The sequence below is a fragment of the Sinohyriopsis cumingii genome, chromosome 2, assembly GCF_028554795.1.
Source record: "Sinohyriopsis cumingii isolate HCF-2022 chromosome 2, ASM2855479v2, whole genome shotgun sequence".
Lineage (NCBI taxonomy): Eukaryota > Metazoa > Mollusca > Bivalvia > Unionida > Unionidae > Sinohyriopsis > Sinohyriopsis cumingii.
The window spans coordinates 80682081-80738277 of NC_142962.1; the positions used below are offsets into that span (position 1 = coordinate 80682081).

The window sequence follows — 56197 nt, forward strand, 5'->3', positions numbered from 1 at the left end:
TTAGGTCTGACATTATATTTTGCACAATAATGTTTACGATGACTGCTGGTGCATAGTGAAAATCAAGATGAATTATGTAATCATTTTTGTTATTAATTCTTTCCACCAAATACAACCTTTCTCTATCTTTGTAAAACTTTTGAACTAATCTCATTAGAGGTCTAACCATATCATTCCTCTTTAGAAAGTGAAAAAGAAAGGAATATGCATCATTTTATTTTATTTGCATATTTCAAAGACTGGAGATAATACAACAACTCTTCAGGAACATGATACGGAAGGGATGGTGTTAACAGGCTTTAAAATCAAAGATTTTCAAAAAAAACATATCTTCCATCATAAAACAGAACTACTTTATAACTAAATGCACACAGAAAATAACATTCCATACTTTGTTAACAAAAACTATTATCACAGAAACATCCAATATCATATATATATATATATATATATATATATATATATATATATATATATATATATATGTATGTGCAAGTTTATTTTCCATATATATAAGGTAATAAACTGAAGGCTTGTCAATAAAATTTGTACTGAGTGTAAATATATACACTGACAAAGTAAAAATAAATATTTATTCATACACATTACATCTTTGAAAGTACATGTATCTCTCTCCTTTCTTCAAAACTTATAAAGTGTCATAATGATTTACATGAATGTTTACTTCTTGAAACTAACATACACATGGATAGGAAACTCCTTATCTGCCCCACAAAATAACATCTCTTATCTTTTCATGTAGGAACGAGGGCTGTTAGCACATGATCCCAAAGGAATTGTGAAGATTTCCAGGCTTTCATGAATCATCAAGGCTTGTACACAGTACCCATTTTGTAAACCATAATACTTCAATATTTTATAATTGGCAGAGAAGATAAAACCACCATTTTATTTGCAAAAGACACAATAATTGGTGTCCTTGATTTGATGCCTCTGATCATCTTTTTTTCAAAAATGAAAGTAAAATTTGAGATCTTACAAATCATTACTATATTTGGAGACCACTATCAGTGATACAATAATAAAACTTGGTCTCAGACTTAACACACATTGAAAAATGCACTGCCACTAATATTGCTTAAAGAATAAAGTCTATTTTTAAGTTATTGACTTTGTGATCTGCAATAACACAGACATTTGAGCAAAATTATGACATTTTTTTTCACTAAAGATATATTGGTGTCTGTCAGCCATAAATTAGATAGATCTCAGTGTTAAACAGCTTAAAATTACAGCTAACTAAAACTTTTAACTTAGGACAGCATAGCTGAGATTTATTGACAGAGAGCCAAGTAATCATTGCTGTTTCATTGAGCAAGTGTTAAACTGACCACATTAATTACAGCTAACTGCAACCTCTAACCTAGGTCAAAACAGCTGGGATTTACAGGCAGAGGACATGGAAATCCTTTATGTTCCTTTGATATTAGTGTTAAACAGACCAATGATAATTTCATTTGCATATTAATAAGGAAAATTTAACATGGGAAGCTCTGTGATGCTTCCAATTTCCCTATATACAAGTCTCAGACACTTTTAAACATACACTGTTACCATCATTACAATATTTTCCACTGTTTAATGTTTAAGTACATCATGTGCACAGAACTGTGAATGTTTATCCAGAAAGAAAGAATCACCCAATTTGTTACAGATCTACAGATTGTGCACTTCCATCCATTAACTAAACAATTCTATTGAACAGTAATTACATTCAGGAATTTTGAGCTGATCTCATGTTTCACTCAGGTGAAAACTTTATCCTTCAAGACATTTTAAAGTTGAGGAACTTATTTTGAAGTGCAAATCATATTATGTTCTTAACTAATGCTCTGATTATATTAAAAAAGGGTTTCTTTTCAGTAATTTAACATAACTGTGTGGATTACTTCAGTATAGTGACTCAAAATTTACTTTGAAATTATGGAAAACCAAGTAGGAAAAGATAATTCACCACAGTAAATGAGGTGGTCCTTGCAACATAGATAACAAAACAAAATGTCTGATTAAGTTATGAAAAAATAATAGCTGAAATAAAGTTGATTTCCTGATATTTGATTTTAGAAAAATAAATACTTTTACATTTACATGGAAAAAGCAATCTTTTCAAAACCAGTCCAAAAACTGTCTGTTATGATTCATCTTTCAGCCGGATCCAAATAATGCATGATGGCAAAATTATAGTTTAACACTATTAAATTTCTTAAAATAAAAATACAGGATTCGATCAACATAAAAATTTTACACATCGATGACTAAATAAATGGATAAAATGTACATTAGTCTTTAATACCAAGAACTGATATAAATTAAGTTTTCTCACCAAAGTTTAAAAAAAAATTCTAGTGTGATAATTTTATGATTAACAATTCTTTTTCAGAAATGTATTGATTTCATGAAACTCCAGTAGATACTTGAATTTTTCAAACATTTTAATCAATCATCTGAAATATAAGAAAATTAAAATTTGTTGTTAAATTTCACTATCAGAAAAACTCTGCCAGTCTTGGATCCTGCCTGAGCATCTGTTCCAACATCATGTATTTATGAGGGGCATTCTCTTTATGTCTGAAAAAACAAACACAAAAATGATAACAGAAATTAAGTGTCCCTTCCATATTACTTTTTATATTAGAGTAGAATTTACTAGCAACCCTAAAGTGTGAATTTTAAAAGAACTGGAATTTATTTTTGTGCTTGTAAATTTTAGATGTTTTGTAAAAAGTACAGTTTGATAACAATTTCACATTTCTTTTATACTGAGAAAATAAATTACACTAGTGCTGAAATACTATTCTCCCCGTGTCCATTTGAAAAGTTCCTGTTAAATTTTTTATCCTAAACAATTTTGACTTTCCATAATTTGATCAACATAGTTCAAAATGTAAAATTTCACATAAAAATTTACAATAATTCCTCAAAATCCCAAATAGTAGGCATCTCTACATAACTGAAAGTGGCATAAAGTGAGTTACAACATGGAGAAAAGTACTGCATCTGAAGACTACGTTGCTCCCTATCTGTAATTCTGTTCATGGACACCAGGAAAGTAATCTACCGGTATGTTACCAACGAAGAAGCATTATACTGTATGATGTTTTGATTAGGCTTGGTCCCCATAGTGCATTAAAACATGGAAATATAGAATTTAATTATGTAAAATCACATTTTAGTTGACCTTCATAAGCTAAGAACTAAAAGTGAAATAAATTAAGAAATAATCTTAAAATTGAATTTGACCATGTTTAATGGGATCCATACCCACATGAGGAGCAGTTGTATATTAGGTGTTCTACAGTGAAGATCTACTGTACCACTATCCATAGGCTGATCTAGACCTATTCCAATTATGACACACCTTGTTACCTTATGCATAATTAACTGGCAGTTTAAGGCCAGGCTTTGCTGCCACTTGAAATGTTTACCTATGGCCTGCATTTTCCTAGTACAAGTGAAACTACACTCCTGTATTATATGTCAGAATGTGTTCTTATCACTAACCTGTTTAGTCTGAGCTCGAGGATGTGTATTCGGAACATAGCTTCACTACAATAGTTAAGGTACTCCTCTTCATCGTTCTTCTGCATAGACACCTGATTCTGCTGGTACCATGCCTGTTTCTTCTGTAACTCTTGTGTCTCCTGAAATGGTGAAGAGCTGTTATTGAACAGATAAAAGATATCCAACCTGCTTTTGTGGCTTATGTTCTTACTTTTAAGCAGTTTTGCATGAACTCTAGAAGAACAGGTCACAGTGACCAAATTTTGTGTATGACTCATATGCATTTCAATAATTACCATTACAACTTTGCAGGCAAAAAGTGAATAAAAAGACTTGGACAGGATCTTTGAGTAATTTTCATGAAAGGAAAACAAAAGTTAGTAGAATGTTCAATCAAGGAATATAATGCTTCTAAAGATTATGTAGAATGGTGTACATCAACACATTCAACTGACTTAAGATCTCATCAGTATAAAGATGGATAATAAATTTGGTTGAAATCCAATATTTGTTGGTAACATTGTAGGAGAAACCAAAGGAGAATGGGCAGTCAGGAATCTTAACTCTTATAATGTGGAATGCTTTAAACAAAATTTATTCAACATCTCAATAGCAAAGCTATATGCGAAATTTGGATGAAAGTCAACAAACTTTGGTATTGTTGTTGTTGTTGTTGTTGTAGGGTTTAACGCCATTTTTCAGCACATGATAGGCTATACATGGCGGCCAGTATTAATGGTAGAGGAAGAACCCGGGAAAACCCTGGAAAGAACCACCGCCCCATGAGAAGCTACTGGCAAGCTTTCTCACATACCCACATTGGCCGAATCCGAGACTCGAACCCATGCAGACAGACAAACCTTGGTATAGAAGTTTTGCAAAAACCAAAGTCAGGAAGACATATGAAGAGGAAATCAGACTACTGTAAATGATGTCATGGAATGTTAGAAATTAAATTTATTAAGGTTCTTATCCAGATAAAGCCCTATATAAAATTTGGATGAAATTCAACAAATGTAGGAACAGCCTGAACTTGGCCAACAAACAATTGGACATATACATGGATGCAAAGGTAAGGTGAATCTGTCCTTGTGATCGTTAAGGAAGTAGTAACACATACTGAAGCCTGAAGTATTTCAGACAAATATAAATTCTGTCAGGCTATGGAACGTTTACAGCACAAAATTTATATATCTTAATATGTCAAATGTAAAGCACAGCACACAAAAAAACCTTCAGTGGAATGTATCTGCATACAGAATCTTAACAAGATACATTTAATCATGTTTCAGTCTTAACTATTCTTCAAAATGATACAACAAATTCTTACAATTTATTGAGCAAAATCATTGTATTTAAAATGTTCAAACTATGGGTATATAACATCCTGTACAAAATTCTCAACTTTATCTACTCTCAGTGGTGCAGGTGAATGCAAGAGGTGGGAATTGGGTGGAATAACTTAAGAATCAATCATATAATCCAATTTTTGATGGGTCATGTTTGTCTGAAGCAGAAAATGAACCCAGGTCTATCAAGGTGTGAAACCAATGTGTAACAATTGTGTTATCCAGGTCCTAAAAATCCTAATGATATAGCACTGAACAGTTCAGCATCCTTCCTTGTTTGTTAAGATGCTCAACAGAATTTAGTGTAATTTAAAACAATGCTGCCTTACCTTTTCAAATCTTGCTTGAATGAGATTAGCCTTGTCAATAAGGCGCTGTTTGAGATCCCCAAGGCAGTCCTCTCTCAGTTGGTATGCCTGCTGGCGTGTGAGTTTCTCTGGCTCACCAATCTGTGCCAGGAATGGAGCCAGGTAGTCCACCTCCATCTCCTGCTTGCGCATCTTCTCCTCGAGCTGTCTGCGCTCCTGTGATTAAACATTTGTCTGATTGTAACACCTTCACAAAACCATGGTACACTACTCATACACTGGGGTATCAAATTTACTGATAGGATGCATGTTGCAAATGAAAGACCCCAAACCTATATTAAAAGCTCAACAACAACAAAAATGCCATACAAAAATAGACTATAAGGTTGGATACTATAGCATCAATGAACTTTTGCGAAATAAAGGTTACAAATACACTTAAAAAATAATTGATAAAAACTGAAGTAATGTCCTGAAAAACTAATGAGAATCATATGAACACAATTATACCTACAAAATTACATTTTAGAATTTTGCTTAAAGGTGCTAACAAGATTTATTTTTTAAAAACCAGGTACATGTCTAAAAGTTCAGAAATTTGTTTTTAAAAAAGTTGAAAAAGCTTACAAATCTACTATTATCATCTACTTATGACTACGAAAAGGTATGTACAATTTCATGGCTCTAGTTTTAAAGTGACACTGAAGTTTAGAAATAAATAAAACAAAATAAAGAGGACAGCAAAACATAAACAACTATGAAAATTCCCTCAGAATCAATTAAGAATTTCTCACGATATTTAAGCGTAAACAATTTTGAGGAGATAACTTTTGTCAGACTCATTATTATTCGTAAGTTATAAGTTGCGATGATGTTAATTAATATTAATTTTCTGTCATTTCTGAAAACATTACATTCCAGACATAAAAATGGGACATTACTAGTCCACATAAAAATCATTGCAAGTACATAAAACTATGAATGTTTGGTACAAACCTATGATTCTGATTTCTAGCCTGTAAAATATTCTGGCTGGTTGGAAAAATAATGTTAACAAATTTAATTTGTTATCGCCCCACTGTTACATGTGATACATCTGTCCAGCTGATTATGTGACTTGCCCTGTCATAATACCTTCAGTAAATAGTACGATGTGCATTGTGGAGTTACTTTATATTGTGTTTGAAAAACAAAAACTTAAATACTTTTTATATATTCAACACCTTTATATATATTCAACACCTGACAAATTTACAAATGTATAGACAACAGTCCATGTTCATCTGCTTTCACCATTACATGAGTAAAATATTGTGTCTTATTTTACTGAAAACCCAAACAGCTGCACATAACAATCAGTTTGCACATAGCACAATTGCTATTTTGTTGACAAAAACCATCATGGAACTGATCAAATAAGATGTCAGTATGGATGTTACATTACTGTTATGTGAACCAGTAAGTTAAATGATATGTGACAAAATAAGAGAATTCTTTAACGGGTAGCAAATAAACTTTAATAAATTGTTTATCTTTAATTATAAATACATGATGACCATTAAAGTGAAAGAATTCATCAAGGAAGCACCAGTACTTTCTCAGCACTCTCGAGGTGGTTGTTTATGAATGACAATGAAACCAGCCTCATGTACAAAATATGAACCATAAGTGTTCATCCATGTTACGTTGTTGTACATAAACAGCTGTAATGTTAATAAACATAACTGAAATTCTATACCAATTTATCCTATTGACATGCCTGAATGTAGTCTTTTTGCAGTACAGTCAAAAAATTTATTTCTGACCAACCTCTGTGCAAATCATGTGACATTGACGAAATAGCAGTCATAAAACTTATTCCTATATAATGATTGTATCTTGTTATTTTAAGAGGATAGCACTCACATGCACCTAATTAAACTGAAATAAATGCTGCATTTCCAATTAAGGATTATGTATTATTTGATTATTTTTAATTAACATATGTGCATCTCATGTAACATGATTCTTATCTTTTGTCTAGAAAGTTACACAATGAAACAATGCTTCGCTTAAAATAAGATTTTGAAAGAATTTACATTGACTAAGTACTGTCAAGAGACTTTATAGCAACAGAAGCATCAGACCAACAATAAGGACCAAAAGGTTTCCAGTGACATCAAGTGCTTTGTTCAGAAGTCACCGTAAACAAGTTGGCATGCCAATGAACATATATAAAAGCCAAGAGCAGTATAAAGAATCAATATTATTTATTGCCAACGAAAATAATGCAACAAAATATAAAGTTAGGACTATATCAATATTTGAAAGTACATACATGTACTAATACAATATAGGACCCAACATACTCAATAATTATTCAATGTATATAAATATTTCTGTTTGTAGATTAACTCAGAATTACCATTGGCAGCCATATTTTTCAAGAAAGTCGGCAAATTAAGGGACAATGAAGAAGCTGAATACAAAATATTAACAGATGCAGTGCAGCTACTTCCAGCACCAAACCTGTCAAGTGCTGGCTCCCAAATATTTTATGAATTATAATAGAGAAATAAAATTTTGTTTGTCCATCCTTATTACATTAGTTACATTTTCTACCCTAATAAAGTTGTAATACCAATTTAACGGAATATGAAACATTGATGTATCTTTTGTTGTTCTGAGCTAACTGCAAATGGTCACTAACATTTTAAAAATGTTATGAAAATGTTTCACATGAGAATATTTGTGAATACCTAATGTAATGTTTGAAGTTGTTAATTGACAGATTATGAGTACATGATAAATGGACACATTTTAATCATATCTTAACCATATTGATGATGATGCTGATCCTGCTTTTATTTATTATGTAGTTGTAATAGATTTGTTACTTATTATATGGATAATAAAAATAAATCATCAATTAAAGACCCGAATTGTCTGAAATGTTACATGAGTTATAAGTTAATGACAGCTATGCTCAGACAAGTAATATCTGGAAAGGAAAACTGACAGTTATCTTCCTGGTGTTATTGTATAGATATTGGGATACTAGACTATTGATCCATAATAAATTTGATGTGAAAATGAAATCATCTCAAATTTGGGGTATTTGTCCCACAGGATTGGCTGAAGATATATTGTTAGTTGCATCTTTGTTTATGTTTAGATGTTCTCTTTATTTTTAGATTGTTTATTTCTTTACTTCAGTGTTTAATAATGCTTCTCCCTTCTGCTTCCCCCTCTGTTATCACAATGGGAGCATAAAGATTCCAGCTAGATCTCATACTTAATTTGTAAAAAAGTATCCAAAATATGTTGCCTAATTCTTAACCAATTCCTCTTTTCAACATTTACAAAGAACTTTTCCTGATCTGGCATTATCTTATAAAGTCTTCTCAAAATAATAAAACACTACTTTAAAAAAATATAACTACAAACTGAGACACAAACTATTGATAAAAAGTAAAAAATATGTAGAATGCTACAGAAAAAGTCAACATTTCTTACCAGCTCTCTCCTATGCTTCTTGGCTTTATCATTCCTTTCTGTGTCATACACTGATATGTCTAACTCCGAGGCAGATTCTTCTCTGGTTCTGTCTTTCAAAATTTCTACCACCTGCAATACACAAAAATCCAGAGAAATGACAACATTTTTATTAAAGAATTTTTAATCTGACACTTATTTTCTCATGTAGAGGTGAAGTAGACCATTTGCACATCGTCTTAGCCTGCCCAAATTATGTCAACGCAGAAAATTGCTAAATATCAATTTGAAAAATAAGGTAAAAACTATGACCACTTTTAAATCACTTACATCTCTGAAATAAGTTACAACATCTACTTGCTTTTGTTAAGTATAACTGCAAAAGACATTTACCCTGATCTGCCATCACATAATGCACCAGCTGATAACGGTCTATGTTTGTCCTACTGATTACTCATAACAACCTGCATAAGACCCAGATCTGCCAGTGCATTATGGGTTTGCAGTTGGACTCGATGTATAAGCAAGAATATATGGTGTAATCTTATCCTTGACAAATGTGTGCTTGAAATCAAAGAGGATCTTGTTTGCTTTGCAGCTCAACTAACTTAACAACATTCTTTGTCAAGTACATGCATTGTTTCCTAATTGTCATTTACCTTAATGGGATGAATAAATACAATTGTTTTCATTACTAATTCATTGTTATTGTCTCTAAAACATGTAGCTGAATCTAGCACCTCAAAAATTTAGGGTGCACTGCCCCCCCCCCCCACAACACAGCAAAGTTTATATCACAAATTGAAGCTAACTGATGGATCTTCGTGCTCTACCTGCTCACCATTCATGAGGCATTTATTTCTCACCCAACCAAAGCAGTCAAGTAAATGCTGAATTAGTATAATTATTTCAGGTCAGTATTAACAGTGATGACCAAAGTAGATACAGTCATACATAGTCACTTAGATACAGAGATTGAAATAAATGAGGTGTAACCAGTGAAACCTTGCATGATTGAACCTCAATAAACCAAACAAAAAGATTATGTGGGTTACAAATTGTTCCTTTACTCCACCACCCCACCCAAAATTATTCAGGATATTAAAACACCTCTAATCTGACCACTGAAATAAATTTTCCAGCTCCACTACTTTTAGTGCTCAACTGAGCTCCATCAAATTTAAACTTACTCAAAACATGGCCAGATAACTGTCCGATCCCAGTAGTAATATCGGCGAATGGTCAAGAAATAGCCTAGGGCCAAGTAAAACACAGCCTAGCACACACTGTTACAGATTCTGATCAGTGTCAACAATAGTGTAATCAGTAATCTTAACACCTAGATACAGTGACAGCTTTTAAGGTTAGCTGTAAGTACTATAAGGCCAGCAGTTGTGCAAATTGAAAGAGAGTATGTTTTTATTTGGCAATCAACTATGTCAAATACCATACACCTAAATGATCCTCAAATAACTGACTTTTAAACTTAACACAAGGCTAGCGCCCAGATCTTTGACATTAGTGCCTACAAAGACCATAAGAAGAACTGTTCTGCAACAATGTTTTTTTATATTTATTGGCTGATACAGGGTTCATACGGAATTCTGAATGATAAATTCAAATACTTTTCCCAAACTTTCAAAGACCACAAACATAGATTTCCAAGACCTATTTTTGCTAACATTTTGTATACAAGTTATGTTATATGTGAAAACAATGAAGGCAAAATATTACATTGTTACTTAATGATGAAGTTCAAACATTAATTAATTTCCTAAAATTGCTTTATAATGATCTGGAAGATAGGTTAACATTCATTGTTATTTCAGAAATATTATACTTATGCATCAGATTTAATACAAAATAAATTGTTCTCTTAACAGAAATTAAAATGTTTAGGTTTATTTCAATTTTCAAAGACTTTTAAAGACCTCAGGGTAATCTGATCAATTTTCCCAAACTTTCAAGGCCTTGAAAATGCTACCTCATTTTCCCCAAACTGTCAAAGACCTTCAATGACCGTAAGAAACCTGTAATAACATTTAATCAAATCATGGAAATTTACATAAAGTACTTATACATTGTGCTGAAACAAACTTGGTGTAAAAACTTACACCATAAATGTCAATATAATAACAAAACATGAAGAAGGCACAATACATTATAACTAATGGGATATAAATGATTTTGTCTCATTTTAGATAAACTCTGACAACCTCAGTAAAACAAAAAAAAATCTTAAAAACTTAAACTTTTACTTCATCCCCTTGGTTGTCAGTCTTGAGAGGTATTTGTTTACACACTAGTTTCATTCGTTTGAATATTATGCCTTTTCCCAACTTTCCTGTTCTTATAGTTGAAAATGTAAACAATATATGACAATATGGTTGAACCAGGTATAAGATCAATCTATTTCCAATGCAGTATCAATCATAAGCAATACTGGTGGCAAACAAAATTTAGGTTAAAAAAAATGCAACTCAAAATTCCAACAAATTACCAACAAATCTCAAGCCAGTGCTATTAATTGTGTGTCTGACTTAGCCATGTGGTACACTGATGCTGAGGCAAAACTACTTTATTTTCACTGTATTGCACATAGTACCACAGAGATTTCAGATCAGGCCAGACTTGTATCACCTGGAAACTGATGTCCATCATCTTTAGGGTGAACTTTCCAGAGTATTATTATTGACTGGAAAACATTTCTGCAATCTTTTATAATGCTACAGAAATATTATTTATCTTGTATATTTTCATAACTGTGAAATTTTCAGACCGAGATCTGATAAAATATTATATGAGATTTTGAATAAATTCTTTTAGATTTATCTACATGATATTGTTCCAAAAATATATATATGGGCTGTTACAGTAAAACATATACCCCTCCCCCAGGAATGCACTTTCAAATTCAACCAACCCACAACAGAAGCAATTAAAAACAATTATGATCCACCGTCAGATATGTTTTAATAAAAAAACACTACCCCCTACAGAAGCATATTTTTTAAACATAATTTCTGGCTATGGGTTAGTGGGTGGTAGAAGCGATTTTAATATTGGGTTGGGGACAGAAGCAATTTAAATGACAGCTGGCTGGAGGTAATCTACTGAATTCTTATAGATCATATAATCTGCTTAATATTTTTATTTTTATTCATTCATTATAATCAATCTTTTGTCCTTTTGTTTGTTTGTCTGTCAGCCAAGTATGTCTCTGATACTGTGAAATCACAAATTTTCATGGTGGCTTATTATTTGTAGATGTCATTGATCAGTCCCTTAATACCTACTAATTTAACATCCATGAATATAGATTTTATAATAGGGATTTCTAATACAGAAATCATGAATTTGTATCCTTACTAAGCTGTGTGTTTACTAAAGTGATCACTATGTCTTGCTATTTTTCTTTGTTCTCAGGCATGCTGCTTTTGATTAGAATAATAGTTAAATCTTGTATTGTTTTAAATGTGTGGTCAGATGCTATGATTCCTTGTTATTACTTTTTTCAATGAATGTTTCGGTAAACTTATAATACATGATTTGTCAGAAGAAAAAACCCATTGATGCCTGTGGAAGTGATGTTGCATTATTTCTGTCTAGTTTTACACTACATCATTTCTTGTAGGAACATCTTTTTCAGTTACCGATGTCTTATTTTTATGCCTTGTTGCAAGACTAATATAAAGTTATAAAAAAATATAGCAAGTCAAACATTTTTATATCATAAGTTAGATTTTAAAAAACGGATGAAAGTCAAGGAATCATTTTTCCCATATTACTCATCCAATCAATGTCATTGCAGTTAACTGTATTGTCAACATCATCATCATCACTGATTGCCTAGCAGTAACATTCTGCGCTTTCAATCCAGTTGTCACAGGTTATATCTCCCACTTCTAGTCTTTTATATGAGACTTATACCTATGGCCTGAGGGGCTTTCATGGCAGAGTAATATAAGATGCTTGTCTTGTGATACAGATCTGAGAGGCTTCCTAAGTAGTGGTACAAGATGCTTGTCATGTGATTATTTGCCTCCAATGTGTAAATGAGAATGTTGCCAGTTACTTGTGGAAGGTCAGTGGTTCTACATAAGTGGTGTTTGGTGTCTCAAAAGGACTTGGATATTCTTCAGCAGTAAAACTGCTGCTTTATATAGATTCTCTTCATCTGAAAATGGTGTAAAGGCCATAATGATCTACCGAAACCCGAGATCTCATGTCTAAATGACTTTGGCTGTTGGAGATAAACGTCAAATCAACAGAGGCTCCATGTGCCCAAGTGTACTAAGGTGCTTGCTTTTACATCACTTGCACATCTCACAGAGTGAGTTTGTCACAGATCAACCAATTCAGGTTGGTGGTCTTTCGGGGTTCTTCCTCCACCTAATATTTTGTTTAAAAATATTTAAAAAAACAAATCAAACCAAACTAAATCAACCAACTAATCAACTGTGGCAACAGCAGCAAAGGTACTAGTCAATCATTTTTGCCACAGCTGTATGAGTTTATAACTTTTGACTCGAGTAATTTTTGTAGACCTTTGATTATCGTCAATTATGCCTTTTTGACAGGTACCTAAAAAGCATCATCAGTTGGTACAAGTGGATTTTTCATGGTGAGCATATGAGATGGAAAAGTCTTGAGCAATCCTTCATCACACACTGCCGAAAAGTTTACATTTTAGCTCACTTAAATTTTCTCACAATGTTCATTGTTCCAACTAGAACTGTTTTAACTTATTCAAGCTATATTCACCAATATCTGGAGATATGCATCTGTAATAAATATTTGTAACAAAGTATAAGAATGCATCAATGTTTTTCAATGATGCATTTGAAATGAGCAACAACCACAATCAACAAACCAAGAAATAAAATTCACATCTCTCAGGCAGAAGTTGTGTATAATCATAATCTGCCAAAAGGTTTTTAAATTTTTAAATTTGCCAAATATTTTTCCAACCATACTGATTCAGTGGACATATCACCAGAATGGACAGAAACAGACCAGAAGGTTAAAATCGATTTGATACGTCTTTTAAGTAGCTAAATTCATATTGGTTTAGTTAACTGTGCACCCTTTATCGTCTTCCTTTTGATGAAATGTCTTACTGAAGCTGAGAAAATAATGTTGCATACATCAAAAAAGAGTCACAGTTCTACTTATCAATGTTTTTATTATACTTCTTCATTCCAGCCTGTTCTTATGATCTTGTCCCCCCACATACTGTTTGTCTTGTTTATGATATGTATCTAAATTTCTCACTTACTTTTCCTACTACTATACAAATGTTCTGTGAATATGCATGTCAGTGTGAAATGCAATGGGGAGACTAAATCCAAGATTGAAAACCTCTACATTTCTGGATGTATTCTGCTTGGATTCCATATTTCTGCACAAAACTCAAGAGTTCAGGACTCTCTGTACTAATTCAGTTCCCACTGTAAACCTGTGCAAACACCATGATATTAAAATTCAGTAACTTAAAATTCTGAGTGCTCATGATCAAATTTGTATCAGTATAGACACATCTATGACGACAGCTTTTGTGAAAAGAAAACCATAACAGCCGCACCATTTTCTGGATCTATACAAATTCAAAATGTGTGCTTTCAATACTGCACCAAAGAGTCAGCTGCTGATTTCAGTAATGAGTCGTCCAAACTCAGGTCTGTAAAGGGACAGAAATTATGTTAATAAAACAATGTCCCTCACTTTTTTCAGTTACAAGTAGGACAAGCTCTCAAAAGACTGTTTTTTACTCAAATCTTACTTTCATTATCAACCAATCAGGGACAGTCAAACCCATATATATCTATTTTATCTTCACTGATTTATAGTATGGTTCTCGTAGTAATGTGAATCCTTAAACAACTCTCAATGGCTGTAAGCCTTTTCAACCATGCTGACTGGACACACTGTAAGATAATGTTCAAGTAACAGAAATACCATGGGATAACCAGACCAATAAAAGTGAATATTTAAGTTATCTCCCCTGCAGGGATGCTGCCAGGATTTCAGGATTTACTCTAAGTTTTGTGTGTGTGTGATCTCCAATGAGGAAGTGATGGCGGGAAGAATAGCTATTGTTAAATATCTCCCTAACACTTAAATATCTGTCGCTCTTTCTTACTGTTCCACTCTGTTAAGGCTCTACTGAAATCAAAATTCTCAAAGAGATGTCATCTCTATTTGTATAGCGATTATTACTGTGATGTCATTGGGCATGGTCACGTGGTTGTGGTGGGGTCTTGGTTGGGATGGCAGAAAGACCATGGGCTTACTCCATATCTGACAGCTAGTTACGATGTTGTCAAAAGAATTAAAAATTTCTAACAATTCAGTTGGTCTCGGATACTTGATTCATAGTCAATGAACAGGTTCTAAAACTGATGTGTTTATTTTGGAGCTATGTTCCTCCATCACATTCAAGATTTGGATATACCAAAGGTGAAATTAGTACAGTTGCATCCTAAACTACTATCATGGCTACTTCAAATGTTATTTAATGTGAGACTATAATGCAAGAACTCGTAGCTTCAATGATTTTTGTGCTAAAAAAATTAATGTCTTCTCAAACAACTCAATTTGGTGCAGATTACATTTTTTTTTAATGATACTGTGAGAATTCTTGATGTGTAAAAATTGCGCAAGAAACGAACATCAGATCAGAAAATTACTACCACTGGGAAAATACTGATAGGAATATACAGAAATAATTATATTATTATTTAAGTAGAATATGTGGTGACAATATATGCGCTAGTTCTACAACTTTGTGCAAAATACATCTTGTACAACTTTCCATTGTTTCTAACAGTACTGTAATATGGCAATAATTTCTGCCCACTTTTTACTTTAGTCCCTTGCTAATTAATAGTTTTAGATTTTACAACACTAAGCACATCTGACCTTTTGACAATCACACATCATTACAAATATTTAGATTGCAAGAAAATAGAAGTTACAATTTTATTAAAAGCACTGGTACAAGAAAATAGAAGTTACAATTTTATTAAAAACACTGGTACCAGTAAGACTAAAAGAGATGGTAACAAAAAGAATCAGGATATTAAACAGATTAGTAGTGTAGTAAAGAATCCATATATCAGAATGACATCAAGTATTTTTTCATCAATTTCATCATTAGTTAATGACACTGCTTAAAAATGCAGTGTACTAGATAATAAAAACTTTTTTTAGTTATCCAATTTGTAATACATATACCAAATGATGGCTTGGAACCAAGTGCCAAAAGGTCTGCAGAAAATACCACCATGATCAAAATATACATAGGAAGAACCGAACACAAATAGGACAAATTTTATCCATCTTGCTTTGAGTTTACACAGATCAGTCAGTCTCTTATGTTTAATGTCATTTAATTTTTGCACATAGAGAGCATGTACTTCATTTGGTCATACATATGCATGATATAAAAGTTTGTCTCTTTATTCTTTTGTTGCCATAGAGGTTCTGCCAACTGGAGATCTACACACACTTAATTATGTTGTATGGGGATTCTCTGATGTTCCCTATGAGCATTAATCTGTTAATTGTTTCTGAATTTAATATGATCCTCCTCCTCTGTGTACGAATATTATTATGTGCTGTGAACTCCTTTCATTGCCTGCTGTCTGAAACGCATATGCATAACTAGCTTGAACAAGTTACTGTTCTTTATGGTTGTGCAATTTTCAACATCTCACAGGTATGGCCCCATGGGTATTCTCTCTTGGATATCTCTGTTCCAAAAAGAAAAGTTTTGAACCAGAGGTCTCATTAGGATTTTAAAACTAAGAGTCCATGGCTCCCAGTTTGGTAAAAATATGAGTCCCACCAGCAAAAGTTGCAGTCCCCTCCCAGAAAATTATAAGAACTATTGGTTGCCATAGAGTTTAATTTCTACATTCTTTATAACACTGACATAGCTCTTGTTTGTCCATCAGAGTGAGTCTGAATTTTTTCGATCCAAGGAAAGTCTTATTCAAAGCACTAAGCTAGGCATCACACACTTTCTTACACTTGGATACTGTTACTTCCAAACTATCAGTTCTAGCAACTTTAGCACTCTCCTGAATCTCATTACAATCTTCGTCAGTTTGCCAGTGAACCCAAAAATACTCATTCAAGTCGAAGTCTCAACATGTCATGATTCCGAAGTCTCGTGCACTGCTTATTCCGTTACACTCGGAAATGAACTCAATAATGAAAGCTAAAGTTGTTTATTTGATGTACTGTTATAAATGACAACATGTACATTTCTGGGTCTTTTTGCCTCTGAATTCAAGCATTGTAAATATCAGTAGATTTTCCCACCCAGCTGCCAGTCAAAACCTTTGATCTTGCTGCTCAGCTATTGCAGCATGTTCTTCTGATGTACTCTTATAACGGTGACGACTTGAGGGGGGCTTTCAGCCACTAGATTCTGTCATTGTAAATATCAGCACAGCTAACTGATCAACACATTTTCCCACTATGCAGGTGACTGAAGCAGGACTGGCAAGTCTGAATTTTACCGCCCACCTAAATAAAATAAAAATTGGTGTCTAAATACGCGTGACTATAAGCATTTCCAAGACCTCTGTCAGTTTTCACTAACAGGAACTCTGCCAAAGATTCACTTCCTTGAATCAGTGCTTTGCTGCCTCTTATGCCAGATTTTCTCTTCCATAATGCTGTATTAGGGTTTTAAGTCCAACATTCCCATAGTCTGCTTGTTCAGACATAGGTATCTTGAATAAATGTAACCGGCATATTGTCCATCCAACACGTGCATCGGACTCACACTCAGCATCAATTTTGGGCTCAAAATCACACACTGGTATTTCCAGTGACATTTTCCCAATGTCCAAGAGACCAATATACATGAAATTCATTGTCATCATAGCTATCATCAGCCAGTATTTGCCGACTGAAAACGTCGTCTGAAGACAAACCGTGTTGTGATTCAGCCATTTTGGTTTCCTGTGTGGCCCTTATTCGAAACACGCATTTGTAAAACTTCCATTATGAAAGTAAGGCTAAAACTACCATAAAATGCTTGTTCCAGGGCCCAATGAACTAATCAAATTTAGTTTAACAGCCATTCATGTCGAACCAAAGTATCCAGATATCTGGATATCGCATCAAGCTTTGTGAGACAGCTGCGGCAGAACGAATTATGTTGCGAAATGCACTTTTAAAGTTAAAAGTTTAATAAAAATTACATACTGCGCAAAGGATATTTTTTATATCCGCAACACTGATGTAATTTGCTGAACGCGTATCACTGCTTTAAAGGTATGCGAATTCATACAAATTATGTGTACTCGCATGTACTGGCATCATTTTCTGACCCAAAGTTTTATTCACGTTAGACCGCTAGGAGGGGGTTAGATGTGATTTTAAATATATATTCGTGTTTTTTTCTTCTTACAACCCCACCAGTTATTTCTCATTTTGTTAACACAACCCACAACAAAAGTGATTTTCCTAACCAACCTTCCACTGTCTGAATTAAAATAGTTTAAAACACAACCTCCTACAGAAGTTTTTTTGAAGTGCCGTCCCCGGGGTGGGGGGGATATATATATTTTACTCAAACAGCCCTAAACTGTTTTTGAGGCTAATTTTTGTATAGAATATCAGCACACTCATTACTGAATGATCCTTTTATATCCCATTTATATCTTTATTCAAACAAGCAACTTATTATGAAAATACTTGCAAGATTTGATCTTTAAGTTCAAAGAATCATAAAGAAGAAAAATTATTCAACAAGAAATTAAATTTGATGAATGAGATTGTGAGATGGTCCAAAATTCTGGGATTCTTCCTCACACTGAGATATCACAAGTACTATATCTTTTTTACTGGTTACACTCTTAAAGCAATCATGCTATTTTCACACACTCTAGCTCTTTAAGTCATTTAAGATCTCTTACAATTAATTTCTTCCACAAATGTTATTATAAGCGGGTGAAAAAAGCATGGCAAAAAAAGTATATCAAGCAAAGTAAATATGAGGACTTGTTATATGACAGGAATATCAAGTGAAGTAATTATGAGGACCTGATGTGCCATGAAAAATATTTAAAATGTTATGACAGTGATATCATGGAAAGTAATTATGATAACCTCTTACGACCTTTGAAAGCTATTCGAACTGTCATAATTTCACCATTATTATTCATTTTTTTTATACTTATACAGACTCTCTAAACAAAAAATTGCTCTCTACCATACTTTTAAAAGAAAAACTCCAGTTTCATAGAAAATGCTACGATAGTTGATGTTATCATTAGTAATGGATCACATGGCATCTTATTACAACACAATGATCTGAGCTCAATACCTCCATTTCAGACTCACGGACTTGCTCACGACACTTGTCTTCTGCCTTCAGAAGTTCCAGAAGCATCTGATACAATTCCACCTGCTTATTTTGCTGGGATGTTGGGTCCACCTTAAATGGCAAACAAGATCTAGTCTTGTTATAATGACTCTATTACAACAAAACAAGCAAATTTTATCAATTGTAAGTTTATGCTTTACATTTTTTGGTCATCTTAAGTCTATGATATTTGATTCTGATGCTAAAGATAGGACCACTAATTTATTGTAATGACTAGTAATGGTATGGTGGTTCAGAAGATACCAATCAGGTAAAGAAAATAAATATGTTCTTCTCCAAAACTGTCATCTGTAATATTTATGTTTTATTTAAATTATATTGTTTATAAGATTCAATTTTCTCTCATCATTGATTTTTAATGCTGCAGTGACTATTAATTATACAGACATTTGGATGAAACCCATCAGATAAAGAAAAAAAATATGTTCTTCTCCAACACTATCATCTGTTTATATTTATAAAACAATAATGATTTTAACCGTCAATTTTCTCTGATCATTCTTGTAATTAATCTACAGCCATTTGGAAATAAGCCTATTCTTTGACCCTCATTTTATATTATGATTGTGAGATCAGTAAACTGTAATTAATCAACATTATTACCTGGAATGTTTGGTGCATATCACCAGAGAAAGTAAGTGTGGCCCCTTTTTCATCCCAGTTATGAGGCTTGATATATTCACGTGTAGATGAGGCTATCCGTTTATCCTCTGTATGGTATGTTATCTGTATCTTGTCCTCAGAGCACAAGAACACCAACTCAGCAATGTCCTCATTTGCTAGTTTTGATCTGTTCCGATGGAACTTCTGAATCATTTTCTGAAAAGAAAAAGGTTTCAACTATTAAAATTACAAGAAATTTTTATTTTATATTTACATGGCATGTTCAGATTTATCGACATACATGTATCTGTTTCATCAGTTCTTGTGCAATCTGTCAATGCTACTGGAACACAAATTAGAAAAATATACAAGATTCTATTAGTGGTAGAAGTTTTTGCAATTATAAAGAATGCATACATAAAAAATACATCACTTACAATTAAATATCCTACCCAGTTCTTAATTCTGTTTTAACAATCAAAAGGGGAAACTTTTCACAAACTGAGTTATCCATGTTTATTTTATCTAAACTATTTCATCCATTACAAGTTTTGGAGTCATTAGTATTCTTTATGATTTTTCAGGAAGAAACAATCCAATATAAAATTCACAGCAAAACTTCCTTTATCCAAAAATTCCTCAAGTGACACAAAATGTTTGATAAGAGTGTATGCATATTTTCCACACATAACCAGTTACCATATCATTGCTACTTATTCTTTGGTTCTTCTCAGTTTAGTATATTTTGAACTAGCAGATAAAAACATAAAAAAACAAAATGCAAGCTAAATTTTATAACTGCAAATAATAACAATTCAGCCAAGCATTTAGAATACTCTACAATGACGCTGTAAATGGTGATGACTGATACTGTTGCACAAAACATAAGTTGCACCAGATATGCACATTCAGGGACTTACATGTGGTTCAGATGAATCAACATTCCAGATGAACAAGGTATAGATAAATGTGGTTGTATTATATACAGGTGGGCAAGCAAGACTTCAATTTGGGTAGAAAGTGACTTCTTATGGGCAGAATAGGAAGAAGTGTTTAGTTCTCTTATTTGAACTCTGCCATATTTCTTATTTAAATTTAACTCAGTTTTAAAGCAGTACTTTATCCTTAAGTAGAAAATTCTCTGTTGTATGTATATCTGGCATCAGCAACCTTTTAGTACTGCTGTGCCAGGTCCACCAAATTGTACAGTGCTACATGGCAAGTCATATTCATCACTTTAACTTGATTACTGTTGTTAGTACATACACTACAAAACTAAAACTCATACCATATGCCATTTCAAAGAGTCTGTCGTGACAGTGTTTGCATGTGTGCTATAGGTTGCTGACACATGATCTCTATCATAAACACATTTTTTTTCGATATGAATATATCATTGCCATACTGCAGTGAATTCATACTTGAGATAGGAGATACTATGCATGGTATTCTGGTCATAGGACTTAAAAATAGCACAGCTAAAACTGTATACTGTAATTAATTTTAACTGATAGGAGAACCTAGATTACAGTACTTTTAATAACAAATAGGTAAAAACACTTAATCAGCTGCCCCTTAAAAATGAAATGTAATTTTCTTTATTAGTTTCCAAATCTTCACTAGAAATGGTTTTCAAGAACTTTTCAAACAAACCCAGATAATAAATGTACGTGACAGCACATGTACAGACACCTTCACACCTTAGTGTTCATCCATTCAAACTACAGGTATCACTGACGTTACACTTGTGTAACCTGCACTTTACAACAACATATTTAGTTTGCTTTTCAAAATTAAATGACACTTAATTTTTGGTGTTGCAAACAAAGCATGGCCTTAGCCATTCATTGATGATTAACTGAAGCATTAATATTGATATATGAATGAGTTGTTGTTGTGCATTTTAACAACCTTTTCAGCACAAGACAGGCTACACATGGTGGCCAGTATTATTGGTTGAGGAAGAACTCGGGAAAACCCCAGAAAGAACCACTGACCCACGAGAAACTACTGGCAAGCTTTCTCACATGCCCACATAGGCTGAACCCAAGATTCGAACCCATGCAAACAGAGGTGAGATGGCAGTGATCCATAACGGTGAGTGCTTTAGATCACTTGGCCACTTGGGGCCCCTATGAATGAGTTAGTTCCATCTTTCCAACTGAACTGGCATGCAACCAAGAATGAATAATGCACCATGCATGCTATCTTGGTACACCTATTTAGATAAAATGGTATTTTCTTAATACAACCACTAATACTTTCTAGCTTCAATGCAACAATCCAAGGATATGATTGCAAAGTTATGGTTTTAATTTTTGTCTATGTACTCATAATAATGTTGTGCATAAGTTAAATGTTACATGCTTTACTCATTTTCTCCTATTTTGACAAAAATCAGTGATATAAGAAAGCAACTTAGAATTATAATGCTTCTTGAATTCCACAACACAGCAGTATTCCATATGCTGCTGACCTAAAAAATATCATTTTTAGGCTAAATCTTCTATCACAAAATATTTGGACTTTTCTTTCTATGAATTGCAAGTTTTCATTAATATATGTGCCAAATGAATTACAACTGCCATCCATCTAATGGAGAGGTACATTCTAGACACAGTGATGCCTGATATTTATATCCCTTGACAAGTTTACTTATGGTTTCAAATTGACTTTATGAAGAAAATTAAGCAAATATGGCAGTTAAAATATATTTAGAAAGTGGTTCAGTCGATTCTATTCCTAAAACATTGTTGTTTATCAACTGATGCTTTAAGGTTCAAAACACAAGTTGGTATGTTTCCATAATCAAATGATAAACTTGCACAAAATGGGCAGTAATTACATATTATAACTTGCTGGAAAAAGGGTTCATGATCAATAAGTGATTAAACCATATGCCTGTGAATGTGCAAAAGTTTGTTTTGTTGGTGCAAATGAAATCAAAACCAGCTAAAGTTCTACGCAATACACTTTGTCTGGGGCTACATATCTGTAAACTATTTGGCTGGGTTCAGAAGACATTTCAAAAGCAGTAAACTAATGGCACTTACCATAGTTTGCATTACAAAAAATCCCAGACACAGTCATTTTCACTTTCTTAATCGATGATGGCAAAGTTTATAGATTTTTTCAGTGACTTCACCTGGTAACATAATCCCTGATATACATTTCCTTTGAACTGGGCTTCAGAGTCAAAGTCTAATGTAATTCTTAGCACAAACGTAATGACAAGCCTATCCCCATATTTACAAACTTCTGGCAAATTCTAACTTTTTTTCTGTTGATAAACCCACCAAATACTTCTGTCAATTTATCAAGCTGGTTCCCTGGTTTTAATCTGGAGAAATACTATGCATTAGAAAATAAAGTGTTGACTTTGATTTTTACTATAACTAATCACGAATAATTTCAATCAAACTGCAAACTATGTAAATCCAAAATCTTTTAACATGCAGTCAATCAGGGTCTAAGCTGTTTACCTGAAATCAGAAGTAAGATGAATAATGTTAACTCTAATCTGCTGCCCCATCACACAACAACAGATTTGGGTCAATGCTCTTTGTAGATAAGGCAAGTTGTGAATGCCTAAATAAGATCATTTTGAAGACAAACATACCAGTATTGGCCGAGGATTACTTGAACCAAATCCTTCCTGAGGTCCAAATTTCTTAGGACGTTTTCCAAACTCCACATGTTTATAATACAAAAAGTCTTCTCTATCTTTATAGTGTTCAGTCATTTCTGTGGGTGTCTCAATACGACTGACAAGACCATCCACTCGTGCCTCATCAAAGAAATGCATGGTTCTCTCATTTTCTGGACCTGGATTGCTGGCTTTGAAATGATGTTCTGTAAAATGAAAGAAGCAAAGTAAATATTAGACAACAATGTAAAATGAGCCCTTGAATCAAAATGTAATATTTTATATAAAGGAATTACCATGATGAAATTTAACGTCTTTTTCTGATTGGTCAGGCATAGTCCATCACACAATTCTCTTTCATCTTAATTAGCTTTAATTCTCTGGCTATAAAAAAGTCTTTTTCCAGCTTCATAAATTTCACATTAAATTTAACAAGTTACCTTACACATAATTCAATATCAAATATCTGTTTTATTTGATATATGTGTCCAAACACCTTAAATCAAAACCTGTACCATATAACCTTGCATCCTGATGTAACATTTAACATTGTCCCATTTAACGCTCTGAGAAAGTCAGAGTCATGACATTAGGTGAATAATCTGCTTTTTGTCCAGCCAAAATACAGTCATCAACTTTGTTTTTAAAAAAATAATGATCAAGTATATGCAGTAATCTAATCAAATCAAATCTGCTTCATGAAAGATTTTTTTGCTTCCAACTGTATACTATTAAATCTTGATTTAAATTGTTCCAGGGATAAAATATTTCTAATTCATTTATCAAATCCTGAATGCTGCTTGAGACTTGATGTTCATTATGTTGTATATTGCAAATATATTGAGTCCTGAAAAACATTCAAGCCCCCTCACATTATCATGGACAATTTTGCAAACACAATATTTCTCCCATCAATAGAATTAAAATTATTATCATCGTTATAACCACAGTGATATTTCCAGGATTTGTGCACAGAGGGAGATTTGATACTCTGTTATCTGCCACAGTGGGGAATGTTTTAATAATGGGGGGGGGGGGCACAGTTTTATGTGATAGCAGTATCTAGGAAAAGAAACTTGATGTATGTTTCACCAAATGTATGTGATAAATAAATTGTTCAAAATTGAAAGGCTTTCATGCAAGGATGATTTGTGTCAAATTCTGTTGAGACTGTTTTAGAAAATGTCATTTCCAGGTTTCTATTTTAAGTAACAGTGGCCACATTTGATGGTAAATTGGCTGAAACAGAATGCCATAAAATTTGTTGAAATTCTATTGAGCAGTTTTTGTTAAGTCATGTAAAAAAAACCTCAGTCTATATTTAGAATAGGTGGCTATATTTGATGGCATATCAGCATCATATATACAGAATTTAAAGGCCTGCAAACCAGATGCTTATATCAAATTTGGTAAATTTCAGTTTTGATTTGTTGAGAAAACGTAATATAAATTTTTTTTCTACTGTTAGCAAAAGCAGCCAGATTTGACTGGCAGATCAGCATTATCTGTATAAAATGTTAAAAGGCCTTTATGGCAAAATGCTTTCTGTCAAATTTGTTCAGCAGTTTGGAAAAAATGTCTCTGAAATGTTTTTCTGTTTTTAGCAATGGTGGTCATATTTAATAGCAGACTGGTCTCCAATGTATAAATCTGAAAGGTCATTTTGCCAGGATGCTTTTAATAAAATTTAGACTCATTCTGATCAGGTTTTTCAAGAAACTGATGTTGTCTTTTCTATTTTTAGCAACAAGGAATAAGGCACATAACTAAATAATATGAATTAACTAATTGATTTTGATTAAAGCATATGTGATCTAAATTACAACTGGCCTGGTAAACTGATCAGCGTGATAAAAAAATGAATGAATGAATGAAATATATGAATTATTAAAAGAATGATTAAATGAAATTAAAATAATGAATTGAGTGAGATGAATTAGTTATGAGAGAACATATGAATAAAATAACTTACATGTAGCAACAAAATGGAACTTAATAATTTTTAATGGGAATAAACATACAACAGATCTTGATCTATTAATCCATACAAATTGTCCATTAATCTTTTCAACAGAGCTTTTAAAACAAGGATAAGAACTGCAATATTCAACTAACTGACAATAAAAAATGTAACATGAAAATATGAAATAAAAAAATTAAAATCAACTTGTATTCAGAAAGTCTTAAGTTAATATGATCAAAAAGGAAGTGTTTATGTCAGGTAAATTTTTTAAAATTATAATTCTGCTATCCTTGAACACTACCAAAAATAAATTTAGGTGAAAACAAATTGAAAACTGATTAAATAACATTCCTCAAGAAAACTGATAAAGTAATAGACTAAAAATGAACCATTCAATAATGGTACAAATTACATTGAAACAAGAAATAACTGAAACAAATGAATTAACAATTAATATGAGAAAAGAACAATGAGCTCTACATACCCATTAGACCAAAAGAGAACTTGCCATCTAAGTATGAATCAAAATTATTAGAGTAAAAACTGTCTATATTGAATGCTCAGCATCAAATGTCCTTTGAACAGAGATGAAATGTATGTGAGATTAAGGTAATAAGTTTATAAATCCATTCCTTTATCAGCATATATCTTTCACCAAGACAGGACATAATTTTCACTTTACTGTTTTCTAATCATTAGCATTATATATGTCATATTTCATCCTTTTCCTATTCTGAGTTTTGCAATAACTAAATATCCCATTGATCCCACTTGAAATACCAAGCACTGTCAATCTCCTAGTGTTAGTTAATTTACTAATTGTTTCATTTTCAGTTTGTAACATCTTCCACCAGCTTGATTCCCTTTTTATTCTTGAGGTCCTGATGCTTCTTGATAATAGCTATTTTAACAACCAAACCCAAGAATTTTACAATACCTGATCAAACGTATCCCTGTTGACCTGGGATCCCTTGCATGACATCTATATCCTTTTTTCAAAGTCAAGCTTTGTGACATCTTTCACCAGCATGGAAATCTCCCTAAAATTTTCACTTACCTAATCTTCTCTAGCCCAAAACTTTAACATTCCTCATTATTTCCTGCATAGTACCCAATGCATTTACTCTTCTTGATTTTTCATCTTGTTTTTGTTTAAACTTGTTTTTTGTCTTCATTTTGTCATTTTCCATCTTGTCTTCTTGCCATTTGTATTTTTATCTCAGTTTGTAATTTATACATTTATAAACCCATATAATTCCACCACTGCCATCAGCTCTCATGTTCTCTCCTTGACTACCTTTTCACACTCTACTGGAATTTCCCTTTTCAAATCTTCTTTATGTTTTTCACAATTAGTGGGTAATCTTTTTTTTTATTAATGTCAGGAACAGAAGAAATGAAATGTAATGTTCCCTTCAATTTTTTCTTTAGATTCACTATTTGAATGATTTAATGATGTCAGCTTTTGTGAAATACATTTACCTGCACAGTAATCTGTTGATGTTGTTGAGAGTCTAATGCATCTTTTAGCACACTAAAGGCTATACATGGTGGCCAGAAATAAAAGGTGGAAGAAGAACCTGGGAAAACCCAGGTAAGAACCACCAACCCACAGGAAGGTATTGACAAGCTTTCTCACATACCAACACTGACTGAGGCCAAGACTTGATCCCATGTGGATAAAGTGAGATGGCAGTGATTGGTAAAAGTGAGTGCTTTATGACATGATCATTATATTATGACACCATCAATATCATAGTACCACAAACAGTATACTGATTGTTTGGAAAGTGAATTATTCCAACATTTCACAAGTAACCATCCTTAAATTTAGTCATTTAAGTATCTGATATGACTGACAACTATTTGTGTTGAAAACATTAATTGATTGGTCTACCCACTTACCTATGTATAAATACACCCAAAAATAATTCAGTGCATGACATTTCCTTAAAAAGAAATTTTGACAGTTGAACTTAAGTGTAGAGGTTACCTGTGTACAATGACCAGTTTTTCCTTTCCCCATAAAGCAATCACAAAACTATGGCATTTACTAGTTTATAACATCATAAAATTTTAGCATACACTAGTTAATGTCTTCATAAAGCTTAACTTGACTCAAACATCTTACTCAAAAATATCTTGACCAACCTAAAAGCTGCACTGAACATTTCAATAAAGATTTACAAGTCATTAGTAACATTTATGACTTAAAACATTAAATAATGTTTGATGTTGGAGGGGCAGTTATAATGAAGATCAAGTGATCAATATATAAAAAAGTGCACAAAAACAATAGTGTACATCGCCTAATACAACATCTGATACATCATTTGTTTTGAGTCACTGACAAAAATGATAAACACAAAGTCTGATCTGCTGGTATATAGTACCATATATATATATATATATATATATATATATACACACACATACACACACCCACATACAAGTCAGGTCCAACTGCAAACAACACAGGCCCTGTTCCACCACCAGATAAGACACCGACAAAACAGGACCCGTTTTCTTTGTTCTGCTGATTATACCTAACAAACTGCATAGACCCAGATCTGCCTATGTCTAAAGTTTGCAGTCAGATCTGACTTACACATGAGTATATACAGTATATTAATGCAATGGCATATATAAACTAATACTGTTCAAAGTTGGACACACTTTGTATGAGTGAAAATAATGCGCCTGTCTTACCTACCTTTTAAACACCTTATTCTACCCTCATTAAAGTACTCCACTACTATGCCAGTTCGATGGTTGTAAACTTTGGTTTGCAATTTGTCCTCCCTGTGGGCATAGTATTCCCTTACCATGATCAATGCTGTCACTGCAATTAAAATATCTGCATAATTAGCCACATCTATCATTTTAATGCAATTTACAGTGTCTCCTCTATGCTACACCCTTGCACTTTTTAACATAATAAACTTCAAAAGGGTGCATTTAACATTGGCAATGCATCAAAATAGGTGCTAATACACTTGTAAATGTGCCAATGACTGACCGTCTGAATGCAATTATAAATGTACTTTGTGGCCACAGGAAATGATTCAACTGATGATGATAACTATCACATTGCATTTCATATCAGCATCAGGAGTAATATTGAGGCTGTGATGCATCACACTGATCTCAAACAAGGGCTGTTCCATTCAAACAGATATGGTACCCAGGAAAGGCACTTTCTAAAAATATATGGTAGGCTACTCTTCTTACTAAAAATATTCATAAGAAAACAATACAAAATTCCAAATTGCATGCCCCCAAGTATATTTTACTGGAACAGCCCTAAAAAGATTGGCCTCAGAATGATCAAAATAAAAAAAATAAAAAATAAAATTTATTTTACAACCATGCAGCATTTAAAAGCACATATGATGAAGTTCAGTGTAGGCTTTTTTATATTATTTTAATTTGTATCTGTAAATCATTTTATGTTTAAAAAGAACACATAAAAAATTAAGCAAATACTTTAGTAGCAAAGAGAAAGAGTAGTTTCAAATTAATGTAGCAATTTAAATGAATAAATATTCAAAATTTGCTGATGTTGAAAGTAAGAAATAACTAATCAGCAAATAAAAGAACAGTAGGAAGGCCCCAAAGAAAAAAGTCATAAGGGCCCGATAAATTCAACCTAGGGAGCCCATCTTTCTTGAAATATTGGCACAAATACTGAATTTATTGTACAGCCAGTATATATCTAGGGAACAGAGAAATTAAATTCTAGACAGAGTGAGAGAAACAAGTTTCCATAGTACTGTATGTGTGTGTGTGTCTGTGTGTGTACATTAGAGTTTTGACAAGAATACAGAAAATTTTATGTGCATTTACATTTTATCTATGCTTATTTTAATGTGTGTGTTTGTTATCCACATTTTACTGTATCTATCTTTAGGAAATCCAGGGAATGAAGGTTATAAAACCTTTGGATGCAGTAACTTAGATCCGCTCACTGGTCAATTAGACATCAGAATTTAGAGCTTAATCTATTTTAGTATGAGAAGGGTTATTATCTTTGGGCTTGGTTGTCAACAATAACCTGCTGTCATTCTATCCCCAGGAGAATCACTGGTGCATACTTTCATTCATTTGTAATAGTTATAGGTTACTGCATTTGTATGGAAAAATATGAATGAGTTTCATGGATGGAATACTACATGACCTTGGGAGTGCAGTATATCCATCCAACAATACAAGTTCATATTTTCAAATACAAATGCAATAACCTTTTTATTATATGCTCATTTTTATAATCTACCTAAGGTTTAATAATGTAAACAAAAATATACTACAAGAAACAAAGCAACTGAATGCATGCCATATTCCAAACTAAATACACAAGCACAGATTCATCATTACACAACAACAACATTATTAATGCGCGCATAACTCTGTCCAGATAAATTTGAACTTAATCACATGCTAGACATAACTTTTGAAAGAAAATGGCACTTTGGTCTACTTAAAATTTAAATTTGGAGTCATAGTGTGAATGAATGTGCATTGCAACAACTTTTCCATTTCATCTGGAATGAATAGATCTTGGTACATTTCTATGAAATTTCGTGATTATGGACTGGATTTATCTGTGCCAATTCAACATGAAGTACATTGGATTTCAGCAGCAATGGAGCAGTGTGTTGACATCTGCAAGTGTGTTTCTGTTCCGTTTGAAATCATAATGTGGGAAAAATATGAAGTCTTTCAATTGCACTTATCATAAAGATGCTATGGAATATAATGTTTATTTCATTTTGAGAGCAGTAAGGAGGATGTAATTGCACTTGGAATAGTTGAAATTATAGTACAATTTCGAAATGTGTAAAGAAGCTTGAGAACCCATGACATGGCTCATGTAATCTGGATTTGCAGAACTAAGAAAGTACATTTTGAGGAAATTCAGGATGTAAAACTGTAAGTATATTTTTCTGACATTCTTATTACCAACTAAAGAAAACAGTTTATGCCTTGTCACTTGCATTTGTTTGTAAGGACCCTGTCTGGCATCCATAGCTAGCTTAAAATCTGAAACATTGTGACAAAAATGTTTACTTCATCCACAGACAAATAAAATAAATCGAAAGTGTTAATGTCTGCGTCCATTGTTTGTTTACAATAGAAAGTAGTTATTTTATTCACGTGAGTTCAATATGAAGTGCATGCAATATCGTAAAATACTGAATGATTCTAACAATGTAAAGATAATGGAGAAAAAAAATGAGCATATAATTATTATAGGTTTCTGCATTTGTATGGGAAAATATGAACGAGTTTTTCGGATGTAACTACTGCATGAACATGGGAGTGCAGTTTATCCATCTGACAAAACGAGTTCATATTTTCCCACACAAATGCAGTAACCAATTTATTATATGCTAATTTTCTTATTCATCCTAATGCTTAATTATATTAACAAAATACACTACAAGAAACAAAGTAACTGAATGTATGCCATATTCCAAACTAAATACACAAGCGCAGATTCATCATTACACAACAATATTATTACTGCGCACATAACTCCGCCCAGATAAATTTGAACTTAGTCCCGCGCTCGACATAACTTTCAAAAGAAAATGGCATGTCTAGTTAAAATTGAAATTTGGAGTCATATTGTGAATGAATGCGCATTGCAACAACTTTTCCATTGATCTGGATAGAATAGATTTTAGTATTTTTTTCGATTCAACAAAATTTCGTGGTTATGGACTGGATTTATATGTGGCAATTCCACATGAAATACATGGGATTGAAGAAGCGAGGGAGAAGCGTGTTGACATCTGCAAATGTGTTTCTGTTTCTGTCACTGAATGAAGTCTTTCAATTGCAATTATTGAAAAGATGCTACGAAATTTAATGCTTGTTTCATTTTGAGTGCAGTAAGAGGATGTAATTGCACTTATCATCGAAATTACAGTACAATTTCGAAATGTGTAATCAAGATTGAGAACTTATGACAAGGCTCAAGTAATTCTGATTTGCAGAACTAAGAAAGTACATTCTGAGGAAGTTCATGATGTAAAACTGTAAGTATATTTTTATGTCATTCTTATTACCAGCTAAATACAGTTTATCCCTTGTCATTTGTATGTTATTTGTAAGGATCCTTTCTGGCATCAACTGTATAGCTAACCTAAATCCAAAACATTGTATCAAAAAAGTTAACGCAGAATGTGCCAAAGCAGCTGGAATGTGGCAGTCCATGAAACATCTGCTTAACTTCATTCAGAAACATATTTAATCAACCAAAACATAAAGCGCCTACTATGCGAGTGTACATAATTTGTTTACAAATCAAAAGTGCTGGCATATGCATCTATTGTTTGTTTACAATAGAAAGTAGTTCCTTTATGCACGTGAATGCAATATGAATGTGTGCAATATTGTAAAATATTGACAATGTTAAAGTTAACGGAGAATAAAATGAGCATATAATAATAACACATATTAATTAACCAGATTTTATAGTATGTGCATTACTGATACAATCTTCTCTGTAAAATTAATGCTATTGTCAAGAACCATTTGTCTTCTTTCAGTTATGGTGACCTTTATTGTTGACCATTTGACCCCAAAATCAACAATTGTTTGACTATGGTTGATGTCAAAACTTGTATTCAGTCAACATGTTATTCCAATGTTTGAGTATGGCTCATGTCAAAACCTGTATTTAATCAACACATGCTAATCCAATATTTGAAAATGACAGATGTCAAAACCTGTACTCAGCCAACATGCTATTCCAATGTATGAGTATGGCTGATGTCAAAAGATTGTACTCAATCAATACATAATAATCCTATGTTTGAGTATGGCTGATATCAAAAACCTTTACTCAGTCAAACTATGTTATTCAAATGTTTGAGTATGACTGATATTACAAAACTGCATGTCTAAAATCCAGCAGGAAAGGGTCTTTCATTGAAGAATCAAGTGACGATTAATGACCCCCACCCGAAAAGCTTCTCTCCAGAAAGCCATTCCTGACATATGGCCACTATGTTACTGCTATTTTCACCTTTTTATGACAAGCCATCCCTCTAATTAGGCAATTTTTTCAACACAGAAGGCAGTGTTGAATCCACTTAATTTTCAAAATGAAGGTGCAAGTGCTTATTTCTGTACCAGCCATGCTGCATAAAATCCACAATATAGTGATTTGAGGGTAATATACTAGTTTACAGTTTCACAATGTGAATTCCTGATGCCATATTAAGCTATGAGCAAGCAAACCAATACAATGCTTTGTTTACTTGCACCATAAGTAAAAAAATATAATCTTGTCTATTTATCTCCATGAAGAGATTTTAGGGCTCATGAAAAGGAAAATAAGTCTATATTCCTGTAACTCACACTCTCTATCTTCATATACAGATAGTTTGCAAATGAGTCCATCTCTCGTCAGGTAGTGGGCAAATTTCTCCAGCTTTGCCCTCTTATACAGCTTTACCTTCTTTCCTTGTGGACACCTCATTTCAAAATCTGAAAACATGGAAATAAGAAGAATACCAACATTTTCCAATTTACATGCCTGTATTATTAATTTCATTGTTTATTAGAGACTCTATGCAAGTTCTAACCAAGCCAGTAACAAACCATGTAAGGTACAGATAACTAAAATGTACAAAAGTGAGCTGCTTTTTGTCCTTATCAGTAAACATGTAGACCTTTAAAGTATGTCAGTCATGCAATAAATTAAAATTTATTCATACCTGGATATTTAAATTGGCATAAACCATAACAATTTTCAGATTTAATAAAAACATCATATTTTTTTTTCTTCATGTGATAAACAGAATCTTACATGACTGCCAAATTTGAATGGATTTAGATGGACATTTCATCACTGAAATTATCATCATGGTGGCCATATATTTGTTGATTTAATATAAAAACATTCAAAGGAGATATAACCAGGTTTGTCAACAAATAAAATCATTGATTATCTAATTACTGAATGTACCAGAAAATGTGTCATTTTCAGTTCTGGATTTGCTGCTTTTCACTGTTAGTATTATCCTTCCATCACTAACTGGTTCCTCTCCAACTAATTATTCATAAAAATTATTTCATAAAATTATACAGTAAAAGCTTCACCCAATAAGAGTATTTAAATCCACTCAATTGTTCTTAAAATTTAATTATTAACTGAAAAGAAGCTGACTTGTTACCTCAAAAAAAAATTGTGAGTGTGTGTGTAATTTGGATTTTTAACATAGCTTTAAGAATTTTTCAGTCACATCGCTATGATGTCTGCAGTGTGGAAGTTTATAGTGATGTCTAGCAATGAGGCATCATGCCACAGATATTTAGCATCATGTCCCACCCAGTCACATTATCCTGACACCAAGCTGACCAGTCCTAACAATAACCTGTTAATGCTGAGCACCAAGTGAGGCAGCTGTTATTTATGATTTTTATAAGCCTTTGGTATGACTCAGCTGGGGTTAGAACCCACAGTCTCCTGCATCAGAGGCTTATCCTCCAATCACTAAGCCACTGGAATAGTCACACAAAAATAATGTAACACCTAATAAACATGTATATCTGGTAAAGTCAGATGGTCAATTTTTATAGGGTCAAGTCTCCAAATAAGTCTTGAAGATTGATTATATAAGTTATTTGTGTTGGTAGTATCTTTTCTTTATTCAGGCCTAGGTTTTACATATTCTGTCTAAAATCTATCATCGTCTGATACTGTAATACAAACCATGTCGTGTGAGAAACTGATGTAATATCTATCGTACAGACCCTGGGGCAATCATTAAATAACAGGATTTTTGGAGATAAGCTTTCAAGCTTCTTTTGTCTCACAACTGATTTTGGTTATAATGTGTTTAAACAATTTGAAAAATTTAATGACCAAACAATTTTAGTCAGCAACACCTCTAATAATTGTCTGACAAAGAAACAATCTGTGAACTGCCCCCAGTGACCATTGCATTAAGCTTAGTCAGCAACACCTTTACTGTTTGTCCAACAAAGAAACAATTTGTAAATCAGACATAGTGACCTCCAAATTTTACTTCATTCTTGTGTTTTTTTTTGGCAGTTTAATGGACAAACTAATCAAAGAGTTAATATAATATTTAAGAACTTCAATGACCAATGTCCAGCTGCACTGGCTATGTACCAGTCAAATCCTTTGATCTACAAGACATGTCTGGCAAATACAGAAATTTCAAAATCTCTTATAAGCGCTAATTTCAAATAAAGTTTATGAAACATAATGAACAATTTAAATCTTTTACTAAGCAAGGCTCATGAAAGATAGAAATTATTCAACTGGTTTCATAACTTTGTCCTCTGAAATGTGCACTCTGTTACTGACTTCAATTTACTGTGTTCTGAATTTTTCCTACCTTTACGTGAAAGCCTGATTGGTTCAACCCATGTTGGAGGCATATCCATCTGTTTTTCCAGTTCCTCTTGGATATCCTGCAAATAAGACAAAATTTCAGAACTAACTCATTCTGACACAAACACTGGTCAGTGCATGAGAGAACAGTTGCTTCCCAAGGACTTGAACTTGGAAAACCATGTGTACATGCTCATTATTCTGACATGAACAATTTTCTAATGAAAGTTTACTTACAAAGCACCAACAACACATGCTAATTCAGTGTTTTAAATTGGCAAGCATCATGACTAAATTTTCTTTTATTCATGGAATGGTCATCTTTTAAATATACAACAAAGTTGAGTACATCCTCCTCACTATAAGGCTATTCATTATAACACAGTTCCTGTTATAAGGCATAATGTACTTCATTAAGGCAGTCTCACTATAAGGCTATTCATTATAACACAATTCCTGTTATAAGGCATAACGTACTTCATTAAGTCAGTCTCACTATAAGGCTATTCGTTATAGCACAGTTCCTGTTATAAGGCATAACGTACTTCATTAAGACAGTCTCACTATAAGGCTATTCATTATAACACAGTTCCTGTTATAAGGTATAGTGACTACTTCATTAAGGCAGTCTCACTATAAGGCTATTCATTATAACACAGTTCCTGTTATAAGGCATACTGTAGTTCATTAAGGCAGTCTCACTATTATAGTATTATCTATGGCTACCATGGACAGTTTTACAATGGAGGAAGGGTTTACTATAATTATACAGTTTCTAAAATAAAAAGAGTTAAATTGTGAGGACCCAAACAAAAACAATTTCTGATACATTAAGAAGACATCAGATTCATAAGTGCAAAGGTCAGATAACAAAGTGATGGAATTATACCTGGCAAATAATTTTGTACTGCTTTCAGTCAATTACCATATTTATTTACAGCTACAAAACACACAGCAAACAGTGTAAAACCACATCCAGCATCACAAAATATGCCAGCAAACAAAGGTCTATAATGTTTGAGTTTTTTTTAAAAAAAAATTCAGTACTCCATTGCTAAAAGACACTATAGTATAAGGTTTTCACTTTCAAAAGACTGATATGTCACAGATCCTACTGTATTATTTTAGTGCAATATTATATATAAGATACCTCAATATAAGGTAACCTAGTGAATAAGGCAGTTCACATTTATGACTCACACGAACATTATTATAGCAAATGAGAACTGTAGTAATAACCAAAAAAAGCCAAGACACCCTTGTCTACTGGCACTTTTTGTCACAACAGTACTTAATCCATTCTGCTCACACTGGATGACTTTAATACATGGGTAAATTTAGCAGGAGGTCTGTACCAGTTGCCACATGGAACCATTTACCACACAACTGTACCTTGTTCTTAGTTCAAACAGAATTGTTTTAAGACACAGATGTAAAATGTTCCTTAACTTAGTGTTAACTCTGTACTGTGTTAGTTAAAGCATTTCTCCACAAATTAAGAATAAATAACAAAACTGGTTCTGTTAAGCAACTGGTGCAGTCCCTCTAGTAATACAAGTTATCTGTCCAATATACTAAAGTTACATTTTTTCCCCTCAATTTATTACATTGTCTACTTTATGAAATTAGGCAAAAAATGTTACTCTTATTTCCATTTGAGGGTAACAAGATAATGGATGGAACTATTAGGCAATAAATGTAAGTCTAATTTACTTTTCTATGGATAACAAGTTGATGTATGGAATGATACATTCATCAACCTGAGATATGATTTTGGGTGCAACAAATTTGTTGGATTCCAATTAAATACACGAATATAACATTTTCTAATAAAAAGAAACAACAACACAAAACATCACAAGGTAAACAAACAATCTATATAATACACTTACAATGTTGTAAAACATAAACACAATGTCTTCCATGATAAGATCATAGGAGCAGTCTAATAAATTTTTCAAAAAGTAGAGTCGGGGGTCTTATTATCAGACAAAGATAATCTTAGTAAATATTTGCCAAAATTTTGTAAATATGGACATTGGACTTGTCATAAAGAATGGGTTTATCATGAAATAAATATAGCATATCTGGTTTTTTATTTATATTAACAATCAAACACCACATCATGGTAAGCTGGTATTATTGTATATCTTGCTGCCAATTAAGACACCTAAGAACAAATTAACTTTTTCTTTTGTTTATAAGCCTTTCTCACAAGATCTTGAGGCTTAATACACCTGTAATACTCCATCATCACAGTTTTCATTATGATCATTGACATTTCAACCGGCTGAACACCATTAAATGCTTACCTTTAGTATAATACAATGCAAACTCTTTGAACAGTTTCAGTTTTTCTCTATTCCTGTGTCTATAGTATATTTATCAAAGTACTTAAATTTAATTCATTTTTAGCTTGTATAAAAAAATACTGCAAAATACGATTTTGTTAAAGACTGAAGACAAATAAATTATATTGTTCAGACAAAAAAAAAACATGGTCAAATTTCATCCACGTTAAATGACTTATTATTTACTACAATTTTTCAGGAATGATGTGTAAGCAAACTTCTGACCTATACATACAAAGTATAGATTTCAATTACGAAAAACTGAATGGGTGAAAGTACAGATGTATGTATTCTCCATACACTGTTATAAACATTTCAATATATTGTATATGGAAACTGAAAAGGTATAAAATATTGTTATAACTTTCTTTTCTTTTGGTAATCTATAATAACGAGAAAAAATTTAGATGCCTTTATGCTGACACATTTGTACTGACGCTGTGACTTAAATTAACCATGAACAATGATTATCAGTACAGAAGCACTGGCAATTGCTCAACTTGACCTCTGACCCTTCACAGCTCAAGAGACATGAACATAGACAGCCACTGGAAAATAATACATCAGCTGAAATGCATGTAAGTCTCAAACAAGACTCTTCTTTATGGAGACAAGGAAATGACAAATACATGTACAAGCATGTTCAAATTATCTGAAAACCTCAAGCAAACACTGAAACAGGCAAGATACAGTTTGACATTTAGGTGCTTGGTAATAATTTGATATAGTTTTATTTAGACTTGTGTCATACATGGTCTCCAATCATTATACTAAACTAAAATAAATTAAATGAATTTGTCTGTAATTAACATCAAGGAATAAGTCGCAGGTCTGCACCAGGTGCTACATGATCATCACTTATCTTTAGTTCTGTATTGCCATTTTTTTAACAATATTTCCATCATTATAAAACTAGGGTACCAGTCAAATAAACATTTCCCCCAAAACTGGGTGTGGGATTATATTCAAACCAAGTTAACCATAGTAAATATTTTCTAACATACTTTTCATACTTTTTAATGAATGCAAATAAATACATATGAAAAGCTATAGACAGAAAATGTTCCTTACTGTAGCTTTAACTTTGTACTATACAGTACTTGTTAAGAAAGAAAATTGCATAGAAGTGTGAATAAGTAACAACTGTGCAGCAACCAGTTCCCTGTGGTGCAGCCTCTCTATTATAATTTACTATAAAAAAATTTTTTTGTTTAAGACAGGTAGCATTAGCTTGAATATTAAAAATTTATTTTTGAAGGAAAAAGAGATCATATTCACTCAAAGATAAAAGAAGACATTTTATCTAAGTAACCCACATTTAATTGCTGTACAGAGAAAAGTAGAAGCTTAGAACTGAAATAAAACCATGAAATTTAAGACACATAATGTAGCCGACAGACAAATACCATACCAATGTCTGAACATTTGCCATACATAAGAAGAGCAGTCAAAATGGATTTGATCAACAACAACAATCACAACAACACACACACAAAAATTAAAAATCATCTAAAAAAAACTGAAACTGATGAACTGCAGATGCCATTAAATCACTGTATATTTGACTGCCTGCTAACCAGTCTTATAAGAGACTATGTATGAACCATCATGTGGTCACAATTGAACAGTTTGTTGTCATTAGGCCTGCATGGTTAGACGCAATGACAATCTTCACTGTAAAGTTATACACAATATTGAAATGAATAAAAATATTTAAAAAAACATCACCATGTTTTATCATGCTATTATGAAATTTCTACTACATACATGAAATCTGTTTTATTAATTGCATAGTGTCATTTTCCCAAAAATCTTGTTTTTTTTTTTAATAGAAAAGCCAGTTAGTGTAAATGGTTATCTTCACATTGGCAATCAGCCATTTACAAACAACAGTGTCACATGGGTACTAAGTCTGGGTCACTCACACAACAGACACATAATTAGATTCAGGCACAGGCCACATGAATTTTATTAGTCAACATTAATGATACCATTTCAGAAAAGATAGTATCTTCAGTCATCAATTTGAGACCTTTATAACTTCCCTGGAATAAAATGTCAAAATTAGAACTGATGAGGAACAAGGGTAAATAGCCCAATGAGGTCATGTAAATCTACTGATATAAAATACTACAAATTACTTGTATACAAACATACTAAGCTATACAAAATGTACCTTTTCTAAAAGCACACCTCTTGAGTGTTTTTCAAAGTGAAGAGATATGTCACCTCTTATATATTGTCGTTTCAACAAGAAGATTTTGGCAAAATTAGAAGTCCAATCATTTGAAATTATAAAACATAACTCATCTCTTTCAAAAAAATGAAAAGGAATATTGAAAACTTAAGCTAGAAAAAAATAATCAAGTTTTTTTTACATCAATTTGTTATATTAGCGTGAAGCCTTGCAATTGCCTATGCACATACAATACCAATAAAAACAACATTTAATCAATGAAACAATTATGGTTGCCTTACCATTTTGGACAACCTTCCACTGTGGCCCAACACTTAATCGCTAATGGTTAATCAGTGGAAATTCATCACATATTTAGAGAATATAAAAGCAAAAGCCTACTGTTGAAACATAACCTAATGTTGAAACAATATTTATATATGCATATTAATTGCACCATGGGCAGATCACAATTTTATATACCAATAGTAATGGTATATCAAACTGCTTCACATCAACATTTTAAAAGCCATGTTATTTGTAATGTGTGGGTATGTATATATATATATATATATATATATATATATATATATATATATATATATATATATAAAATAAAGATCTTGGGATAGCCCAGGATGTCCTGGTATGCACCAAATCAAGATAAAATGGGACAAATCAGGACTTCTGTTACCTGGACTGCTGGACCGCTCTGGTGGCCTAAGTGGTTAAAGCATCCATCTTGGATGTAGGTCATGGGTTTGAACCCTGGCCAATACCAAAGACATAAAAATGGTACTAGCAGCTGCCCCACTTGGCAAAATATATAATAGTACATACAGTAAAATGCCAATTATCCAGACCCACTGAAAGACAATGATTTAGTCCAAAAGATATATCATTCAAAATAATCCATTTTTATCAACTGATAATTTAAATTCTGTGAGGACATGGTACGAGTCTTCACAAGTGAACAATCAACATACATTGAAACCTCACCATGCTCCATGACTGGAGTCAAGAGAGTGCTGTTGTTCTATGAAACGTATCAGTCAACAGCACAACAAGTCATTTACCTATAGAAAATGATACATGCACATGTCTCCTAGGTACAAACTGGTGGGCTAGGGGCACATAAGTGTAGCTGCCAAACTAATACTTTAATAGCACAGTTACCTTCTTAAATCATTTTATATTAAACCACAAACTGGTAAAATAAAGTGACAGCATATTTAATATTTGATATAGAATATCATGTGTTGGTAAATGTATTGATATGATGAATACTATAGATAAGGTACTCAACATTATTGCATCATTCAGTAATAGTAAACCCATCATAATTCCACTGAAATTATGCACCAACGGCCATAACTTTTATTAATTTCAGCACAGATTATGATGCATATTAATTCAATGAACAAAACAAAAACAATCTAAAAATAACAAAAGGAAAGAAAGAACATTTGTGGTTCAGTATCTATTACATGTTGCGATCATAAGGTTGTACAGTAGAACCTGTCTTGATAGAACACACCCTCTGCCAAAAAATAATGGTCTCTCAAGACAGGTGGTCTCTCAAAACAGGTCATAACACTATATAATCAATAAATCTGTGCATGGAGATCAGGTCTCTCAAAACAGGTGGTCTCACAGCAGTGGTTTCTCAAGACAGGTTTTACTGTATCTGTATACATTTAAATCTACTAGAATTTTCTCTAGTTTAATTCCATATGAATCCAAATGATGTACATAATTCTTTCCACTATGGTATGAATAACTGTTAATGAACAAATAAAGTAATCTGGGTGGGTGGGGATGCATGACACTGTTTACTGGTTAATGATGGCATGATGATTGTTTTAGCAAAATGGCTGAGCCACACCTGCATAAAGATGCCTTATTTTTTATACTTTTATAAAGCAGTGGATGACAATTTCAACATCTTAAGTGTGAGATGGATGTTGTTGATTTGCAATTACTTAATTCCTACTATCACAACTGAAATGAACATTAATAGAATCAATTTACATCTTTTTTTATAATAAAGACTGATGCAATGATTGGACACTTTTCTTTACAATAATATAACACATCTTGCCACAGACATGCTTGTGTGATTCTTCCAAATAGTGTAAACTCCCCTATCCTTTTTCCAAATGTGTTCCAATTTTAAATTCTATGGGAGAATTTGGCTCCCTTACTTGAAAGATATGAGTCACACATTTCAAGTGATTGCAGCATCCTAAAAAATCAGGTAAGCAACGAGTTAATGTGTGATTTATTTTATCTAACCAATTTTTTAAACTTGTGTACCTGATCTATGATTTTTAAAATATTTACCAGTGAGAAATGTTTTGCCTCTGATGGTGTTCGTGTATGTCAAGGAGATGTGTAATAAAGTGTACAGACAAGAATGAAAGGCAGAAAACACTTATAAAGGAATAATGGCCAGTACCTGCTCAAAATCCTTTCTCATGGCTTCTATCCTTACAGCTGCTATATGATCAGTAGAATTTACATACCTCTCTATCATACTCTACATCTCTGACTTTTCTAATCAGAACCATTTCCCATGCCATTTGGACTGGAAGTTATGCCCAAATGTTAGCTTTCTTACTGGCACTAAACTTCACCTGCACGCAAATCCTTCTGGAACACACATGCACTTTAGACAGATAACGGTAGTTGGTAACAGCCATATCTAATGAAAAATTCAAAATGACCACAGGACAGACAGTTGAGCTATTCTATGTGGATTTACAAGTCACCAAACACAGGATCTGCTCCAGAAACATAAGGTACATGTCACCAAAAGAACCCTTCAGCTCCACAGCAATGAGAAAAACGGTTAAGTGTATAAAATGTACATCAATGTGTGCAGCCAAAAGTGTCTGCACATTTGTGAAGCTTTTAATGAATAAATGATATCAGCCCATAAACTGAAAATCAATATCGTCACAGGCAAGGGGTTGATTTATTGACTTAATGTTAGAGGAGTCTTAGGTTGGCTACCATATGGCAGTAATGGTGCAAATGTAATTATTGTCCCTCTTGTATTTCCAGCTAAGTAATGAGCTTCTAAGCACAAAATACCTAAAAGATGGAATTGTATCCTGTAATGTCAGGCTTGAAAACTAAGTGCAGACGTTCAGAACAGAATTCCATTCAAGATCATAGACTCTAATGGTCAAACTTGTCATGGAAAAAATATACAGGAATGAAATATCTTTACACCATTCATTTCAGTCTAAAAGAATGTATTATGGAAAAGGTTTTAAATAATTTTTATTTTGAAAGGATCACACAATTTATGTCTAAAAGGCCATGACAAACCAATTATTCTGGTCATATTACTGGAATGTTCCAGTTGAAAGACTTCACTGGTTGATATGAGAACAGAAATATATCTGCTTTTTGTACACCACTTGGTCCAAACGTTTTCTCTTTCTTTTCATTCATATTTTTTAAAATATTGGTTATATCCCACATCCAAAAACAGAATTTATGTCAGTGTCAATCAAGTTGTGGGATGTTTAGGACATTGTTTCATTCAATTTGAACAACTTGTCATGAACCATGAGATTACCAGAAATCTGCACCTTAGAAGTAACACAATTGCCATATCATTACATTCAACTCACATTAATTTTGGCACTAACACTTTGAACTACTTCAATAAATTTTGAAATTATTGTGAAATTTATGGGCCCATGTCACAACTGTATATCTGAAATTGTGCCATAATGAAATGTGCTAAGCAGTGTTTCACTGTAATTGGCACTCTTCTGTAACACATATACATGAAATTAATAGGATATGATTGGTGACTGGTAAGGAGAGGTAACAGATACAAATTGTAGGACTGGATCCTCCAATACACCAGAGCCCAAATGGTAAAAACCTGAAAGTTTACACTATTCCAAACCAATGCAATGTCCTCAGTGTATTTTATAAATATATACGGATTACAGACTCTTTTATCAAAACTGTCAAATTCAAAACCATTTTCTACTTTTCTTCAGACAAGTCTGGATAATGCAGGTTGTTCTTTCAATTAATTCACTTTTAACTTGATTTCAAAACTTGATCAAATTATTTAATTATAAATAATATTTTGTAAATATTTTACTAAACATACATCTTCATCCTCTAATCCCTCAATAATGTCATCCTCAGCCTCTGGTATCTGCAGTAGGGGTTTATCTGTGTTGAACATGAACTCCCATTGTGTGCAGTCTCCTAGATCATAGTTCATACCCTAAAAAAATATGTATTTATTCTTACTAAAAATGCAGCAACGAACTCAACAAAATAAAGAGCCATTTTGAAAGCTGAGAGCTATACACAGGAGTAATGAACTTAAATCCCTATGGACAAACAAGCATTGGCAAGAGAAAGAGTTTCTGTTTCTTAGATATAAAGGAAATAACTTGACGCATGTTGCTCCCAGACAGACCAAAAGATTACTCAAAATTTAGAAAAACAACTCTGCCATTTTCAATGTTTGTTTTCTAGTTTCATACATAATACAAAAGAGATCATGGATAATTCTCACCAGTTTTAGGAGAAGCTTCATCAGCTTGCATCAAGAATATATTATTTATTTAAAAATCAGCAGTCTTTTTGAAAAATATTCCAGTGAACTAAATAATCCTTATTACAAAATTCATGGTAAAAATTTCACAAAAATTGGATGAAAATTTAACACCTTAATCCAAAAACCTAATGCTGCAATCAATATCAACAAGAGGGATGATGATGTTAGCAATGCTACTGATGGAAATGAAAAGTCTATATTTCAATTATCTTTTTGCAGACTAGATAAACAAAAATCATAAAACAGCACATAATTTTTCTTCCTCATATACCTTAACTCCCTCTGAGCAGTCCTGCATGTTAACCCAATAGTTGGCATGACTCCAGATGGATTCTATTCCAAGGTAGCTTTCATAATCCAGCGGATGGGACAGTCCTGTAAAGGGCTCAATAAAGAACCCCTCAGGTACCTCTCTTTTTCCTGGCAATACAAGGACCCAGGAGTGGATACGCAGACCATGCAGTGGATCTGGGGGTGGCTTCTCTAACTCCTATATATTAGGAAAAATAGATGAATTTATCACATTTATTTATAGCAATTTATCAACATGTCAGATATATATATATATATATATATATATATATATATATATATATATATATATATATATATATATATATATATGTATGTATGTATGTATCTATATATATATATATATATATATATATATATATATCACACTGTCACATAACATGTATCTTCTCAGCACATCATTCAGTGACATTAGTGAGTAAGACAAGGTCTTTTCAGCTATGTAACAAAACTCATGCTCATTTATATCAGTGATTTCTTAAGGGCTTTTACACACTTGTCCCATCTGGCATCTTATTTTACAAGTATTTTTTCAATTTTGAAGGGGAGCACAATAATAACATATGAGTAGACCCTATACATTATGAATAAACAAGCATATGTGAAAAACTCGGAATTATTACAGAGAAAACATACAGTTGTTTACTCGGAATTATTACAGAGAAAACATACAGTTGTTTACCATCATTATCATCAAAGTTTAATTTGACAATGATGTCCTCAAATAATGTCCCAGGCTGGTCTACCAGAAGGTCGAAAAGATCACTAACTATGATCATTGGATCCACAAAGGGACTATAAAAATGAGCTGAGCAGTGCATGTTCTGACTTTCTGAAGCACTTGCAAAATCACCCTGAAGGATGATGAAGTGTAAGTAAACTGATGATCCTATTTCAGACTGAAAGTGTCAACTGCTCAGACTCTCTAGTTTGGGACTGGGGAGATGTAAAAGAGAGCTTGTTGTTTAGACTTGTCAAAAACAAGTCCACCAAAGGTCACCCCCAACAACCCACTTTAAACAAGAAGTCTATTACAGACTGATACAGGGACCATTTCATAATGACTACCTTGCCTATACTAGATAAACTGTCTGTCAGATATTCTTCCTGCCAGGCATGTGATGAATTGAGAATGTAGTCCATTTTGAAGTTTCCAAGCAAAGGAGATTTCAAACCTTTATGCATATGTACCCCTTATCACCTGAGGTACACTACCATCAACAAGTTGTCAGAGAAAACCATCATTTCCAAATTGAGGAGGGTAGTTTCTTCCAGTAACCTGTTACGTTTAGGCTCATAATAAACACAACAAGATAAGAGTGAAGACAATAAGCTTTGTAATTTAACAAATAATTTATTTCCCTAAAAAAACAAGATAAAAATGAGGAAAAGAACTTACGGTTTTAAGAATCAAATCCAAAAATAACCCAAGAATAATCCAAGAATTAAAAATTATTAGTCCAAGTAATAAAATGTTCTAATGAATTTGAGTCCAAGTCCTGATGAAAAACCAAAAATGGAAGGTGGTAACACATACTGTAGCCTATATAACACTGAAATGTCAACAGTTCTTTGTTGAACCACAAAAAATAATCAGGTGAATGAATTCTGAATTTTTTTAAAATAAATGTCTTTGTCCAAGAATTCTGTATGAGCACTTAATATTCCCAGGGAAAAGAATTAATCTCTTAGAATCCAAATAATTTGAAGAAAACAAATTAAAATGTAACTCCAACTGGTCACAACAGAAAAAACACCTTTCAGTGTCAAAGGTAAAAAGCCCAAATGGGATTAAACCTGACTACTGCACAATTCCGGTAAAACCAGAATTTCGAAATAGAAGCTTTTGCATGTAAAAAGGCATGGAAACCTAGCATAGCCTTGATTCCACCCTAAAATCACACACTAAAAATGAATAAAAAAGTTGTTTACTCGAACTGTTACTTCAATCTAGGTCAGCATAAAGATACAAAGTTCTATTTTTAGGTGTTTAAGACAAAACAGTCAGAACAAACTAATTTCTGGAAAATGTAAAATTCCAGTAAACAAAATTACATTACTATAACATGTAATGGAAATAAAACAAAATAATTTTTAAACTAACAAACAATTAAATTAAATCAAATACAAATTAAATAAATTATAAATAACAGACCATAAACCCTGAAGAACAAGCCCCTCTGATTCCCATATCAAATCTGATGCATCCATGAACAGATAGGAATAGGGTTCAGGGAAAAGCATTGGGACTAAGAAACTTCCTGATCTGCTTACCAACTCAAGTGGTGTTGCAAATCAAATTCACAAGAAATAAGAGTTCTCAGGGGATCCCTGTGCAGTTTCCAGTTTGCCAGAAGAATAAACTGGAGGTTGGGCAAGTGCATTCTTCCTAGGAGAACCAGGTAATCTGCAGAGTTCAAGGTGCCCAAAATAAATAGACATAGACAAACTGACAAGGTTATGATTATGTCCTGTGGAACATGGACTTATTCCTTGTTCATGAGGAAGTACATCCCACATATATGAAATCCTGAAGCAGAGAAACTTCCAGTTACTATGGACCAGCAGTAAAGCATATTGTGTGAGGGACTCTAAAAGGTCAATGTGGATCAAAAAGCCATCAAAATACTGGAAGACAGGGATCACCAGTGACCTTAGGTGGATGGTGATTTTCTGGATGAAGGTTGTGGTCTCCGTTATGAATGGTTCCTACTGCAAAAGATTTTTAACAGTGGAATGGTACACAATTAACGGATTATTTTCACCTTTTTATACCAAGAAAATCTGCATGTACAAGGGCAGAGACTAGTCAGTTAACACCCTCTCTAATGCATCCTTCTGCATAAGGGAGTGCATCTCCTCCTTTAATAGCACAGGATCTGACTGGTGGAACCACATGGCAGCCCTTGGCAGAGGAATATGTTCCTGGAACTGAAGCTAGGACCTACCTATCATCCATTATGCTCAACAAAACTTTTGAAAAGAAGGTTAGTCTGGCACCTATGGGAGTTGATGTAAGAGAGATGTACCAAATCTGTAATGCTATCCCCCTCCTCCTTAGTAAATGGAGAAGGGCCCACAAACTTCCTACTTGGACATTTCCTGGTAACCCTGTCTACTGCCTGATGGGCAAGAAGGAAGCTTAAACTGGGGTTGCTTCTTGGCCTGGGGTTGCATGGCTTTAAAGTCTCAGGGGACATTCAGAATGACCTTACTTATAAGCTGGTTTTAATAGACTGGTATTGTTAGTTCTTCACTCTCTGGCATAGAGGGAATGAGCCATTAGAAATGGATCTCTGCCTCCAGAGGATCAGCTCAAAGCAGGCTTTTACGGTGCTTTAGAAAGACATTCATAATGTCCAGATCAGTGTTTATGTGGAGATACTGATAGTGTCATAGACAAGGATAATTCACTGCAACCACCTTCAGTAAGTGTTGCAAATGGACAGAATACAGGGATTCCTCCTTCTGCAGGCTGCTGAGAAAATATCTTCATGAGTCTATGATGACCAGTGACCTAGCCTTAAGTTCTAAAACCTCCCATGTCTTTACTGGTAGGTGAGAATGAGGCTTCATGGAAATGCCCACTTGTGGTTCCCCAGTGTGCAAAGTGGGAGGCTTAAGGGGCCAAGTAGAGGTGTGTACCCTGTAACTAGCTTCCAAGATCAGAGGTCTCAATGCAGAGGGAGGAACTGCCCACCTCTCATGCTGCCTAGCAAACTCATGACCCTTACTGAACCTTTGAGAAAGTCCATAAGAACTAACAGGATGTCTTCATCCTGTTATCTCCCCTGGGAGGTAAGACTGTGTGACCAGTGTCTTTCTGGGTCTGTGACATGGGAGAGCAGTCTCAGTCTGAGTTCTATGTAATTCCATCCCAGACAAAGGTAAGATGTGTAACTACAAGATGTGATGTATTACTGATACTTAAACTAATCTGTCAAAGTATTTCTTTTATTTTCAAGAAGCAAGCTGTAAAAAAAAAATATATGTTGCATTTTTCAAAAAGCTCTTTCTTCTATCTTTAGGAGTCATCACTATCCATAAAATTAAATGCAAAATAAAAGAGTAACATACAGCCTGTTTTTCTTCCTCCTCTCGCCTTCTTTTGGTAATTTCTGCCTCTTTTTCTGACTTAGCTCGTGCTTCTTGCTTTACTATGAATTTACTACGTAGATCTTTGGGTGGCTTGACTGTGTATTTTTTCATCTCTTTCTTCCTTTCCTCTTCCATTTTCTACAAAAGAAAAAGTTCATGTTTGTGAAATCAACATTCAATATAAGCTGGATACATTCAAGGATGCAAGTTAAATCAAATGTGGTTAAAAGTCAACACAAATCTGAACGATGAATATCCTTTGTACATTTTACACTAGATTTTAAGATATCATTTATAAGTCAACAAAGTCCAACTGCAAACTGCACAGACTCAGATCTGCTGTCACATAATGTGCTGGCATATCTGGGACTGCGCAGTTTGTTAGGAGTAACCCGTAGAACAAACAATATATATTCTGGTCAGCAGGTGCATTATTTTATGGCAGAGCAGGATCTTTGTTGTTTGCAGTTTTCTCAACATGTATGTGTGTGCATGTGTGTGTGTGTGTGTGTGTGTACATGCAAGCGCATGTGCGTGTGTGTGTGATTTGGATTTTTAACGTAGCTTTAACAATTTTTCAGTCATATTGCTATGATGTCTGCAGTGTGGCAGTTTATAGTGATGTCTAGCATTGGGGTATCATGCCACAGACATGTAGCATGATGTTCCAACTAGTTCTCAACATCTAATAAGTGCAATCAGAAACATAATGTAAATGAGGTCTCCAACTGAAACGCCTTCTCAAGTTATAAGACCATTAATAATATGCTGTGGATTTCATTATAAAAATAAAGGTTGCAATTTAAAAAAATAAATTTGCAACTTTTATGTAAAAAGATAGGCATGACATTTACATCACATTCGAACACCATATGTTAAATTTTTTTTTTGTCATTCTTTGGTGATAGAAATGACTGAACTATGAAAAAGCAAGATTTTCAAGATGGCCACTGTGGTGGCTATATCAGTTGTTTGAAGAGCACCACTTTTATTCATAAACAACTACACCTTGAGATGAATGTGCATGTAAAGTTCTTTGACAATCCTTCAGGCAGTTTAGGATGAATAGTGACAGCCAACTTGTGGACAGATGTCAGATGATGGACAACAGGCCAACCCACAAGCTCTCCTGGTATCTAACCATATACGCTAAAAGTGATCAATTTTTGTCATCTAGTTTTTTTTGACAACTGTTATTTAATCAGACTCACCTCTTCTTTTGTTTTTAGAAGTGGGCATATTTCTCGTGACTCATCAGCAAGGCACACCTCGCGTGTAGCATAACCACTGACAACATAAGCATCATAGCCAGCACCTGTCAGAAGAGAGCACAACAAGGTGCTGTACTCAAAACAATTTCCCTTCTGCCGTTTCAAGACTGTGGTTGGAGACAGTAGCCTCCTTGGCTGAAAAGAAACAATAAGAATTACTTAAATATTTTTTTTATTACAGTATAACTTAATTTTTATGGGATATGCTAGAAACATCTAAAAACTCTATATTCACATATTCTAAATTCTGGAAAACAAAAGCATATGTGAAATTAAGTGCACAAAATTCCTCTGCTATTTTTGAACCAAAAATATTTGCATATTTTTTTTTAAAAAAATGAGGGAACCTCAGTACCTCATTTGGTACAGCAACAGACTTGTAATCCAGGAGTCCCAGGTTCAAAAGACACCTAGACCAGCCTGAGTTGGCTACCTCTGTGTATCCTTGAGAAACACACACAGCTTCTATTTCCCTGGTATGATATACCCAACACTGTATTAAAAATGTCTTTAAAGCCAACACAAAAAAACACAAAGAAAGAATACAGAACATAAATTTTCTTACCCGATGACTATTATTTTCCAATTACATGACTACTGCAACCATTTTTCTATTTACATGACCTACAGCTTTGTTAATATCATTTTTGTTTTAAGAATATCTTCTTTCTTTTGACCAATTATCTTTATAAAATATGCTGACAAATCAGGCTTCAATTTGACCAAAAAAAATCTGACTTAAGAAATCTGATTGGTCAGTTTTAAGTTAGTCTTAGATTTGACCTAATCAGTTTATTAGATTCTAAGCTAACTGTATTATTACTGAACTGCAGTACACTGAGAATAGCATTATGTATTGACCCACAATATAGTGGGAATGATCAACTTTAACATAAAAAATAGATAACAGTGTTTTGAAAAAGAAAATAAACATTTAACTCTAAGCTTCCTGTTGTTATAAACTGATATGATTCTAGTCTTTTGATTGGCCAATTTTAAATCAGCCTTAAATATCAACCATTCAGATTGCTGGATTCTAAGTTAATCATGTTAGTACTGAACCATGATATGTTGAGAATAGCATTATATACTCACCAACAGTATAATGGGAATGATCAACTCATTTTAGATAGCAGTGGCCTTAAAGTTCAACTGTTCAGAATTACTAGATCCTAAGTTAATCGTGTTATTACTGAAATATGATATACTGAGAATAGTGTTATATACTGGCAAACATATAGTGGGAATGATCAACTCTTTTTAAATATCAGTGTTATGAACAGGAAATAAACATATAACTCAAAGCTTCATGTTGTTTTCTTTCAAACCAATATTTTATACATTGATATATCTGGAATTGCATTATAATGAGGTAACTTATAGTGAGGAAGAGCTGTAAAACCTAAATTAATTTAAGAAATAAGCATGTGTGCTTCTTATCTAGATATTACATCAAAAACACATGCGTTTTAATGGTTTACACAATGATACAGTAAATTTACTGTTTTTACTGGTTTGAATGGCACTTTTAACACATTATTGACTATAATCATGATTAAGTAAATGGGAGCTAATACCTTTCCCAAGACATACCAAGGCAGGCCTATATTTAAAATCACAAGGATATGAAATGTGATGTCTGGTACTGCTAAAAAAATTAATTCTGTCAGTAAACTTAATTAGCTATAACATAAAAAACAGAATGTTGTATCCAAAATCACTGATATGGTTCAATATAACAAATATCTAGCTATATAATTATAAAATTTAGTATGTGTATATTATCAGATAAAAAAGAAATCTTGTTTTACAAAATTAGTTTCATTTAAGATACTGAAACTTTAAATTTCAAATATTTCTTCCACTGTGAGAAAAACTGGCCAAATAATAATTCTTGATGCATATCATGGTACATGTATAACCTTTTAGAAAATATGTAGTGTTACATACTTATCAACTAAACAGAACATGTATAAAACAGAAAGGACAAAAATGCCAAAAGCCTTCAATTTATGACTCTCTTTACATAAATACTGCACATATCTGAATTCAGAAGATATAAAATATGTTTCAATAAGAACAAGGCATGGACCGGTTCAAGTTACACCAATGTACATACAAGAAACATATAAATGGTTTGGATATACAGATCATATGAATGAACCAAAGTTTGAATGAATGCAATTCTAGTTTACTATATATATTTATCATTATAAAATCATATAAAGGATGTGGATGCACCATCTATATCTTGTCATTTTGTTTCACTAACAAATAATGGGTGACAGGCTCTTACCAGTTCATATGACGGATCTAAAGTTTCAAAATTTAAATAGTCTGCCACAAACTGGGCACAGCCATCCCAGTCATACAGCTCCTTGAACTCAAGTTGGGTTGGTCTGATTGTTGTGCAAGCAAATTTCTGAAATGATTTTTTTTATTAAAAAAAAACATTTTCCTGGGTTTTTTGATAAAACAAACAGAAAATTATTGCAGAAATCTTGAATACTATCATAGGAAAATGTTGCGCAAAAACAAATATAGAAGAAAACAAATGTCAAGAGTCAGTTTTACATGGGTCAGTTTCATATAAAACCATAAGTAAATTCAAAACTTTATAAAAGCTGATCAAGGAGCACTGTAGACTAACAACATTTATGCATATTTCAGCATAATGCATATTTTTGTCTTAATTTTGGACCTATATAAAGATATTTTCAGATTGGATTTTTTTAATGCTACTAAAATGTTACCTGCTTCTAATATATCACATAATAATGAGACTGCTCTGGTGGTCTAAGTAGTATAAGCATCTGCCTCAGATGCAGGAGATCACGGATTCAAACCCCAGCAAAGTCATACCAAAGACTTATAAAAATGGTATTAGCAGCTGCCTTGCTTGGCTCGGCTCTCAGCATTAAGAGGTTAGTGTTAGGACTGGTCAGCCTGGTGTCACTATAATATGACTGAGTGGGAAATAATGCTAAATGTCAGTGGCATGATGCCCCAGTGTTAGACATCACTATAAACTACCATAATGCAGACATCATAGCGATATGACTGAAAAATTGTTGAAGCTACATTAAAACTCTAAACACACACACACACACACACACACATAATGACACATATGTATGTTGTAAGGTCCCTGCACCATATCTGGCACCAATAATAGATCCAATAATTTAATAAGAAAGCAACATGGGCAAATGTTAGTACACATTCTTATTTGGCTAAAAATATATCATTAATTCTGTAAAGATTAAATGACTTTAACTTTTTACATAATGGTCAATGCCATGCAAAAGTCTTCAAACTTGTGATAGCACAACCTTTACTATGTAAAAGGAAAATAACCATATTTCACATTCAAACAAATATACTCTTCTTTATGTCCAGTCTTTTATATCTACCTAATTTTCTGTAATGTTACCTTGAATTTACACTAAATGAACCTTGAACTTCAGATTAATATGCAAATTTATCATTTTGCACATGAATATAGTCTTACAACTTAAAGCAGCACTAATATCCAATTATCTATGTTAATCTTTGTAATTCATTATGTAACTTGAAATTTCCAGGCCATTCTTGATTTCATACCTCAACACCACATTCATTGACTGGGTTCAGAAATAATGGTTTCCGATCTCTGTACAGATGAACATACTGTCTTCGGAAATTCTCTGCATACTGTAGCACAAGATTTTCCTTGGGTAAGTTTTCCTTGTAAGAATCAGGAAACTCAGCTGGATCAAAAATTTCTTTAGGCAACCTAAAAATAGAGCAAAGGTCTTGTTTATCAGGAAATAAACATTAAAATTACTTGATGGAGTGGTAAAATAAAAATAATGGGACAAAACAAAATACGATATAACAGGTGTAATATTTCTGTATAAATGAACATATAAACAGCTGTATACATTACAGTTACCTTTTACTTAATCCCTTAAACCATAATACATAATAAACAAACAGGTAAAAACATAAAATCATACATTTTTTACTGCAAATTCCATAAAAGTATGCAACCATAACAAAACTGGTCCTAATGCAATTTGGAATCAAACCTGGTGTTTTTACTTAAGAAGTTTTCAATGCATGAATTTTTATAAAGACAACTTGATAAATATTTACACTGTACCAAAACACAAGCCTTTTTCATTTGAGACTCACAATACATATTGACATTATATCATATAATTACTGATTCTCACCTAGTAAAATGTGAAATCATGTCATGCTCATTTCAATTTTAATTCAATGCACACAGAAGAATGAAAACAAATGTATTGGAAATTATTCCAATCTGACAGAACACGCTACTGCTCCTCACACTTGGTGCCTGGAAAAATATCAAACCAATGCATAAAATCAAAATAACAAGTCAAACCACAGTAATATGTCTCAATTTTGAAGTGAGATTAGCAGTGATTTTAAATGGACCCTTTGCATTCAAGAAATTGGCACCAAAGTTAGGCCTACTAAAATGCATCCAATGACCTTGGCCACAAAATGTGATAGAATTCGCTTTCATGGGAGAAGTTAGACCTATTTTAGAACATACTTGTACAGTCTGGGACCTGCACTCTGAAGATGAACTTGAAAAATATCCCAAACCAATTATGTAGTATGATTTGTTATATCGTATTATGACTACACCCCCTTAAGTAGATCCTCAGTACTGAATAGACTGCCTTGAAGCCCTAACATCAATACAGACTGGGAAACAGAATAATACTTTTTTTGTTACAAAGGATTAAATGCAAAGCATAAACTCTTTGATCAATAAAACCAATAGCTTCATGTTTTGTAATTAGTTCAAGCTATAGTCTAGTTGGTGTATCCATGTTGGAGAAAACACAAACATTGCATATCAACAAAATCAGTGGCTAAAAGCTACTTCAACTAATGTTCCTTAAAAACGAAAAACATTGTTTTGTTACTAACCCCCTACCTTAGCTAAACAATAAACAATCGCATAGATATCATTATATATATTCTAACTAGTGATGTTATTATCCTATTAGCATGAGCTTGTTACAACTCATTATTATTCATAAATTGCACGAGTGCTAATTATAGAAAATCAATGGAGGGCATAAACAGTATTGGTCACATGCTTTGCTTTGTACGCACAGTTTATAGCTTTTGATACATAAAAGCAGACAAATGTTCATAAGGGTGAAGGATCTACAAGTTAAGTCCCTCAAGAATATTTGTAATAAATTTTAATAACTTACCAGTCTTTCAAGAACTTCAAAATGAATTTATTTCATTTCATTGTTGTGCTCTAGTTTTGTCAAGCATATAACATAACACTTTTATTGTAGCAATCCCAACGGGCAATTCACATAGAATACAGAATTTGCCCAATGTAGATTTAAATGGGTCCTGTACACGAGGCTATTCAATGTTTAATTTAGCAATGTGATGCACAATGGCATTATCATGTAGCATAAAAAAAATCAGAGGCAAGATCACATAATGCAGCCATTTATGTATTCTGTGTATTAATTATTTCTCTGCTGTGAAATGATACCAAATTCTTATATATTTTGTGCATTTACAAGTTTTGGACATATTCAAAAATGAACACACTGTTAAGTTTATGTATTTGTACCCAAATGACCTCTCACCTATTGTAAGGGGGCATAAATTGTATGTCTCCCCAGAGAATATGGAGAACTGTCTATGATTTGAGGTTTCTCGTGGATTTTTCTGGACTGTTTTAGCCACAATATCAATGCCAATAGCTGTCCATATTAACTAATTTGAGTGTAACATATTCACAAACAGAAGCTTAAAAACATATGTGCACCTTACTATTGTGACTTTAGGAGAGAAACTGCAATAATGTGTTGAAAGAGACCTAAACAGCCAACATGAGCTTTACTTTGAATTATTGACATGTTCCAGAATCTTTTTCTTTGCAAATTTAGTTCATTATTAAGAGAAAAAATCAACAATTTCCCCGTCTGACCTTTTCACGCGTAATATTGCCCAATTACACCGTTTTGAAAATGGTAGTAATGTCCCCGTTTATTGTTGAACAAAAGCGTTTAGTGTCATGGAATTTGTAGGGTCCAATATTTCTAAATGACTGACATATGCAGCATAGTTTATATCAATTTTATTATGTTACTGTGCTTGATTAACACGTGAGGTCCTCACTGTTCTTGTGTTGGTGGATGAACCACAATTTTCGCAAGCTCCTCTTTCAAAGCTTCGGCATCTTCAGATAGTTCTTCTTCCTGTTTTTCCTCATCCTCGTCTTCTTCTAATAAATCATTGGACTCTCCTCCATCGTTTTCATTTTGTTCCGATGAAGCATCGTTTTGTTTTCCCTCCTCGCTCGGCATTGTTGTTGTCATAAATCCAACACTTACTTATCTGACCGAATAACTCAATGTTTAGGTTTACCGTACCATGGCAACCTACAAATATAGTTTCAAAGCGTTTCGCCTTAACCTTGATCCAGTCCACATTCACTCCAAATATCTTTCATGCTATACTAAATATAAGACTGATTTTTCTCTCGTGAATGAATAATCCAGAGTTAAATTATTATATTTATTTTGATTTTTTTGCGCATGAATATGATCATTATTCAAAGTGAAACAAACGCTTACTTTTCATGCTTTGAATTTGCCAAGAAGTAGTCTGGCATCTTAAGACTGGTTTGTCTTCATATTTTCATAAAAACTTCTAGATAGGACTCTCTTCTCTATACAGATAAGACTATT

At 33.1% G+C, this 56197-nt stretch overlaps 1 protein-coding gene across 3 annotated transcripts; it reads right to left on the reverse strand.

Annotated features, from left to right (window-relative positions):
* Window positions 1-203: 203 nt before the first annotated feature.
* On the reverse strand, window positions 204-55890 carry LOC149805270 (dynein regulatory complex subunit 7-like). Of its 3 annotated transcripts, none has more exons than XM_089948986.1 (18): window positions 55626-55890; window positions 53055-53226; window positions 51748-51873; window positions 49392-49586; window positions 48160-48318; window positions 44042-44260; window positions 43312-43431; window positions 34648-34723; window positions 32639-32767; window positions 27984-28112; window positions 25755-25781; window positions 23281-23513; window positions 19662-19877; window positions 18999-19109; window positions 8675-8785; window positions 5201-5395; window positions 3523-3662; window positions 204-2589 (listed from the first exon to the last, which is right to left on the reverse strand). In XM_089948986.1, exons 1-18 carry the CDS (start codon window positions 55823-55825, stop codon window positions 2508-2510), a joined length of 2640 nt encoding a protein of 879 aa, XP_089805112.1. In that variant the 5' UTR covers window positions 55826-55890; the 3' UTR covers window positions 204-2507. The 3 variants fall into 3 exon arrangements, with proteins under 3 accessions (XP_089805112.1, XP_089805106.1, XP_089805118.1); XM_089948980.1 differs by lacking the exon at window positions 25755-25781 and adding an exon at window positions 38986-39039; XM_089948992.1 differs by lacking the exon at window positions 25755-25781 and having other exon boundaries at window positions 55626-55888.
* Window positions 55891-56197: the final 307 nt, after the last annotated feature.

What these genes read in the sequence shown, in the direction of transcription:
- LOC149805270 (XM_089948980.1), bottom strand. Translation starts at nt 55,825, where the DNA reads ATGACAACAACAATGCCGAGCGAGGAGGGAAAACAAAACGATGCTTCA. An exon ending in TCAATGAATGTGGTGTTGAG is followed by an intron (nt 51,874 to 53,054) that starts GTATGAAATCAA and finishes AAATCATTTCAG; the next exon opens with AAATTTGCTTGCACAACAAT. An exon ending in ATACTATCTTTTCTGAAATG is followed by an intron (nt 34,724 to 38,985) that starts GTATCATTAATG and finishes TCTTATTTGCAG; the next exon opens with GATATCCAAGAGGAACTGGA.